Genomic DNA, 72,089 nt, shown 5'->3' on the forward strand with positions numbered 1-72,089 from the left:
CGTGCAAGGCTCGACATTCTAGGTGATATGATATGTGTATATTGCCTACTTGTTAGTTACATAGTACATAGTACATTGCCCATGGTATGCTTGATTAGTATAACTACTGTTGCTTGAACGTGTGCGTGCTTACTCTATCCTACTATCGTACTTTCGCGAACCTCTCTCACACGTGTTACTCTTGATGTGAAGAATCATGTCTGGATGCGTTAACATGACACAAGCCCAGTTGACGGCTTTGATCAACGAACGAGTTGCCGCAGCACTTGCAGCTGCACACGCAGGAGGTATATCCTGCAGTCCGAACTTATCCTAGGATCTTTAGGATCCTACTCTCATGAACCAACCTTTGTGTTAAACTCTGTCTTTCTTTCACCTACCTTAGGTCAATATGCTCAGGCACCGGTGTGCACTTTTAAGACCTTTATGGACTGCCGACCCACTACTTTTAGCGGAACTGAAGGAGCTGTAGGTCTCCTACACTGGTTTGAGAAACTAGAATCTGTGTTCGAAATGTGTGAATGCCCTGAAGCGCGCAGGGTAAAGTATGCTACTGGTACTCTCGAGGGTTTGGCCCTCACGTGGTGGAATGCTCAAGTGCAAATGCTGGGGTTGGTTGCTGCCAACGCCACCCCATGGGAAACTTTCAAGGAAATGGTCAAGGAAGAATACTGCAGTCGCGATGACATCCATAAGTTGGAAGATGAGTTCTACAACCTCAAGATGACGGGGTCAGAAATTGAGGCGTATACTAAGAGATCGCATGAGCTTGCCTTGTTGTGTCCTACTATGGTGGATCCTCCGTATAAGCGAATTGAACTCTACCTCAAGGGCTTGGTGCCAGAGATCCAAAGTCATGTGACTTCAGCAAACTTGACTACTATCCAGCAGGTTGTACAGTTGGCTCACCGTCTTACTGATCAGGCGGTGGAGCAGAACAAGTTACCGAAGCGCATAGGTGCTGCAACTACTTCTGGTACCTCTAGTGAGAACAAACGGAAATGGGATGGAACTTCAAGCAAGGGTTCAACTTCTGTGCAATCTCAGTCTCAGCAGAGAAAGACTGACGACCACAAGAGCCCCAGCCAGCAATCGTCTGGTGGTCAAAGTCATGGTGGGTACAAGGGGAACCACCCCAAATGCAATCGTTGCAACCTACACCACAGTGGGCCATGCACCAGGGGCAACTGTCATCGGTGCAACAAGCCTGGTCATGTTGCAAAGGATTGCAGGAGCGCATACCCCGCCAATCAGAATCGTCAGCAACCTCAGCAGAACCAGCGACAGCAGCAGGGTAACAACAAAGGGTGCTTTCAGTGTGGAGCTGAAGGCCACTTCAAGAAGGATTGTCCCCAACTGAACCAGAACAACAACAACAATCAGGGGAATGGTAACAATGGGAACAACAACAACAACAATGGTGCCAGGGGGCGAGTGTTCGTGATTGGTCAAGGTGAAGCAAGGAATGATCCCAACGTGGTGACGGGTAAGTTCCTTCTCGACGACTTTTATGTTACAGTCTTATTTGATTCGGGTGCCGATACTAGCTATGTGTCACTAGAAGTTAGTAAAATGCTTAAGCGTATTCCAACACCCCTGAGCGACAAGCACACGGTAGAGCTAGCAAATGGTAAGAGGTTGGAGGCCTCGCACGTAGTCAAAGGTTGCCAACTCATTCTCGCTAACCAGACCTTCTCTATTGACCTTATTCCTATCGTCTTGGGTAGTTTCGACGTTGTCATTGGGATGGATTGGTTATCCCAACACCGAGCAGAGATTCTTTGCAACGAGAAGATCGTTCGTATCCCTGGTTTAGGTAGTGAACCTCTCATGATTCGTGGCGACAAGAGAAGTGCTGTTGAGAACATCATCTCTCTTCTTAAGGCCCAGAAGTGCTTACGAAAGGGCCACACTGCGGTTTTGGCTCTAGTTACTGACACCACGGAGAAAGAGAAGAAGCTAGCAGATTTTCCAGTGGTACGTGACTATCCTGAGGTATTCCCTGAGGAATTACCTGGTCTCCCACCCCATCGCCAAGTCGAGTTTCAGATCGAATTAGCTCCTGGAGTTGCGCCTATAGCACGTGCACCTTATCGTTTGGCTCCATCAGAGTTGGAAGAACTCTCCACGCAACTACAAGAACTCCTGGATAAAGGTTTTATTCGTCCTAGCTCATCGCCTTGGGGAGCTCCAGTACTATTTGTGAAAAAGAAGGACGGTACCTTCAGAATGTGTATCGACTATCGTGAACTCAACAAGGTGACTGTGAAGAACCGTTATCCTCTACCGCGCATTGACGACTTGTTCGACCAGTTGCAGGGGTCGAGCTACTATTCAAAGATCGACCTGAGATCAGGATATCACCAGCTGAGAGTTCGGGAAGAGGATGTCTCTAAGACAGCCTTTAGGACTCGATATGGGCACTATGAGTTTTTGGTCATGCCGTTTGGGCTGACAAACGCACCCGCAGTCTTCATGGATTTGATGAACCGAGTGTGCAAGCCTTATCTGGACAAGTTCGTTATAGTCTTCATCGACGACATCCTGATCTATTCTAAGAGTCAGGAGGAGCACGAACAGCATCTACGACTTATTCTGGAACTCCTTCGAACAGAACAGCTTTACGCAAAGTTCTCGAAATGCGACTTCTGGCTTCGTGAAGTCCATTTCCTAGGGCATGTGGTGAACAAGGATGGGATTCACGTTGATCCATCCAAAGTAGACTCTATTAAGAACTGGCCTGCGCCTCGTACACCAAAGGAAATTCACCAATTCCTGGGATTGGCAGGTTACTACAGGAGATTCATTAAGGATTTTTCTAAGATCGCGCAGCCTCTCACCCTGCTAACGCAGAAAGGCGTTGTTTATCATTGGGGAAATGCACAAGAATTAGCCTTTCAACATCTAAAGGATAGACTCTGTAGTGCACCTATCCTTTCATTGCCAGAGGGCACAGACGATTTTGTGGTTTACTGTGATGCATCAATTCAAGGTCTTGGTTGTGTATTGATGCAACGAGATAAAGTCATAGCCTACGCCTCACGCCAACTCAAGGTTCATGAAAAGAACTACACTACGCATGATTTAGAGCTGGGAGCTGTTGTTTTCGCACTTAAGTTATGGCGGCATTACCTGTACGGAACCAAGTGCGCCATCTACACCGACCACAGGAGCCTAGAGCACATATTCAAGCAGAAGGAACTGAATATGCGGCAACGACGATGGGTCGAGCTGCTGAATGACTACGAGTGCTCCATCAGGTATCACCCGGGCAAGGCGAATGTTGTGGCCGACGCCCTAAGTCGAAAGGACACTGCGCCTAAGCGCGTAAGAGCTCTACAACTCACGATCCATTCTAGTCTACATTCGCAAATACGAGCTGCTCAGATAGAAGCACTGAAACCAGAAAACGTAAGGGCCGAAGCCCTACGCGGGTCAAGACAACGCTTAGAGCAGAAGGAAGACGGTGCTTACTACGTAACAGGACGCATTTGGGTCCCACTCTATGGCGACTTACGAGAACTTGTGATGGATGAAGCACACAAATCTCGCTACTCGGTACACCCTGGTTCGGACAAGATGTACCACGATATTAAAACTACGTATTGGTGGCCTAGCGTGAAGGCCCACATAGCAACTTACGTCAGCAAGTGTTTGACTTGTGCGCGAGTCAAGACGGAATATCAGAAACCCTCAGGCCTACTCCAACAACCAGAGATACCACAATGGAAATGGGAGCAAATTTCCATGGATTTCGTTACTGGCCTACCTAGATCCCAACGCGGAAACGATACCATTTGGGTGATCGTGGATCGACTTACAAAATCCGCACACTTTTTGGCAATTAAGGAGACGGATAAATTCTCCACTTTAGCGGAAATATACCTCAAGGAAGTTGTTTCGAGGCACGGGGTGCCCACCTCTATCGTCTCTGATCGGGATGCACGCTTTACTTCGGAACTGTGGCAAGCAATGCACAAGTCTTTTGGCTCGCGTCTAGATATGAGCACAGCGTATCACCCACAGACGGACGGGCAGTCCGAGCGCACTATTCAAACCTTAGAAGACATGCTACGTGCATGTGTAATCGACTTTGGCAACAGCTGGGAAAGGCATCTGCAACTCGTGGAATTTTCATACAATAACAGCTACCACACCAGCATTAAAGCTGCTCCATTTGAGGCATTGTACGGACGTAAATGCCGGTCACCTCTTTGTTGGGCAGAGGTGGGGGATAGTCAAATCACCGGGCCAGAACATGTGGTAGACACTACTGAGCGGATTGCTCAAATACGACAACGCATGGCGGCCGCTCGAGACCGTCAGAAGGCCTACGCCGATAAGGGCAGGAAACCACTTGAGCTCCAGGTTGGGGAGCGGGTATTACTCAAAGTTTCACCCTGGAAGGGTGTGGTTCGTTTTGGTAAACGAGGCAAACTCAACCCACGATACGTTGGACCTTTCGAAATCATTGAGAAAATAGGCAAGGTGGCCTACAGACTGAACTTACCAGCAGAACTCGGTGCAGTTCACAACGTTTTCCATGTGTCGAATCTGAAGAAGTGTCTGTCAGATGAGACCCACGTAGTTCCTCTGAAGGAACTCACGATCGACGAACAATTGAAATTCGTCGAGGGACCAGTCGAAATCACGGACCGGGATGTTAAGGTCCTCAAGAGCACTAGAATACCTCTCGTTCGAGTTCGTTGGAACTCACGTCGCGGCCCAGAGTTCACCTGGGAGCGCGAAGATCAGATGAAACAAAAGTATCCCCAACTGTTTGCAAACGATACAACCACTACTGAGGCTGAAGCTACGGAATTTCGGGACGAAATTCTAGATCAACGGGGGGTGGATGTGACACCCCAGGAAAACCGGGAAAACTATACAACTTGACTAGCTTCCTCAGTGAGTGCCATCAAATTTCGGGACGAAATTTCTTTCAACTTGGGGATGATGTGACAACTCGAAATCTAGAACCTTTCTTGTATCTCGATGTAACATGCTTGAACATTATGTGATTAGTTGACATGTTTGGTGCAATGATATATGAGGACATCTTATGTGAACTACATGTTATATTATGTGTATGCTTGTATGTATGCGACCCGAGACAACAAGGACCCGACTCGAGACCATGTGGTCTCGAGTGAACAGTAATCGGTTGGGCCATTTGGGCCGTAAACCCCTTAACCGATTTATAAACCCATTAGGGTGCACCTTGGGGGAACTAGTATTTATACCACACCTCTAGCCAACCTTGCCATTCTTTGGGCAACCATACACACTCACTCTCACACACTCTCCTACTTCCCTCTCACTAAAACCCTAGAGACACAAGCACACTCCTCACTTTCGGATTGGACTCTTGGAATCGGCTCACACACAATCGGTTGGAAGCTCACACACATCCTCGAAACCCATCAACCGGTTAGTGTTTCTGGATGTTTAGTGTTGAATGTTAGTGATTCATGTTGTGCTTTGGTGTTTGGATTGATGGTTATGACATTATGTTTGCTTGCTAAGTTTTCACATGAGAAATGATTTGTTTGCTTGATAGAAAATAGCTACTTGTTGTCAAATGATGATATTACATGTATGATGGTGATAAATCGGTTAACATGTCTTCATTTCAGATATATGGCATGTAGAGTTATGATATTTGTGTCTAAATGAAGCTTAAACCCCTAGTTGTTGATGTTCGTGAAACCGGTTTACATATGTCATAGAATCGGCTTAGTATAGAACCGAGTTTGTAGTGTTCGGTTAAATGTGTTGATTTGTTATTCATGATTATGTTGGTGATTGATGCAAAATGTGTTTGAATAAGGGTTGTTTGTGATTTGAATATTTGAAGAACTTGATGAATGTGCTTTGAATATGTGAAGAACAACTTGAATATGCAATGAAGGGGTGTTGAATATTTGAAATCTGCATTGTTTGATCCATTTTGAGTAAATATTAGACAACAAAACATGTTTAGTGGATAGTACATAATTCTGCATGAATTCTATTGGATAGTACGATCTGTGCAGAATCAGCAACTGTTGGGGAGTCGAGACCCCTGGTTGCGACTCGAGATCTCCACGTTGCGACACCAGTTGCGAGTCGAGAACACCTAGTTACGACTCGCAACCATAACATGACAAGCCGAGACCACAGGTTGCGACACAGGTTACGAGTCCCGTTGCGACTCGAGACCTTAGCATGATCAGCCGAAACCACGGTTGCGACATAGGTTGCGACTCGCAACCACCTATGATCAACATAAACAGCATGACCCGCAACAATGCTTGCGAGTCCGGTTGCGACTCGAGACCACACTTAATGGGCTTGTTTAATTATGGGCCAGGCTTATGGGCTTCTGTGTTAACTGTTTAATGCGTGTTTTGGGCTTAAGTGACTGGGCTGAACATTTGGGCTATACGTGCTACTATTAACTGATATGTTGTGCACTGTTGTTGAAACTGCCATGATAGAACTGTATGCTAGGATCGTTACTTGTACGTGCACTGCTTGGTTTGAATCTGATTATAAATGGTATCTATGTTAGGACATAGTTGACCACTTGCAACTTGACCGACCTTTCTGTGATTTAACTGCCGAGCAAACCAAGGTGAGTTCACACCCTCTACAAAGCATGGGATTTCCCTGGGTGGGGACGGGGTTAAGGAACGTGGATTCCTCGTCCTCCTTGGGTAGGACAGCGATGGTTCAGGAATGTAATTCCTCGTCCTGGTGGACAGATAACTCGTACTAGACTGAAACTCTATCACGAAGTCCCTCCTTTTTATATCGACTTAATCGCCGGGCCAATGGCGAGCGGGTCATTAGTTAGATAGCGCTATTTAGGTCTGACAAACCTCACACCGTGCCGCAGAGGACGGGCGTGAACTAATGGATCTGGGGCACGTCAATGATGATAGACATTGATGGTTTTCAGGGCACATAAACATGACTACAGTCAGCAGTCGATATGGTAACGAGTCTAGTGTACGCATAGGGTAGCCCCCACGGCCGAAATGCCTGATAACTATCATGGGGTAGCCCCCACGGCTGGAATGCCAGAGTAACTGGGAATGAACAAGTCACGTTTTCAAACTATGGGGTAACCCCCACGGCAGGATGCCAGATAAAGGAAACTGTTTTCGAAACAATTAAAACGAACACCCAACTGTGAACTCACTCAACTAGTTGTTGACTCGTTACTACATGCTTTGCAGGACCATAGGTACTCAGCTGGAGCTTGCATGGAGGAGAGTCGTTGTGGGACACAGATTGCTGCGTGCCATGTTCTATTTGAAAACATTTGAACTTATGTTATAACTTTAAACTTATGCTTCCGCTTGCAACTTAAACTTTGTTTGTTTGAAACACCAATCGTATTGGTTAAACTTTTATAACTGTTTACATGCTTGTTCAGTATGATTGGTGGGTGGATCCTGGTCAGTCACGCCTCCAAGCGGTAGTACTCCGCGGGTGGATTTTGGGGGTGTGACAAAATTGTACCTCGACTTCACAACTTTTCGGTTTAACCGTGCTTTTTTGTTTATCCACCAAAAAATCGTCTAGATTCTTCCTTTGAGCAATGTTTCATCGCTAAAAGTATCTAATCTCTAACTTGCATCATGAAAAGAAAATTTGCTAAAGGAAAACAAATCAACTCTTCTATTACCATAGATGATGCTCGTTTCGTGTGCCATGAGCAAACCCACTCTCCAAGCAAATGTAATCCTGTAGCTCCACCATCGTAATCATGTAACATCAAAAGGGTTAGATTTATACCTGAATCATATTACAAATGTTGATTGAAAAGAACGATTGTGAAACGAAAAAGTCATTCTTCATATAGATAGCCACCTGTCACATTGCCGAAAATGAGCATCAAATGAGTTGGAAAACATGAGTGATTTTGATGATGTAAAGTATAAATTGGTTGAATTTATACCTCAAAACACTGTATCAACTCCAGTGAAAGATAAACTTATAATGATATTTAAAAAAGTTAATCTAAATGAACAATTGAACCGGTTAAGATTGTATTGTATCATCTGATACGAAACATAATTAGTTCGAATTTCTATGTTTATATCCTTCTTCCAAATCCTGACACTTGAAAAAATCAGAAGAAGCAGAATTGTTCGCGTAATCACTTCGATAAAAAAAAAATAAGAGAGGCGTAAGAGTTATAGCTGGTTATAGTTGTCTTCCCGTCAATCGACCCGTTGTTTCTTTTGATGCCGAACACTCCGGTTCCCACCTCATCAAGCACCATTTTTGCGTAAACAACAAAAATAATGCATTCGACGTGCCTGCTCAGCCTTTAGTTTGTCATTTTAAAAGCATAGAAGATGAAAATTGTTTTAGAGATGCCAATAATTACACTAATGGTACATAAAAATTATAAATGCAAAAAGGATGTAGGTTAGAAAACAATAAGTAAAGTTACTGTTTAAAGAAGAAATCAGAGAAACCTCAAGTAATCTTATAGAAAACTTGGGTATAAGTTATTTTCTCAAAACATACATCCACATCTATATTAACATTAAATTAAAAGCAAGACACCAATGAGCAATTGGAGGTTGGTGAATCTTGAAAATTTCCAAAGGGAACTAATCTTTAAACATTGCGGATATGAAAATTTTTTATTTACCTTGTATTCAATTTGCTGCAATTGAGTAGTAGATTCCAACATGTCAAGAAATGATATAAAACTACGGGTTAGAGCCTTATTACCCAAAAGATTCATATTAAATAAACTGAAAACAAAAAACAAACCTTGGGAGGCTTATGCGGCAAAGATTTTCTTCAAACACCTTATGTGCATAAACATAACATGTTCATCGTCCAAAGCCCAACTAAATAAGTCGTCCAAAACACTGAATCAAAACAAAAACTAACAATGAAAGAATATGTAATAAAATAACTAAATAAGTCGTCCAAAGCCCAACTGGTTACCAAGCCGTACATCTAAATCATCGAATTAGAATGAGCTGAATACCTTGATGTTCGTACTCTGATTTCTTTGTGTGGCGATTAAGAGTTGTGAAAAGATCTTCGATGGCAGTTGCTGAATTGACGATTGCACCGGCAGAAACTGAAAATTGACATCGTATCAAGATGAATCGTGTCATTCAACAACATTCAATAAAAGAGAAGATGGTAAGAGAAACTGATATATGCTTCTTCAAATCAATCAGCCTATTCAAGCATATAATCGTTGAAGGCATAATAAACGAAAAAAATATTCAAACAAAGAAAACAACATTAACATAAAAAAAAAAAGAAAATAGTACTTGCCGAAGCTTGAGTTCTTTCTCAACAATCAAAGAACTGATCTATAACACAAAACCAAACATGCCATCGCCAAGAAAAAACTTGGTCCAATGGTGCGGACAGAAGAGATTTTTCAACTACAGGATGTGCCAATTCCTTCAGATTTTGACAACTGAGCTTTGATAGGATCTGTCAGATTTTAAAATGTTCAGATATTTGTAGAAATGATGAAAAACACGACAATATAAACAAACCTCGCAATTCAAAGTTTGTTTATATTTTCCACCACCTGGTTTACAGACCTCGCAAAATCAAATCGCCTAGAATCACCGGCGTCGGCTCTTCGATTGAACTCCTTAACGCCACCGGCCGTCGTCTTCACAATTTCGCTAGTTTTCTCGGTCTTCCTTTCGAATTCGTCCCTCTTGATGGTAAAATCGGCAACATCTGTTCAGATCTGAATAATATCAGTTCAGATCTGAATAATCTGCATAATAATATGAATAATTTGAATAACATGATTACAGATCTGAATAATATGAACAATAATTTGATGAATAAGCTCGGAGTGAGATCCGGTGAACCTGTGGTCGTGCACTGGATGCATCACTGCTTGTATGACGTCACCGGAAGCGATTACGAAACCCTACAGTTACTAAACGTTCTAAAAGCGAAACTAATAACAATTATCGAGCAAGATCTGAGCCACGTCGGGAGTTTAAAGATGATGAACCAGGATTCATGGTCGACAGTGAGAAGGGGAGAGCGAGTGAAGCGAAACCCTAATTTTTGTTATGTAATAACATCTTATACGGGTTATAAGGCATTTATACGTATCCATTGACCCATATTTGCTAAACGGGTCCTCTTCTTAGGGATTGGATTTGGTTTGTGTAAAGAGGCTGAATAATGACATGTGGCATACATAGCTTAAGAAAAATGCCATGTGTGATATAGTTTCTAGAAAAATGCCATGTGGCACCTAGGTATGTCTTTTATTAGGTAGGATAGATGTGTTAAATTTTGCTGATGTGGCAAAATATTAGAGCCTCTCAATTTCACTTTTGGTTTCAAAATGTTGGGTCCGCTTTTTTCTTAGTGAAGACCCGAATACCCGTGTTATGACCCAGATATAAAAACCTTTCTAACACTTCTTTTCTTTATGTAAACGCTTTTCTTCGATGAAACCCTAGCGGCCTCCCTGGCCGTTTTCTCCATATCTATGATTCGAGATCCATTTGTTCAAGAGTTTCAGACTATTTCAATCATCTACAACCACCACACAGTTGTCATCTACGATCCATATGATTCAAGCAACAGGTAAGAAATGTTTTTTCTTCGGATTTTTAATCACTTTGTTAATATGTTGAATCTTCCGTTTTTAAGTGACTCAAAGATAGAATGTCGTAGTCGCTGCCTCCGGCGATGACGGCTAGGTTTCCGACGAGTTGATCTAGACCGAGACCGTAGTCGGTATCTTTGTTATCGAACCGTTGTGTTTTCTGCAATTTATCGACAAATAGCATTTTTCGTATATTAGAGAAAAAACACCGGTAATAAGATGAATCTATTTTGCAGGCTAAATCGCCATCTGAGATTCTATCGAAGAGACCAAGAAAATAGAGTAACCGCCCACCCATAATGCCAGCAAGAAGACATTAGGGGTTTTGTTTTACAGGCAAGTTAGTTGTTGATTACATATTGTTCTGCTGAAGAGCATTGAGATAGAAAAGGTGTTGTAGCTTGTTGCCCATGAATGGAACTTTGGTTTATCGTCATTGCTGCTGTGATCTGTTGTATATACCTTTTGACAGTATCGATGTTGAGTCATTGTTGATAATAGTATTTTCTTCATGTTTCTTGTGGGTTTTGAAACCAAATTGTTTTTTTTGTTTTTTTTTTAATTCTAAAGCTGCTCAAAGACTTCAATTGTATATCGATTCGGGCAGATGAATTTGTCGCAAGTCAGTCAATGGGTTATTAGGATTCGGGCAGATGAATTTTGTGGTGGACGGTCCTTCTTCAATTGCCCGTTTGTTTCCGCTAACGATCGTCTCTTTCTCCCTCTATCATTCGTCTCATAAGAACAGAGATGGTGAAAGGTCCAAACTCTCTATCCTGATATCAACAAGAAAGCCAGAGGTAATTCATCAATTTTCAGCGAATTTTTATATCGATTTATCTGTGTGTTTGTTGATTTGCATATGAATATTCGGTTTCTGATTTTGTGCTAGATTGACTCACACTTTGTATTGTTTCGTTGTCTTTGAAATTTTGCATACGAGGTGCTCGATGAAATGCGACAGCCAGAGCCAGTGCAGGAGATGGAACCAGGGTGGCATAGAAGAGACGAAAGGTTCCTGCTATTTATTTTCTCTGTAAAAATCGACAGCTTCAACGCGTGGCATCGAAGTTGCTCTCACGTCACCAGAAGGTCTTTTTTAAGATGTCATAATACAAATTATTTTTCTTCAATGTAGTCATGGTCTTGCAAGACATTAACTTTTCTTCCCGTAATAACAGTTGCATTGATTTGTAGTTTTTGTTTCATTAAGTCACCGTCTCTCAGTGGCGGCGATAAATGTGAACCACAGCTACTGAATGAAACGAATGAATGTGAACTGGTCATCCTCGCCATCGTTGCGACTCTTCCAATGCTTATGGTTCATCTTCTTCGATTCAGATTCGTCATCATCCACCCACCTTCTTCTTTTCCTTATCAGGTGCTTCACTGTCTCTTTGATCGTGTTTATGCATACCTCTAATTCGTCATCATCCGAGTATGCATTTATATCATTCATATGCCCTTATTTGACCTTCTGGTTCATGTAATTTAGTTAAATTTCTGTTTGCAGCTTGAGATCATTGGAGTGTTTATCGGGTAAGTTTGCTAGATGTTATTTTAATTGGTCAATACTTGAAGAGTCAATGGAACAGAAGGTTTTACTGAATCCTTCATGCTTCCAGATCCGCATCACCCTATTGAACCCCCAAAAAAACATTGGAATCATCCTGATTCATTTGTGCACACAAGTAAGCCTGCTCTATAAGTAAGGTTATTTTATTCAATACCCATTGTAGTTTTCCCAACTTCCAAATCAAGTAGTTCAAATATTAGGGTGCTATAATGTATGAATATTTGTCGTATGATAAAAAAATATGTAACACCCTTATTATTATTTAACAATTTTCGTATAATTTACGAAAATAAACGGGTAATTAGAATTTCAATACATTGAAAATACGGGTTTCATTAAACTTTATTTACAGAACTAAAACTATACAAGATAACATGTTTGAGTTCGTCATTTAACAAAACAACGATACATAGTGCGGAATCTTATTTCTTGATCGTGTTCGGTTCTTCGTTGTGCTTGATCATCCTCCGGTGCTAAAATCATACTTGAAACTCATAAAACATGAGTTGGATTAGTCATATGTAACTTAGAACATATTTAAACGAGTCCGGGAAGCGAAACTGATTAAGATAAAAATTTTTCGCTAATTCAGGGTTCTGTCGTGTGTCGCGGAGGAACCAGGTTGTTCCTTCGCGTGTCGCCTGGGAAACCAGTTTCCAGCAGGTTGCAGTTCAGATCAGCTATGCCAGTTTTTACGGAAACGGCCATAACTTCTTCGTTATTGATCCGTTTTACCCGATTCTTTTTCCTACGCATCCGTAATTTAATCCTCCATCTTATGGAGTTAAAATCCTACATCCAACATAAGAAATTTTGAGACTTCGAAGCCTTTGACTCGTTACCTTTTTACCGAATTTTAACCCGTTTATGCATTTTATCAAACAAACGTATTTGTTTGATTCCTATATTACATACACTTCTATAAATTAATGTTACCTACCATATTAGGTTCTAATCATAGGTTTATTACACAATTTAAACCCGTTTTCGCTTGTATGCTTATTTTGACCCGTTGAGGGTATTTAATCATTTTCGAGCCTAAAATCGCTTTCGATTGTTTCTAGCAATTCATCACCACATTTCTTATCCTATAATCTCCCACCACAATTGTGTTTATGGCGGGTTTGATGTGGTGATCTATATAAACCAAATTTTACCTCTCGAATCATTATTTTACGGCAAAAACTCAAATAGTACCGTTTGACTAATATAATACCTCTTTCAACTTCTATACTTAATCTAAGTATTTACTTAATCATAAAACTTGTTTCCAAACCACCTTTAAAGGTTGTTTGTTCGAATTAGCTAACAAGGGCGTTTTGGTCCTTTTTAGTCTTTCAATTACGACAAGGTCTTTTGAGAGCATGTTTGACCCATGATTCTTCTTTTGAATTATGATCTTGCTCGAAAAGTCAATATGCTTTTCAAAACGCCACTACCCTCTTTTAAAACATTCGGTTTACCCACTTAAGTAAACCATTGTCTATCTAAGACTTCATTAAATATTCATTGAACGTTACGTTCTCAATGAATCATTACTCTATAACACATACCTGGCTCGAGTCAATGTATTGACCTGATTTAATGCCTTGCTATAATATTCGCTAAATAGTAGCGATGCAAACATCATTTCTACATTTATTCCTGAAATAATATAACTCGACAATAATCATTAGTCGTTATTGTCAAAAGGTGATACCTTCACCTTTTGACCCATTTGGTCTAAGTGACCGATTTTGTTGGCGAGATGATATTTATTTCCATCTCATCTACATGACTCGCTCTGGTTTACATCATGCGGTCATTTCACTTATTAATCGTTTCTTAACGATTTTTAGTCTATCATGGCTTACGTCCTAACGTGTCTTTCAAAACCAAAAGTTATGGTCAACGCATGACCAATTTACCGCTTTACCCTTATTGTTTGTTTTGGTTTACCCTATAAGGTAACCATTCAAAAGTTCATTTTTTTTCCATTTGTCATAAAATGATCGAATTACCGATTTAACTCCTTTTAAACCATCAACGTGGTTTCTTATTATGTTCGACTATCTTGTTCCGTACGTCTACACGCCGGAACATCATACCTCGATTTTGTATTTATCTTATTCGTAACTAATACGATAAGAGAGTATTTTGAAATATAAGACTAGTGTAAGCTATACTTACCTTGCATCCGAATTATGCTTTTCCGTCATTCTTGCTTCGTTTGACCCGCTTCCTTCCCCAAGCCTTCACCTAGCTTGCCAAGCGTCAAACTATCATTGTAATTGTAAGATGGTTAGGTTAGTCATAATCATTTACGACTATCCCATCCTACTCTTCTTATATCGAATTTACCATCCGATCATACACTTGGTCGATTTGACTCTTTAATGTCAATCGACTTATCAACTTATTCATTGCACATTTTCACTCTAATTTCAACACTTTAGTTTTCATTTAGGCATTTTAACAAACACCTAATGTGCATTGTTTTTACACATTTTACAACTAGTTCATAACTAGTTATTTCCACTAAACATAAACATGAACATAATTTCAATTCTATTATGTCTAGCATGCATACCATTCTCAGATTCATCTCATGGAAATCAATTAACACCATTTTAATAGTCATAATTCTAGGGTTCATCTTACTTCTACAAAACCCATTTAACACATAAATGGAGTATCATGAAATTCACAATTGTGAACCTCAATTGAACAAGTAAATGTCTAGGGTTTACTCCTAGACATAAAATCATTCCTAATTTCATCATTGGATCATAATCCATCAATTTATTTTCAAGTAACCTACTTGTCTCGAATTTCAACTTCAACCAATCTAGGTTTTGTGACATACCTTGTGATCCCCATGACTTGGTGATCGTTTCTACGCGTTCATGCATCGATTTGGGTCTTGGATTGACCTTCAATTTGGTAGATTTGTTGAAGGTTAGGGTTTGGCTCCATGGGGAGCTTCCCCTGGTCGTACGCACACACACACACTCTTAGTGTGTGTGTTGTGTTTTTATTATTTGTTTTAATTAACTAAACTTTTCCAAATATCTAACTTTGGTCCCTCTTGTTTCGTTAATTATTAAGTAGGTTATAACCTACTTATTTACAATCAGTATTCCCTCTTATTAACTGGGTCAAACATTCCTAGTTAGCTTAGCGGGTTCAGGAATATTTATGACTAAGTTTATTTTAGGTCCCGTCAACTCGGGCCTTTTAAACACTTTATTTATCCATAAGCCTTTGTATAACTTTTATTTAATATTAGGATAATTTATTTAAAAACCTAATATTTACCGGGTTAATTTTTACCACTAACGGTATTTTACCCGTCGTCACTATTAACGTGGCTTGATTACCAAACCCGTTTTTGGGGTGTTACAAGTCTACCCCCCTTAAAGAGGGTTCGTCCTCGAAACCTTTTCTTACATAATTTATTTAGTTTCAACCCAATGTACATAAACTGAGTAACCTTCTAAGCATTACTCACATTTTGACCATTTGTTAGTGTCATTAGACAAATATGGTAACATCTTTTAATTACACAACGTATGTATCTTTTATGCGAATTTACGCAACTCTGAATAACGCCATCTTGTCATTTCGACTTGTTTGATTAACTTAGCGAAATCCATCGCCTTTATACTTTCGGTTTCCTTGTGAATCCGTTATTTTCACCCATTTGGATGTTTCTATTGAGATCTTTCACTGTTTACAAACAGACCCCTTTTCTTTACGAACTTATTCATCTGGTTCATTCGTACAACATTCGCCACTAAAATGAATTTCCTGATTTTATCTTATTTATCTAGCACTATCTAGATGTGCTATTAACGGAATTCTACAAGGCATATTACCACATACCTTCCGGCTTTATCCTTTTTACCGTGCCTTTACTCGATCTGACTTCCTAACACTTTGCTTAGCCTTGTGATCGCTCAGTATAGGCGATCAATACTTTTCGTTATTATGACCTCATGGACCATCACTACCGTTTTGTACTCACTTACCTTTATTATTTGGCTTGACGGAGTAGCCATTTGGCCACTTGGTCATACACGCTTATCAACTATGATTATTTCACGCTAATCTTAATATAGATAGCGTGTTGAACACTTATTAGTCCAGTTACTTTATACCCATCTCTCGGGCTACTATGTGATTTTATTTCACATAACTTTCCTGACCGTGATCGCGTCACGTCGTGTTTTAGGTTTATTTCCCAATCATCTCATACTATATATGTTTGATAAAACGTTGTTTTTTACTAAAACAGAATTTTAGTTTAATGTTTTATCTTTAATTTATGTCAAGCAATTTTGACGACTTGGCATTTACTCTTTTACAGTCTTTGCTTTACGCGAGGATTCTCACTAGTTCTCTCGCTTTGTTTAAGTAACTCGTAGGTTCTCTCACGTGGCCTCGTAGGCTATTTCCTTAGGTGTTCACCCCCTTTTAATGGGAACCCTAAGGTTTATTCCCCTTTCTTTTCGTGACCCGAGGGTCATTCTAGTCCCGTAGACCTTAACACTAATTGCATTCCCGTAGGTTACGATGATCCCACAGATTCATCTTTTATTTGTATCTACATTCAAATGCATATATGTATATATGCATATATAGCTTCAAAGCATGTCTTGTTATGTTTGGAATCGTATATTTCCGCTTTTGAACTTTAGTTGACCTTGACCGTAGTCTAAGGCTTCATTTGTTTATTTTTGGACGAAATTTTCCGACTTTATGACTTCTCACATCATTTATGCGTCGGTTCACCTTATGCTCACCATTCTCCAGTTTTTATATATCCGTACTCGATTATGTCCCATTACCGGGCTCATTATTCTTTTGCTTTTAACGGTACCACTATCCCATTTGTATTTACTCATGCCGTCCGGCGTGATATTGTAATCGACCCGTTCAACTTTAAAATAGTTGAACATATTTATTTACAATTTTTATTTACATTATTTTGTCATCTTTTAGTTATGACCCAAAACCCGAGTCCTTTAACTTTTCATCCGAGTTTCCGTTTCTCGGTCTGTGCATGCGTTCAATTCTTACCCATCAACCGGGTGTTTTACCGAAGTCATTATTATTGCAACCCTCCCGGTGTGCATTAAGACCTCGCTTCATTTCTATATTCCGACTTTGTCCTCGAGTTTGACGTTTTACAAAAACGACTCGTTTAGGAACATATTCGCATTTTCCGGGTTCGAGTGTAAGTACACTCCCTCCCAATGCTTGTCTAAATCATTTTTTTTCATGTTTGCGTTTTCTGGGTTCGAGTGTAAGTACACTCCCTCCCAATACTTGTCTAAATCATTTTACATGCTTCTTTGTCCCTTCACTCGGGCTCATCATCCTAATGTAATACGCTTCCGTCACCCGGCTGTGCGTTTACATTATTATCAATTATTTTAATCATTTGATTCATTTGGGTACTTTTAATTTGTCTCATTTACCCCGTCCTTACCACATCGGATGTAAATGTGTCGGCTGTAAGAAGTTCATGGTATCATATGCCACTACTTACTTGGCCAGAGTAAGCGATTAACACATGACACGCATGACCTTTTTAAAGTTTTCACATCACGCCCTATGTAAGTAATACCTCTGTTTATTTCTCTTGGAAACAATATCCTGGATAGGTATTCTATTCAGGTTTGTCCAAATTTTAAATCTAAATCTGCAACTATCAGTTTCTACGTATTGGTTGCATGTTTATATTCATGCAATAATTTAAACGTGCACCTGGTAAATGCTTGCCCTAACGGGCTTTTCTTGGCATTAGTCTTGTTCGCGACCATTACGCGATTTAGGTCCTTGATGAGCATGCTCTTCTTGTCATATCTCGGACCCTTCCATCATCTTATCCACAATTCGTTTGACTCTCGTCGTCTTCGAACGTGAGTGTCCTTCAATTAAAACATTCACAAAAGTTAGTAACATCAACTTCAATAATCGCCCGTATTATAATACAAGGCTTTTTCTACTATACGCGTCAACGCGCGTATTTTCGTCAACTATATCATTCATTTCAATTGGGGCAACGTGTATCAAACGATAGCCCTATGTGTTGTTTACAACACTTTAGCAAGCTAAAATATTAACATACTTGTACTTACCGGATTTGCGATCAAGCCTCAAACCGAACACCAATCTTTGTCAAGAGCATAAGGTTTAAGTCCAAGCATGGTTTTCCCCACCATACTTGAATCTATTAAACCAGGGCTCTGATACCAACTTGTAACACCCTTATTATTATTTAACAATTTTCGTATAATTTACGAAAATAAACGGGTAATTAGAATTTCAATACATTGAAAATACAGGTTTCATTAAACTTTATTTATAGAATTAAAACTATACAAGATAACATGTTTGAGTTCGTCATTTAACAAAACAACGATACATAGTGCGGAAGCTTATTTCTTGATCGTGTTCGGTTCTTCGTTGTGCTTGATCATCCTCCGGTGCTAAACTCATAAAACATGAATTGGATTAGTCATATGTAACTTAGAACATATTTAAACGAGTCCGGGAAGCGAAACTGATTAAAATAAAATTTTTTCGCTAATTCAGGGTTCTGTCGCGTGTCGCGGAGGAACCAGGTTGTTCCTTCGCGTGTCGCCTGGGAAACCAGTTTCCAGCAGGTTGCAGTTCAGATCAGCTATGCTAGTTTTTACGAAAACGGCCATAACTTCTTCGTTATTGATCCGTTTTACCCGATTCTTTTTCCTACGCATCCGTAATTTAATCCTCCATCTTATGGAGTTAAAATCCTACATCCAACATAAGAAATTTTGAGACTTCTAAGCCTTGGACTCGTTACCTTTTTACCGAATTTTAACTCGTTTATGCATTTTATCAAACAAACGTATTTGTTTGATTCCTATATTACATATACTTCTATAAATTAATGTTACCTACCATATTAGGTTCTAATCATAGGTTTATTACACAATTTAAACCCGTTTTCGCTTGTATGCTTATTTTGACCCGTTAAGGGTATTTAAGCACTTTCGAGCCTAAAATCGCTTTCGATTGTTTCTAGCATTTCATCACCACATTTCTTATCCTATAATCTTCCACCACAATTGTGTTTATGGCGGGTTTGATGTGGTGATCTATATAAACCAAATTTTACCTCTCGAATCATTATTTTACGGCAAAAACTCAAATAGTACCGTTTGACTAATATAATACCTCTTTCAACTTCATACTTAATCTAAGTATTTACTTAATCATAAAACTTATTTCCAAACAACCTTTAAAGGTTGTTTGTTCGAATTAGCTAACAAGGGCGTTTTGGTCCTTTTTAGTCTTTCAATTACGACAAGGTCTTTTGAGAGCATGTTTGACCCATGATTCTTCTTTTGAATTATGATCTTGCTCGAAAAGTCAATATGCTTTTCAAAACGCCACTACCCTCTTTTAAAACATTCGGTTTACCCACTTAAGTAACCCATTGTCTATCTAAGACTTCATTAAATATTCATTGAACGTTACGTTCTCAATGAATCATTACTCTATTACACATACCTGGCTCGGGTCAATGTATTGACCTTATTTAATGCCTTGCTATAATATTCGCTAAATAGTAGCGATGCAAACATCATTTCTACATTTATTCCTGAAATAATATAACTCGACAATAATCATTAGTCGTTATTGTCAAAAGGTGATACCTTCACCTTTTGACCCATTTGGTCTAAGTGACCGATTTTGTTGGCGAGATGATATTTATTACCATCTCATCTACATGACTCGCTCTGGTTTACACCGTGCGGTCATTTCACTTATTAATCGTTTCTTAACGATTTTTAGTCTATCATGGCTTACGTCCTACCGTGTCTTTCAAAACCAATAGTTATGGTCAACGCATGACCAATTTACCGCTTTACCCTTATTGTTTGTTTTGGTTTACCCTATAAGGTAACCATTCAAAAGTTCATTTTTTTTCATTTGTCATAAAATGATCGAATTACCGATTTAACTCCTTTTAATCCATCAACGTGGTTTCTTATTATGTTCGACTATCTTGTTCCGTACGTCTACACGTCGGAACATCATACCTCGATTTTGTATTTATCTTATTCGTAACTAATACGATAAGAGAGTATTTTGAAATATAAGACTAGTCTAAGCTATACTTACCTTGCATCCGAATAATGCTTTTCCGTCATTCTTGCTTCGTTTGACCCGCTTCCTTCCCCAAGCCTTCACCTAGCTTGCCAAGCGTCAAACTATCATTGTAATTGTAAGATGGTTAGGTTAGTCATAATCATTTACGACTATTCCATCCTACTCTGCTTATATCGAATTTACCATCCGATCATACACTTGGTCGATTTGACTCTTTAATGTCAATCGACTTATCAACTTATTCATTGCACATTTTCACTCTAATTTCAACACTTTAGTTTTCATTTAGGCATTTTAACAAACACCTAATGTGCATTGTTTTTACACATTTTACAATTAGTTCATAACTAGTTATTTCCACTAAACATAAACATAAACATAATTTCAATTCTATTATGTCTAGCATGCATACCATTCTCAGATTCATCTCATGGAAATCAATTAACACCATTTTAATAGTCATAATTCTAGGGTTCATCTTACTTCTACAAAACCCATTTAACACATAAATGGAGTATCATGAAATTCACAATTGTGAACCTCAATTGAACAAGTAAATGTCTAGGGTTTACTCCTAGACATAAAATCATTCCTAATTTCATCATTGGATCATAATCCATCAATTTGTTTGCAAGTAACCTACTTGTCTCGAATTTCAACTTCAACCAATCTAGGTTTTGTGACATACCTTGTGATCCCCATGACTTGGTGATCGTTTCTACGCGTTCATGCATCGATTTGGGTCTTGGATTGACCTTCAATTTGGTAGATTTGTTGAAGGTTAGGGTTTGGCTCCATGGGGAGCTTCCCCTGGTGGTACGCACACACACACACTCTTAGTGTGTGTGTTGTGTTTTTATTATTTGTTTTAATTAACTAAACTTTTCCAAATATCTAACTTTGGTCCCTCTTGTTTCGTTAATTATTAAGTAGGTTATAACCTACTTATTTACAATCCGTATTCCCTCTTATTAACCAGGTCAAACATTCCTAGTTAGCTTAGTGGGTTCGGGAATATTTATGACTAAGTTTATTTTAGGTCTCGTCAACTCGGGCCTTTTAAACACTTTATTTATCCATAAGCCTTTGTATAACTTTTATTTAATATTAGGATAATTTATTTAAAAACCTAATATTTACCGGGTTAATTTTTACCACTAACGGTATTTTACCCGTCGTCACTATTAACGTGACTTGATTAACAAACCCGTTTTTGGGGTGTTACAAAATATTAGTGTGTTACACTGAATGAACACTTGATTTGTGTTTTATGATCTCATACTTATCTACAGGGATGGGTAGAGCAATCTTCATCTCCTAGTCCAAAAAAAATTAGTATCCTGGAAAGGCGATGCTTTTATTAAAGTGGGTGAAAATATGGGAATTGAATTTCTAAATTCAAATGACAATCTAATGAAATTTTAATTTAATTTATAATCTTAAGTTTAGATTTTCCCAAGTTGATTAGTTAATTGCATAATTCCAATATTTTTAAATGTTCAGTTGTAGGGGGTGAAAGATTTTCTTCCCTAAAATTATGGCATTTCTAAAGAGGAAGGATGCTAATGATGGGACTGAGCAAGCTTTGCTTGATTAATTGAATGCATTAGATGAACAACTCAAGAGTAAAGTACGCTTTTTTTCTTCAAAATGATTGTTTTATATTTCTATTTAGTTGATACAGAAGGATGTGTTTTATTTGAATAACTAGGTTATAACCCGTGGTACCCACGGGTCGCTCTATTTTAAGGATATTAATATTTTATAAATTTTATTAAAAGGGTCTTTGTTTTATAAAATTTGTGAGGATATTTATACAATGATTCAATGTGAATCGTATACAATAATTTATTTGTTCCGTTTCATCAGTATTCTAACTTTGTCTCCGTGTGTATTCATAGTTTTCGTGTAAAGCTTATTACCTTTTAATTCTTAATGTGATCTCAGTTAAAAAATGTTTTGTAAACCGATACAAAATGTTATATTGTTTGTTTTTAAATTATATTATATTATGCTTTTACTTGAATTTTCAACTAATAAAATTCATAAACATATTATAAACAACGTGATGAAATCCTTACACGACAAATGATAACTGCTTTGAATTCATAGAGATAGGAGCTAAGTCTCTTTCTTGCTAACTTTCTCCGAATCCTTGACGTTACTTGGAGTTGGAAGAGTTGTAGACGTCAACCTAGCCTATGTAAATTCGCTAAAAAGTTTAGTGAATGCCTTCTTCTCCATTATATAAAATGAGAGTAGCAATCACCTAATGCAGAATCTGAAAAAATGGTTTTATGATTACTTGGATGGCTTAAAAGCTCCGAACCCAAGGAGAGATTGGTTGGGGTATAGGAAATTCTAAGGGTTTGATATTAGGTGATGACTGGAAGATTACTCGAAAATGATTTCATATCTCTTTACCGACATCAAGAATCAAGATATTAATATACTATATAATCTAAAAATATATAAGTAATATATTAAATTTCTTATCAACTTTATATTGTTAGAATTGTAATTAAGCATATAATATTTCAAGTCAATTTGGGTTTAATTTAAGATTAGGTTTCAGGCAATAAGAATCCAAACAGATAACTTTTAAACCATAGAAGTTCTTAAACATATATCCCTTATATCAAAGTTAGTGAAGAAGAGTTTAGTAATCTATAACATCAAACTATTTCTCAAAACCCATTTCTTCGACAAAATTATCATACATAAAGATAGGTGCTCAAAAAAAGTTTCAAAACTTTAAAGTTTTTTTTTTCAAAAAAACACCCGTTTGACCAGAACTTATTTTGCTCCAAACCCATATTGACCCGAACTTTGAACTGAACTCATTTTGCTCCGAAACTATCTTAACCCGAAATCAGTTTAATCCTAACCCGTATTGACCCGAACCCATTCTAACCCAAGGTCGCTTCAATCGATGACCCAAACCTGCCCGACCCACCCAATTTTACCGGTTGATTAAAATAGTTTCCTTAAAAGCTATGTTCCAAGTAAACTAATGACAAAGTGAGAATACAATTTTAATTCACATACATACAAAATAATCATAAATCTTTAAATATTAAACAACATTTAATGTTTGCTTTGTAGGTTTACCTTAGAAATTTTTAAAAGTTAATGAAGAACTCAAGTTTGTTACAACTTACCAGGTCTATCTACAACTGAGGTGGACAGAAGTGGAGTGTCCGTACATTTTGTTGAGTTCAAAAGATAGCTCTTTATAAATAATTCTTTCCTTTATACGGTTACAATCTAGTAAGTCCATATGTGAATATTTAGGAAAAGGTATGTAGGGTTTGTGAAAAGTGAGGTTATGAGATATCGTGGTTTGGTAAAGATGATATCTATGATCCGTTTTTTTAATATTCGGTGACCCGAATCAAATCTGGATCCCGCGTCCAAAATGAATTTGTATGTGAATTTAGAATTTTAGAATGGATTCCCTCCCAAAATCACCCTCTACTCCACCATAACAGGCCACATCAGCAAAAAAACTCCACCATCACATGCCACATGACCCAAATCATCTCATTTATTAATATATATAGATATAGATATAGATATAGATATAGATATAGATATAGATATAGATATAGATATAGATATAGATATAGATATAGATATAGATATAGGTATAGGTATAGGTATAGGTATAGGTATAGATATAGATATAGATATAGATATAGATATAGATATAGATATAGATATAGATATAGATATAGATATAGATATAGATATAGGTTATCACCCTTGTGCAACACGGGTAGAGAAAATATATTGATATGCCATAGAATTTTTAAATAAAAATAAAGATAAAACAGTATTAAAACGTTTTCGTCAAATAGACCAAATAAACAACATGAAAATAGTGTGTAAAATTTGAAGACAATTTCGAATAATCTAATCTAAACAATGAAAACTCACAATTCATAATGTTCTATTAGTAAAATAATGAAATACGACAATAATGAAAAAAAACACTCGTATGTTAAGAATTAAGTATAAATTAAAACTAAAATTTGTAAACATGATACTTAATCAATATTTCACATTTGCATTTTGTAAAAAAAAAACATAATAACAATATTTTACATTTGCAATTTATTAAATTAATCAAAATCATCCCAACCAATATGTCACCTATAATTATTAAATTAATCAAAATCATCCCCAACCAATATCACATATAGCATGTTTTGTTGTAACCAATTACCTTATCTGACTTAATTATTTTCAAAGTGTTCTAAAAAAAGGCGAGGCAAGAAACACATTGCTGTAATAAATGTGGAATCACCTCGCCCCAACTTTTAGTAAAATATTAATATTGCATCTATATATATGTGGTTCCAAAAGAAGTGGTGGCATGACACAAGTAACTGCAGCATCAACATATGAACCACATTTACCAACATCTAACATTTTTAAGGAATACGGGATGATGAAATTTCATTTTCTTCAATTTTTTTATCAATTGATGATTAATTCCAGAATCCAATTCTGAGTTTCATGATACCATCTCTTTTTTTCTTAAAAGGCCAACAAATTTTTTTATTCGCAACTGGTTAGAATGGTTACTAACCAAATATTTACAGATGGGTCCCCAAATAATCATGGCAGCCACCAACCAACACAGCAAAACCCAAAGTCAAAACAAACAAAGAAGTTACCATCCTACTCTGTGAACATTAAACCCGCTAAAAATTTCCCAATCGAGCCCATCTTGCTTTGACCTCGCCTTTACCCATAGAAAACTAAGGGCCTTAATGTCACCCACAATTTTCTGGACTGGCCATCTAATCTGATGGAATACTAATTCGTTACGTGTTTTCCACACACACCATAGTACCGACAAGCATACAACATGTAACGCTTTCTTGTGTTTCAGAGACACTCCCGCATGATTATGAAGCTCAAGAATATCTCTTAAACAAATGCAAAAATAGGAGCTAAACTGCACCACGATGAGACCGCTTGCCATATCCACTGCACGAAATCACACGAAATGAAAAGCTGCTCGGCCGACTCAGCTGCGTCTTCACACAGAGGGCACAAACTGGAACCCACATTAATGTTTCGTCTCAGTAGTGCGGCCTTCGTGGGAAGCCTTTCCATCTCAGCTCGCCACGCTAGAATTTCAACCATTTTCGACACCCAATTATTTCGCTTAACCACATACGGAGTAAGAACATGCTGCATCCTTATAATCATCCCGTCTTTTAACACTTTTAACTGTGAAACTACCCAACCCGTCCAAAACCCACGACCACGTGCGACAACCGCGGCTGTCCCAGCAACAATTTAAGGTGCTGGAGTTACTGATTTCAGCCCCATTTCCCAACCTTCTTCTCCAATCCCAATCCCACCCAGCCACACTTCCGTTGGCCCGCTCTCTTACTGTACCCTCCGCACACCAAAATTATGTTTGCCTGAATTTAAATAAGTGATAAAAGACACTGCAATTTTCTTTTTGGACGGCAGACTGCAATATTATTTCTCAACAAAAAAGATTACATCATAGTTCTAGCAAGTTACTGGTCACAAACGCTCGACCCACCCATACAAATTCACCCAAACAACAGAATTACAAAAGGACTATTCTATGAGATCAAACATCACCTAGTTCCTCCACTCAATTCACCTGCATTTCACCTTGTGCTTGTACCACAGAAAGGTTGTACACTGCACTTCCCCAACACTTGCTCGTTTGCTAGAAAAGATCAAGTCACCAATATGATCATCTGCACTACTTTTCTTTTACCCGGTCCAATTACTGACTTATGTGATAACCAACAGGTCCTTCATCATGAGAGCTAAAATCTGAGGCACTTTTAACCAATTACTAAGCTTTTGCCAAGCAATTGTTGCCGCGTAACACGATGAAAACAAAAGGTCTGCGTCTTCTTCTTGTTCTCCACAAAGTCGACACATTGAAGACCCTTGAAGAATGTGACGTTTCCGTAATCCTTTTTGTCACTATCCTGTCTTGGACACCCAGCCAAGCAAATACATACACTTTTTGGAGCCCATTTAACCCAATCGTAAGGACAAAATGGAACATCATGCTCAGATAAATTGATAATAATGCTCGGCAAGATGGAACTGTTTAATCCCCACCCACACCATGCCCCCAGACTCACTTATCCGAGCTGCCCGACAGTTCCACCCGGGCAATTAAATCACTAATCTGGCCCAGCTGAAGGCATTCAAACCTAACAAAGATACTGCAATTAATAGTTAAAAATATATGACACACCTGAATGTCAGTTCAACAAAGCGGGCAACTTTACTTGGTATAACAACAAACACTTGCTCAAATGATGAGGTATCTTTTGTAATATCTCGCTTGGTGCCATGTAATGTTGCGGAGCTTTTTCTTAAACTTCCAAAAGAGTTGTTTGACAACCATGTTTTCCTCACACATATGAATGCGTCTTGACTAAACCTGAGACAGTACACGAACTATTGTCTGCATATATTTCAAGGTGGAGGTTGCTTCACATTTAGCCGATTGACCTTGAGTTGATGATTTCATTCGCCAGATCCTTCTCAAAGCACGCAAGACCCTCCTCGCCTGAAAACAATATAACCGCAAAGATAAAAAAAATTGCTTTATAACCATTTCAAGACTACAACGTAAGACTATAGCGTAATAATAACTACTCTCATAGAAACATAACTATCCGAGTTATTTTGTACCAAATCATCCTTCTGATGTCAACACCTAACCTGTATTCTTCCTTCACTTTCATGCTTCTTTTGACTGCCTAATAAAAAGAGCAATAATATAGATGGCCCAGAAATAAAAAATAAAAATGATTTAGTATTTTACCTAGAAAGAATCAATAATGAAAATAGTATTGAATGGTTAAGGGAGAAGTCAACCAATCACGAATCTGCAATAATAAGTATCAACCCTTTTAATTTTTTTGTTATGATAATACAAATATTTAAATTTATTTGTTATTTCAAAATAACATGCTCCCTCATTTCATCAACCGAGCACAATCCAAGTAAGCCATGATCCCAACATGCTTGATGAAGCTCCTCTTCAGACGGAGACTCCACACCCACTCCTTGGATCATCTTGTTGTCATCTTATTTTGTTACATGTATAAAAAGAAATACGACATTTAATTATTTCTTCTTTAGCTTTCGGTTAATACTTTTTCAACTTTTATGATCCTACAAAGATGTAAAATGCAAAATCATAGCTACGTCTGTTTCACATGCTCAATTTTTAAACAAAAAATCTAGGATATGGATATGGTATTATGGTAACTTACTCTTGCAGCCTCTTACGAAGCATATAACGCACGTATGCATCTGTTCCAAACGGGCTGATGACATTATATTTGCACATATTCACCAACCGAGGTCTGCGGTAAAAATCAATGTAGATGCTTATGAGAGAAAAATACAAAATGCATCGAATGTAGAAAATCTGAATACTGGCAACAACCAACCTACTGATGTTATCCAAGGTGAGCTCATCATTGAACAACTTGGTAAATCCCAGAATTTCATCTTAGTACTTTCTCTAAAAGTGTATGATAACTAAAACTTAGAACATTGAAAGTCTAAGACCTAGGCTACCTTGTTCATAAATTCATCAAGATCTTTTGATATTCTATATATATCTCGTGAATTTTGAACTTCTTTAGCCATTTCTTGGAGAAATTTTGCATACTCCATCCTTGCATCCACAATTATATCCCTCCATGACCAACTCATGAGCTCCAGTATTAAGATTTTTAACTATTAAAAAACAATAGTAAGTCCCGTTTGACCTCACAAATTTAAAAGATTATATCTTTAACAATATACAACTGATATTTCAATGATTTAGAAAAAAAAATAAAAAAAATAATGAAAACAACAATTTGGCATCAGAAAAAATTAATCATTTGGCAAGATTATTCTTTTATCGAACTGTAAATTGTTTTATGAGTGAAAACTGAAGACTGAAATTAGTATCGCATAGCACAGTTTGTACCAGCTTCAGATTCTTACGTTAAGTTTCGAGTTATTTTAAAATATATATACCGTACGTCTTCACAAAAGAGACCAAATTAACCTCTCAAGAACTAACTGTATCTCTAGTCAACAACTTAGGATATAAAAGGAAATTTATGCAATCCAGAAACAGACTTAAAACTCATATGTTGAATTCATACTTAATTAGTATAAATAGTAGTGTACCTAGAATAATATAAGCCCGATGAGGACTTGTTGAGTATCAAACCCGAAACTCATAAATAGATCCTTTGAGTTCTTTACAAGTGTGTAACCTCCAAATTGCAAGAGTATAAGAACCTGCATAGTAAGCAACTTATAAAAGACAAATGCATACTTCCTCATAGTCAATCATAAGATCAAATAGCCATTTAGAGTCAAAGTCGCACACTTCCTCAAAGTAAATCATAACACTAATAATTAAGCATGTAATACCCAAAAAATCGAACACACCTGAACAGCAATGAATGAATACATTGTGTGATTCAGTTTCCAGTGACCAAGTTCATGTGAAATCTTAGCAACAACTTCTTCCACATTTTTGCACATCTGAAACACCGGTTATGGTAAAATTATTTCTCCATGGTTACCTATGAATCGATCAGTATCATTTACTGATCCACTGCAAACCCCCAAAATTAAATATTCAATATTTGAGAAAAATGACAATAAAAAAAAAGATGAGAACATGGGATCAACAACTTAAGAACCCTAATTTGAATTGGACAAAAAGGATCAACAATTTATGCCGAAACCACAACTTGTCAGATTTATGCGCTGGTGGAACCCTAGCCGTCGACCTTTCGTTGTGGCGTTAAACCACCACCTTCATAAGACCAGGAGAAACCCTAAACCTTACACTGATTTTTGATGAAACATACTTGTAATGAATCATATTGATTTTCAATGAAACATACCTGGATATTCGGATTTTCACCATAGCTCTGATCCGTTTCGCCGGAGTTCGATTTATGGAATTTCTCTTACTAAAAACCCTTACTTTCAAGATTAACGATGGAACATTGATACCTGCAGTTTGTATGGTGTGGTTCAAGTAGCGGTGAAGGATCCATTAGGGTTTTGGTAGATGACGGCAGAAAAAAATGAAAGAATAGAGACATGAATGTGGGAATATAGGTTTTAAATTGCCTTTATAATAGATCCGAAATAATGGGTCGGTTACATCAACAATCATGCTCCGCGTACCATATCTTGACCCGAGAAGTTTCCCGCCAAAACTCATTGTGAGAAGCTCTAAGAAGCTGCCACATCAGCCCATATCTTTCATGTTTGTTATATATAATAGATAACTAATCTGTATGGTAACATTATAGGGGCCTTATGGTAATGAAGAAACGATCACAGCTGTTGATTTGAGTTTGGCACCAAAGTTTCCACCTTGAGGTGGCTCTTGGTCATTTTAAAAAGTGGAACGTTCCCGGAAGTCTGACTCATGTGCAGAACTACATGAAGGTATGTCTCTCGCTTATTGAAAGTGATGGTCTAATCATTGAGTTTATAGTGTTTGGTATAAGTGTATGACTAAATTGTCATTAGTTATCTGATTATTCAGGCGTTAAATAACAAGTTTAGTAGTAACTGCAACAACAATGATCATCATTGTCTATAAGTTTTTGGTAGTTGTGCTTTCTATAAGTTCTTAAATAGCCAGAGTTTGTTGATGAGTTGCTCATTTTGTACAACAAGCATTAGTTTGTTTAATGGTATATATAAAGTTATTGACTAAATCATTAAAATGAAAGTTAGAAGTACAAAAATTTTAATTTTATTATGTTATATACAGGTTCAATTGACTCGAGATTTTTGTTTGTTTGATCAAGCTTGGGTCATGCTAGGCTAGAATATTCAAGTGGGTTGGGTCTGTTCAGGTCAGGTTCTTTTGGCTTAGTTTTGCCTCACTTTGTTAATTAGTTCGTTTCATCTTACACTCAAACCGTGAGCCATACTCCCCTGTTCGAATTAGCCTCATTGATTCCCACTCAAATCTTTTATTTAGTTCTGGTATGAATTGGAACACAGGCCAGCCTACGACAATATAGATGACACTAAAACTTCCCACAAGTGAACGTATTGCTTGATTCAATAGTAGCATGGGCTAACATAGCTTTTCTACTTTTTATCTCATGTAATTATTATAAAATAAAGTCGTTGCATACTGGTTTAAATGACACCATAATAACTTGGCTGCTAGGCTTTTTTTGTATAAATGACACCCGGATACAAACTCAGCGCTCTTTTTGCTTGGATCTCAACGCTATTGTTGCTTGGATATGTGATGTGAAATTCTTACCGTTTGTTTGCTGGTTTTGGTGTTTTGTTTAGTTATGCAAGTTGAAGATGATGCAGGCTGGGGCTATAGTCGGTCCGATCGACAAATCTATTGTGGCTAAGTCCATGTTGCGTTTAACATTGTTTATTATCGTAAATGCGGGCAACTCTGCTTAGCTGGCCAAAAAAGAAGACATTAATGGATTACTTGTGGGTGGTGCTTTATTAAAGGTATTACTTTCTTATCTTCTTTTTTTTTAGTTCATGGCCTAACAGTCTCGCTGTCAACTGTGGAGTTGATTATTGATACAGTTGCCGCTTTAAAAAATTGTCATGGTTAGGTGGGTGGGTGGCTGAATCAGCAAGATTTAACAGTTTCGTGGTTTGATAGTTTGTTTTTGATATGATAAAGTTTTAACCTACTTTAAATTTTCTTCAAAAATTGTTTGTATTTAAAATTTTAAATATAAAGACGATTCATAAATGTAATACAAATACATAACCACATATTCGAAGAATGAAAATGAAAAAATATATATAAATAATAAAGGTTAAATGCCTGTTCCAAATTCTAGACCGTCAGCCAAATTTTTAAACCACCAAAAATTGTAACAATCTGAAACTGGCCTATCCTTTTCAACTGTATGTACATTTATAAGTGCAACGAGCTCGAGCCAAATTGGTTGCGGCTTTTAATGAGTTAGTTTATGTGAAACTGCAAATGAGTTCGGAGCTATGGGGGATAAGACTTTGTACAACTTTCAACCCCATTAGCCAATTTTTATAAATTGACCTTTTAAAATAAACATAACTCAAATGGACCCAATTCATAATTACTTTTTTTTTTTAATTTGCACCTCTGTACAAAAGCTGGTAATGTGCACCTCTGTACAAAAGCTGGTTATAAGGGAAAATTAAGCACATATTAGTCATGATATAATGGAGTTTTCATTTTGAAAATATAATCATTGATCTTTCTATCCGACTTTACTAAAGTTTTGCAAAAGCATGATTTAGTGTTTTAACATTTAAGCATACAGGGCTAATGAGTGATGAATTGAGGAATTTAGCTGACCCTTCCGAAGCCCGAGGAAGCAAAAAAGCCTACGTTCAGCTTAGGGGCAGTTGATCCCAAAATTGGGTCTCACATATATGACAAAACCAAGAGTCCCTGCGTTCTTGGTGACGACTCAAAGAGATTTAGAACCCGTAGTACTAAAGTGGTTAAACCCGTAGTACCCGTAGTACTACAATTTCTTTTATGTATTACATTTTAAAACCTATATAAGATTTTTTTTCTATCTTTTTAAGGCTTGAATTATGTTTCTGCTTCGTATTGTCGACTCCGCCGCAACGCGCGGGTTTCTCACTTTCTATTTTGAAGTTTAAAATAAATAAATAGTTGTTAAAGAGCTACATTTGGACGGTGAATGGTTATGTGGTTAAGATTGATAATGATTTTAGAAATATTGTATATATTACGCCATATTTATGTAATGGAAGTGTAAATATAGTGAAGCTAAGTTATCCGTATGAAAAAAGGGCAAACGGGTCAAAAATGACAAAAAAGGTGTATTTAGATGCTTACAACCTCTTAAAGTGTTATTATTCAGTTACATTATCCTAATAATTTAGAAAATGAAACTTGTAATTATGTGTAGTTTCTATCAACTGTATATGAAATTTTCAATCAATTATTCAAATAGTTTATGTGAATAAAAGGCTACATGTTTCACATATAGTATAATATAAATGAATAAAAGCACTTTATCTATTTATAAAATTAAAATCTCAACTATTATTATGTATTTCACAATTTTGTTAAAGAACTCAAATATTATTGGTTTAGTTTTGGATTAATTTTAAAAGATGTACTTATTTTGTCTTTATAAATATGAGGTGATATAATCATCTTTTATGCTAATCCATGTGGCACTTTATTTCATGTTTTTTTTTTTTTTTTTGACAAATGTAGATACCCATGTGATTGATCGAAAAGATGGAGGTCGATAGAATAAGGTATTTTATAATAATTTTGTGATTGATCGAAAAGACGGAGGTTGATAGAATAAGGTAATTTATAATAATTTTGTGATTGATCGAAAAGACGGAGATTGATAGAATAAAGTATTTCATTATAATTTTGTATTGAAAATTAAAATACCGCTCTATCCCACTTGCCATATGCTGCCAGCTCAGGTTCATCGGCTGCCATTTCATGAACCAATTCTACACCTGGAAACTTCGAGAGCTCAATTGATCGCCCTATGAAACTTGCGGAAATCATTGTTGCGGCTACACATGCTCTTTAGAAAAGAGTGTTTGATCCTGGTTTATGGGCATCGTTTTCATCTTTAGATGAATTCGAGGTACGTAATTCTTAACATCAATAATCAAACGTCAACACATCTATTATATAAAAAGATTTAAGGGTGTGTTGATGACTATTGAACCCGTATATTATTGTTGCTTTTGATTGTAATTTAAATTTTCCTACCCGGGGAATAACCTAGTACATATCTAAACATGGTTGGAAGGGTGATTTAGAATCTTAGTCTGAATTTTTATAGTAGATTAACCGAAAACCCAAAGTGGAAGAAGCAAGTTTGGATCGAAAACCTTCAAGCTACCGTGTACCAAGTACTTATTATTGGATACTTTTGGATATTTTTGACAACTACGCATAAATCATAATACATAACATAACGCACATGATGAATTCAATTATAGAAACAGATGCAACTCCATTCACCTGCTATGTCTCTATAATGTCACTAGGTGTTTAAGTTTTACACTTATTTAGTGTGGTTTCATGTGCCAATGATATCTTATAGATACATCTAAATGGAACTTGGTGTTCTTATGACTGATATCTTATTTCAAGCATCATCCAGAAAGGCTTTTAGGTTGATGGCAGATGATCCTTCATTATTAATAGCTTGTCTTGCTAACTCCCTCCATTTCTTAGCATTTCTCCTCACTTCTTCATCTTCCATTACCATTTCCACACACCTCTTAATCTCCTTCCCTTCCACCATTCCATCTTCCTCCCTTCTTTTCACCTTAACACCTGTTTTCCAAACATCTTCAATCATCTTTGCATTGGTCGCCTGATCCGACCATTGCGAAAACACAACCGTTGGAACACCGGTTGCCAACGCCTCCATCGTCGAATTCCACCCACCATGCATAAGGAAACACCCAATTGCTTGGTGGTTCAATACCTCCACTTGAGAACACCAACTCACTATCATCCCTTGTTTCTTAAGTTCCTCTATCTTGCTCAATTTCCCCACTTGGCCACTATCTCTAATCACCCATAAAAATGGTGGGGCACTTTCAACCAACCCAGATGCCATCTCCTCCACATGTTCTATTGACAAAGTCGCCATACTTCCAAATGAAACATACACGACAGACGATTTTGGCTTTGTGTTAAGCCATTTGATATAATCTTCCATTGGCTTTTCGAATAAATCGCAACTGAATGAACTATTTGGTGGCCCTCTTCCCTCGAAGAATTCAGATGGTACGAGGGGCCCAACCGGAAGCATCACAACTTTTTCAATTGCTCTGATGGGATCAATTTCAAGTTCATCAAAAGTGTTCACAAGTATTCTTGAAAATATCTTGAGTGCATCAACATGGTCTTTAATAAATTCCATAACAAATTTATGCTCCTTGGGAGAGGATGACAACATAAAGGATGGCAAATCAGCAATGGTTAACGATGGAAGTCCAGGTAAATTGATAGTAAATGTTGGGTTGTTATTGTTACAAGATATCAACTCTTCATAGCCGTTGAAATAGTAATAATAAATATCCAAGACACTAGCTGGTTGGCACCAAAGGAGAGTGGATTCAAGATTGTGGGCATGAGCCACCTTTGCTGCCCATGGTACGTGTAATGCCCCTAAATTTAAAATCATTAACCACTAAGAAAACCCTAATTAAGACACCCAAGTAATTCTGCACTAACCCTAAAATTTTCAGAATCATCAGAATCAGGATCAGGGCCCCTAAAACTCAGGGGGGGCAAAACCCTAGTTACGATTATCCTCATAACTATCTGTCAAATTCGAAATTTAAGGAACTGTCAACACAGCAAGCCTAGTTACACACGTAGCTACCCTATAAACATAGGTTACCCCTCGCGTAGCGCGACGCCCATGGGGGTACCCCTCGCGCAACGCGACAGGGTCAAATTTCGGGTATAAATAGAGGAGTCTGGGACTTGAAATTGGGCACTTGAACGACGAAAAAACTCACAGTATACGCTGAGTTATAGCAGAAATCGTTCACAACACACACAATTCACGAATCACTGCCGCAATCAGGGTAATAACTCGATCGCTATTACGATTCAACATCCGATCGATTATAACTATCCGACGATTGTCCGAGTGCTGCTCAAAATTGAGCTTATACTTTATTGTTCATCGTGATTTCGACTTGAATATTTGAGTGCTGTTCGAATTCGGACTATGCTCTGTTATTCGTTGTGAATCCAATCGAATTATTAAGTATTATACTTTGTCGTTTGTCGATAATTCGATCAATGAGTTGAAGTATTGCACTTGTTAATTGTTGTGAAGGTTTAATCTCGTGAATTGACGTAAATGCTGTATTAAGTTACTAACCTAGTTTGTGTGCATGTTATTTAAATTAGGTTAAAAGATTAATCAGTAGTCTAAACTCTGCCCGTATAAATCTAAAACATTAGCACAAGGTAGCTTCACTTTGGAGTTATTAAGGTACGGATCCTTACCCCACTCTTTATTGCTTCATATTCAAATTGTTATAAAACCACTAAATTACTATATTTGTTAAAAACTCCTCACGTCTTTGATTATCGATTCATTTGACAGTCCGTTCGATTCCTATCCTAATCATTTGATTTAGCTTTCATATCATGCGATAGTATTATGTTATACTCATTATCGCATGATTCCAATATATGTTCCGTTTTATTATGAAAATAAGTTTTACAAGTTATGTGAATAAAACCATTTGTACTCTGATACCCTGAGTATCGCTTCTCGTGGAGTGTCCCACGAGCATGTTGTTGTGGCATCAACATCATGTGCTCCATCCGTGACGGAGAGATCAGTTCACGGCGTCTCTTAAGTACAAGTGTGGTACATAAGGCTATTAGGAGGCGTATGGATCGATCCTAGGATTTAAGTATAAGTATAAGGAGGTGGATAACGGGTATGCCAATTCGCCATCTCATGTGATAATTATGCAGGAGTAGCTACCTGTGTATTGTCACGTTTTAAGTTTGCTCATGGGTACATCCGTAAGATATGATTATGAAATTTTGTTCTTGCATCGTATCATTTTCGCCTAAAGTTCCATCCGGATAAGATTTCATATGAAGCATTTATTTGTTATTTGAGCCTAAAATTCCGTACTGAGCATTCGGCTCATTCCGTAAACTTTTTTGTATATACAGGTCCACAGGTTACTTTGGGAGGGGAAAAGAGAGAAGAATAAAGCCTAGGAATAAATCTGAAGATGTTAGTTAATTAAGATAAATGTCTCCGCTTGTATATTAATCTTAATAGTCGTGTGGTTGTGTCCTTATCAAATAAATAAATGGAATTATGACTTTTGTTTATGTTACCGTTATTGTGACACGTCAGCCCTTCCGGGTTGGGGTGTTACAACTATGGTATCAGAGCAAAGGCTCTTTCCTGTAGAAAACTTGAAGATAGTAATTAAGACCTGTGAGGAATGGGTAGATATCTATGATAGAATTCAACTTGATCCCTTATTTGGTTTAAATCCTATGTCTATTCTTATAGATGCCTCCTCGTCGTCCGCCACGTAGGAATACTCGTACTAACCATGAACGTAACAACACTTCTTCGAATGAGACTCCAGTTGATCCAAACATAATTAATGCTATCAACCAGGCTGTTGCTGGGTTGCTTACAAACCTGGTTGCTCAAACAGCTGAGGCCGTTATTCAACAAACTCTTCATCCAGAACGCACTAACACTAATCCAATCTCTGGTGGTGAAACTCGTGAGAATACCACTAACAATATTAGTATAGACATATGGATTAGTAAATTCCAAAAACAAAAGCCGAAATCCTTTAGCCACGCTACTAATCCAGTCGAAGCAAGAAACTGGATAGCTCATGTTGAAAAGATCTTCGGAGTTCTTGGAGTCCCGGAGCAATACAAAGTTAGACTGGCTACCTACAAATTTGAAGATGACGCACAAACTTGGTGGGAAGGATATAAGCAAGTCAAAGGAGGGGATGATTTTGACGCTAATCTTTCATGGGTCGACTTTCGTAATATCTTTTACGATAAGTATTTTTCGACCGCTGATAAAGAAGCTTATATCAGGGAGTATGCAATAATTCGACAGGGGAGTGATGAACCAGCCTCTGAGTTCATTACTCGATTTTCAAGGTTGGCTAGTATTGTAGGAGATGTTGCAGGATTAGCAGAAGTCCAGGCAGAAAAATGTAAGTGGGCAGTTAATGATCGAATTCGGAAATCGATCATGTACATGAAATTTAAGGATGTCACCGAAGTTGCTGATGCAATCAAAACTTTTGAGTTCGAAAGAAAAGAATTTTTATCCCGAACTGGGATAATAAGAAGAGAAATAGGGAAGGCCAATTTAAGCAGGAAATCGGCCAATCATCCACTGCGCCACAGCATCAAGATCGTAAAGTGCAAGGAAATCAAAACTCTGGAAATCAAGCACGTCCATGGCAACCTAGACTTCAAAACCTGAGGCCTGCTCAAAACCAGATTCAGTTGTATGTAGAACCTATTAGAGCTCAACCACTGAATCAACAAGTAAACCCGAATCAGATTACATATCCTCTATGTAATACTTGTGGAAAGAGACATCAGGGCGTATGTCACCGAAGTACAGGAGCATGCTTTAGATGTGGCCAAACTGGACACATGATCAAGGAATGTCCTAAGAAAGATACTAAGAAGAATAATTAACCCAATGTTGGAGGAAGAATTTTCGCACTTTCCGCTACTGACGCTGCTAATATTCCAGGTACTGTATCTGGAACCCTTCAGATTGGTGAACGTAGTATCTATGTGTTATTCGATACAGGAGCGACTCATTCTTTAGTATCCCACTCGTTTACTAAGTACCTTCCTATAAGACCAACTCCCTTAAATCATACTAAGTAATCACTTACGTATATAAGGATTGTCCGATCCGTATTGAATCTATTGTGTGTAAGGCAGACCTATTTCCAATACATATGTGTGACTTTGATGTTATTCTAGGAATAGATTGGTTGTCTAGACATCGTGTAACTATAGATTGTCATTCTCGCCGAGTTATTTTCGGTGATCTTCATCATCCTGATATTATATATCAGGGAACTCAAGCCCATAAATCTCTTAAAATTATCTCTGCACTTAAGGCTCGAAAATCCATATCAAACGGCTGTGCTGGGTTCCTAGCATCGATTAAGGATACTTCTGCTAGTGTTAAGAGTATCGATAGCCACTCCGTTATTCATGAATATCCTGATGTATTTCCAGATGAACTCCCGGGATTACCACCCGACCGTCAGTTAGAATTCACCATCGACTTGATCCCTGGTGCCGAACCTATTTCTAAAGCTTCATACCGTATGGCCCCGATGGAACTGAAGGAGTTGAAGGAACAATTGCAAGAATTGTTAGATTTAGGATTCATAAGACCCAGTGTTTCACCTTGGGGTCCTCCGGTCTTATTTGTAAAGAAGAAAGACGGTAGTATGCGTTTATGTATTGACTACCGAGAGCTGAACAAGATTGCTATTCGTAATCAGTATCCTCTGCCTCGCATTGATGATCTCTTTGATCAACTTCAGGGGGCTCAGTTCTTCTCAAAAATCGACCTGAGGTCTGGGTACCATCAGCTAAAGGTCAAGAATGATGATGTTCCCAAGACCGCTTTTCGTACTCGATATGGTCATTACGAATTTTTGGTTATGCCCTTTGGGCTAACTAATGCACCCGCAATCTTTATGGATTTGATGAATCGCGTATTTCACCAATTCCTAGACAAATTCGTTATTGTCTTTATCGATGACATTCTGGTATATTCTAAGAGTCGCGAAGAGCATGAAGCACATCTACATATAGTACTTGGAACCTTGCGGCATGAGAAGTTGTACGCGAAGTTTTCCAAATGTGACTTTTGGCTTAGCCAAGTGTCATTTCTAGGACATGTCATATCAGCAGAGGGAATTATGGTAGACCCAACAAAGGTTGAAGCTATTACAAAATGGCCAAGACCCACTTCTGTTACCGAAATACGAAGTTTCTTGGGTCTTGCTGGCTATTACCGAAGATTTGTTGAAAGATTCTCGGTAATTGCTTTACCACTCACAAAACTCCTCAGGAAAGGGGTGAAGTACTCATGGAATGAAGAACAAGAGAAAAGCTTTGAAGAATTAAAGAAACGACTCGTATCCTCTCCGATACTCGCTCTTCCTTCTGGATCAGGAGGTTACCAAGTCTACAGTGATGCCTCAAAGAAAGGATTAGGTTGTGTGCTAATGCAACATGGGAAGGTTATCGCTTATGCCTCCCGTCAGTTGAAGCCTTATGAAGTTAACTATCCTACACATGATTTAGAATTAGCCGCAGTCGTCTTTGCACTTAAGATTTGGCGACATTATCTGTATGGTGAAAGTTGTGACATCTTTACCGACCACAAGAGCCTTAAGTATATATTTACGCAGAAGGAGCTAAATATGAGGCAAAGAAGGTGGTTAGAACTTTTAAAAGATTATGACACAAATATTCAATACCATCCAGGCAAAGCCAATGTAGTAGCTGACGCATTAAGCCGAAAGAACTCCGGGACTATATCTTGCCTACAAATTCAACCTCATGTTAGGAGGGATCTCGAAAGGATGGACATTTGGCTTCAGGTTAGTAACTCTGATGGATATCTAGCTAGAATGCAGATTGAACCCAACCTCATATCCCGGATCAAAGAAGCACAAAAGCAAGATGGAGAACTTTGGGCAATTGTGCAAAATCTCGAGGTGGGTAAGCAATCTGAATTTAGTATAGACCATCAAGGGGTGATTTGGTGCGGCAAAAGACTTTGTGTACCCGATGACTCCACCCTTCGTGAGTCATTATTAGCCGAAGCTCACAGCTCACCATTTTCGATTCACCCAGGATCTACCAAGATGTATAGAGATTTAAGACAGAACTTCTGGTGGAATGGCATGAAGGAAGACGTTGCTCGATACGTAAGTAAATGTCTCACTTGCCAACAAGTGAAAATTGAACACAAACGAGTAAGCGGTCTGTTGCAGCCATTGGATATTCCCATATGGAAGTGGGATGAGATCACAATGGATTTTGTTACTGGTTTACCTAAGACATTCAAGAAGAATGATGTTGTATGGGTTGTTGTCGATAGATTATCAAAGTCAGCACATTTTCTACCAATTCAGCAAGGATTTTCGGTTAATAAGTTATCCGAAATATTTCTTCAAGAAATTATTCGACTCCATGGCACACCATCTTCCATTGTTTCCGATAGAGACCCACGTTTCACCTCACGATTTTGGAAAGGTTTTCAGGCAGCTTGGGGGACACGACTAAAGTTTAGTACGGCTTTCCATCCACAAACAGATGGGCAGTCAGAACGCACGATTCAGACCTTGGAAGACATGCTCCGAGCACGCGCACTTGAATGGTCTGGAAATTGGGATGAATATTTATGTCTTGTTGAGTTCGCTTACAACAATAGTTGGCAAGCAAGTATTGGCATGGCACCTTTTGAGCTTTTGTACGGTCGGAAATGTCGCGCACCATTATGCTGGGATGAAGTCGGAGAAAAGATTATTGAAGGGCCAGAATTAGTTCAGATTACAAATGAAAAAGTCACTATAGCCCGAGAAAAACTGAAAGAAGCTCAGAGTAGACAAAAGAGCTATGCAGATCAAGATAGACGACCCCTCGAATTTAAAATTGGTGACCACGTATTCTTAAAGGTATCACCTTGGCGTGGTGTTCGTAGATTTGGAATTAAAGGGAAACTTAGTCCCCGTTTCATCGGTCCGTTTGAAATCCTTGAAAGAATTGGAGAAGTGTCATATCGACTGGCTTTACCGCCTCAACTCTCTCACGTTCATAACGTTTTTCATGTATCCTCTTTAAGAGGATATAATTATCATCCACTCCATGTCATTAGTTATCTGTTACTTACGATTCACGAAGATTTGTCCTACGAAGAGGAACCAGAAGCCATCTTAGATCGACAAGAAAGGGTTTTGCGTAGGAAAGTAATTCCGTTTGTTAAAGTCCTTTGGAAAAATCACTCTGAACACGAAGCAACATGGGAATCTGAAGAATCAATTCGTTCTCTATACCCTAATCTATTCTCGCAATAGAATTTTAGTCGAGTAACGGTAAATCTTGCTATTTGATATATGTTCATTTGTTTCTGTTTACGGTCATTTATGCTTTACCTTATGAGAAGATATTTTAGCTATGACTAAGTATATCTATGTAGGAAATGTTAGTACTAATAGTCACTCTAAGTATCTGTAAGTCTCTATTAACTTTTCATACGGAAAAAATATTTTAAGAAGGACCATTAGGGCACATATATAGGATAATTGACAAGTATAGTCATGACCTTAGTTATAAATTTCAGATACACATGTGTGGTTAGGAGGTTCTAGTTATATAAGTTAGTAACTCTGCTATAAAATTTTCATTTCTAGTACTTATGCGATAGGTTATATGCTTATTTGCAAAAATTTCGAGGACGAAATTTCTTTTAAGGGGGTAATAGTTGTAATGCCCCTAAATTTAAAATCATTAACCACTAAGAAAACCCTAATTAAGACACCCAAGTAATTCTGCACTAACCCTAAAATTTTCAGAATCATCAGAATCAGGATCAGGGCCCCTAAAACTCAGGGGGGGGCAAAACCCTAGTTACGATTATCCTCATAACTATCTGTCAAATTCGAAATTTAAGAAACTGTCAACACAGCAAGCCTAGTTACACACGTAGCTACCCTATAAACATAGGTTACCCCTCGCGTAGCGCGACGCCCATGGGGGTACCCCTCGCGCTACGCGACAGGGTCAAATTTCGGGTATAAATAGAGGAGTCTGGGACTTGAAATTGGGCACTTGAACGACGAAAAAACTCACAGTATACGCTGAGTTATAGCAGAAATCGTTCACAACACACACAATTCACGAATCACTGCCGCAATCAGGGTAATAACTCGATCGCAATTATGATTCAACATCCGATCGATTATAACTATCCGACGATTGTCCGAGTGCTGCTCAAAATTGAGCTTATACTTTATTGTTCATCGTGATTTCGACTTGAATATTTGAGTGCTGTTCGAATTCGGACTATGCTCTGTTATTCGTTGTGAATCCGATCGAATTATTAAGTATTATACTTTGTCGTTTGTCGATAATTCGATCAATGAGTTGAAGTATTGCACTTGTTAATTGTTGTGAAGGTTTAATCTCGTGAATTGACGTAAATGCTGTATTAAGTTACTAACCTAGTTTGTGTGCATGTTATTTAAATTAGGTTAAAAGATTAATCAGTAGTCTAAACTCTGCCCGTATAAATCTAAAACATTAGCACAAGGTAGCTTCACTTTGGAGTTATTAAGGTACGGATCCTTACCCCACTCTTTATTGCTTCATATTCAAATTGTTATAAAACCACTAAATTACTATATTTGTTAAAAACTCCTCACGTCTTTGATTATCGATTCATTTGACAGTCCGTTCGATTCCTATCCTAATCATTTGATTTAGCTTTCATATCATGCGATAGTATTATGTTATACTCATTATCGCATGATTCCAATATATGTTCCGTTTTATTATGAAAATAAGTTTTACAAGTTATGTGAATAAAACCATTTGTACTCTGATACCCTGAGTATCGCTTCTCGTGGAGTGTCCCACGAGCATGTTGTTGTGGCATCAACATCATGTGCTCCATCCGTGACGGAGAGATCAGTTCACGGCGTCTCTTAAGTACAAGTGTGGTACATAAGGCTATTAGGAGGCGTATGGATCGATCCTAGGATTTAAGTATAAGTATAAGGAGGTGGATAACGGGTATGCCAATTCGCCATCTCATGTGATAATTATGCAGGAGTAGCTACCTGTGTATTGTCACGTTTTAAGTTTGCTCATGGGTACATCCGTAAGATATGATTATGAAATTTTGTTCTTGCATCGTATCATTTTCGCCTAAAGTTCCATCCGGATAAGATTTCATATGAAGCATTTATTTGTTATTTGAGCCTAAAATTCCGTACTGAGCATTCGGCTCATTCCGTAAACTTTTTTGTATATACAGGTCCACAGGTTACTTTGGGAGGGGAAAAGAGAGAAGAATAAAGCCTAGGAATAAATCTGAAGATGTTAGTTAATTAAGATAAATGTCTCCGCTTGTATATTAATCTTAATAGTCGTGTGGTTGTGTCCTTATCAAATAAATAAATGGAATTATGACTTTTGTTTATGTTACCGTTATTGTGACACGTCAGCCCTTCCGGGTTGGGGTGTTACAGTACGACACTAGTGTAGACTAAGTCATCAAAGGGCTGTCCTGTTGCGGCCGCGGAACTAATTATTTCCTTCACCGCATAAACACCATTAGTAGCAAAATCTGAGTAGTTTTGTTGAAAGGTGGTGGTTGATTGTTGGCCATCGTCGTGTCCATCAGAAAATGGGGCAAAGATTAGGTTGTGATGGGTGGTTTGCATGCGTTGTATGACTGAAACGCTGGTGCAAAAGGTGACATCGACTCCCAACTTAACAAGACAGTTGGCAAACCGAAGGGATGGGTTTATGTGGCCTTGGTTCGGGTAAGCGACAATTATGATTTTGTTTTTCCAGTGGTCTGTCATTGTGCAGGAAAGTGGTGGTGATCAAAGGGCAATATGTAACTTATGTATTTATTTGGGAGATAGCTTCATGTGGAATTGTGTGGTTGTCACATGATCGTACAGTGTGGTCCATAACTCTATATACATTCAAAGGAGATTGGTTTTACATCTTAGAGTACTAATGGATTTATTTGTCGTTTGAAATTTATAAAATATATTCTAACTAGCACGTAATGATTGATACGTTATTAAATAATATATATATATATATATATATATATATATATATATATATATATATATATATATATATATATATATATATATATATAGGGGAGGGTTCATTGGGGAACACTAAAAAAGTGGAAAACTGTGGAACAATGGCATTTTTTGTCCAACTATATTTCATTAACTTCGCGTATCAAAAACACTACTCCTTTCTCAGTTGCAAACCCTACCTCCTCTGAAGAACTACCACCACCAACGCCACCGCCATCGCCACTAAGAAAGCCTAAGTCGTAACCCTAGCTCCTCCACTGTTCGATCGTACCGACGCAAGGTTCTAGCGAATTGAGTTGTATTTACTCATCACTTAGTCGATGGAGACACGACATTTAGCGAATTGAGTTGAATTTCGTATGTTTGGATGCATCAACGGTTTCTTGAACTAGGTTTGTCAATTTAAATTTAATTGCACCTGTCTACTAAATTTGATTGATATTGCAACTAGAAACATCACGATTTGTCTGGAATTGAAACTCTAATTAGTATTGTAGTTAGTTACTATGATATTTCAGTTCGATTTTGGTAATTGACTGGGTGTGCTTGAAATTGAAGGACATAGTTTAAAAAGTTGACAAGGATTGGTAGATTTAAGTTTTTGAGATGAACTTTGTAGGTTCTTTGAAATTGGTAGCTTGTAAGTTTTACTGGGTACGCCTTGTATACCGCTTTTGGGCAACCTTCTCAACAACTAAGAGATCCATTCGAGGAACACGGGGACTAATTGAAGTAATGAGCCTTGCGTTTTCAAAACTTACAACATAACTGTAAGTGGATTGTTCATTTGAGGAGGAGGATTTTGACAACATATTGTGTTTTCTATACTTTAATTTAGTAGTTAAACCCTAATATATGTGCCTGAACTACTGTATGGATGCCTAATAAGTTGGTTTGTTTGACAACTAGGTGTAGACATGCCTAATTAACATATCATGATTTGGACCTGTGGATGGGCGAATCGAATTGTGTCTTTGATTTGTGAGCAATGAGATGGTGGTAGCTTAGAGTTCACTCTCCCGGCCCAGTTGGTCTTACTTACTGAATTTGCCATATTAGGTTCTTACCTAAGGTTTTAGTCAACCATTAGGTGTCAGCTCAGTGGCCACCGACCCCCACCTTAAACCGGCCCGAGAACACTCGAGGTCATGTGTTCGAAACATGTTTTAGCCCCTCGGGTTGGCAGGGGTTTCACCGTCAGGCAGCGTTGTCGGTTCGCTAGCTTGGGAAGGGGGATCCCTTCCACGGTCGCGGGTACCGTGCATCTACCATTTTTAAAGGTTTTAGTTTAAATATTAACGACGGCTCGGCTCGATTTAACGTGATGTCTGCGCTGCAACGCGCATGGGAATCATACTAGTTAGATCTAAATTTGGAAAAGGTTAACTGAAGACGATGGCGCAAGATCTGTTTGTTCACAAGGCTCTACGGTCTGATTGCTTATAGTTGCACTCTCCAATCGTAAATCCAAGGCCTTTATAGTTATAAGTAATTTTAATTTGGATCATTCTTGCACTAAGATAACGTTGTTAAGATAAGATTTTTCTATTTTTAATGTGTTTTTTTTTTTGAAATCATATAATAAAAATAGAATGATAGTTATGTTAGTTAAATTTGTGTCATTTTAAAAGATACATATACAAGATAAAGTGATTTGGATAAATGAAAAAAAATAGAAAGTTACATTTACTTTTCCTTTTGTTTTTTTTTCACTTAACAAAGCTTAATTGTCAATGATGGAACCAGAGACTCTAGTACTATCAAGGTGGAGATGAGGGGATGATGTGATACGACAAATGGACGGAAGGTGACAGACTGAAGGACCAATTCCCACGGATCTTCAATCTGCTGCAACACAAAAAAGAAGTCATACAAGACTGTTTCAAGGGGGCTAATCAAGGCATCTGTTGGGATCTAGCGTGGCGGAATCCCCCTGATTCCGCAGCGGAAAGAAGCGAGTGGGTCGAGTTGCCGAGCCTTCTTGAGAAGCAAAACATCACAACAACTGGGGATGTGTGGAGATGGGTTACTGATGGTGTCAAGATCATGTCTTCGGTGAAACAGGCGTACATCGATTTAGAAAATAGAATAAACCAGGGGGCGCAGCCCAATCCCATAATCTGGAATGATATTGCGGTGCCGAAAGTTAACTACTTTTGTTGGAGAGCGGCCCTTCACAAAATCTCGATGGTCGACGCTCTAACAAAAAGGAATGTGAAGAGAGGGGGGGATGCAAGATCTGTGGCATCAAACAAGAGACGACTGACCATCTGCTAGTAGGCGTCCACTTCGCCAAAGAAGTGTGGTGGCTTGTTTGTGTTTGGGTGAAGATTGCGATTCAGACAAATTTCGATAGTGTGGCATCCATGTTTTCTCACTGCAGTAGTCAAGACAGGTGAAGACTTTGGCAACGATAAAATATTCAACTGGAAACACAAGACCATAAGCATGGTGCTGGAAGAAATCAAATTTGGTTCCTACTGGTGGGTGGAGAAAAGCAGTCGGATCGGAGGGTTGTGAAAAGAGAACTTGAATGATTTTACCAATATAGACTTTGTTTAATTGGTAGGGGGTGTATGTTTTGTTTTGGCTATCTTGGTGTGTTCATGTGGCCTTAGTCTCTTGCTAAGTCTCGTTGTATGTTTGTTTGTTGGTTTTCCAATAAGAGTATTCTTTGCTGGCCAAAAAGAAAAGCAACAAGGTGAGTGATCGTTCGTTGAGTTAAAAAATGAAGTGAACAACAGTTCTATTTGTATTTTTTTTTACAGAAGACAATATTATAGATAATTTTAACTATATATCTATCATTAATTAACATATTAAGGTGAATTCAAAGTAAGTAGTAGTACGGTACATCAAAACATCATCTAATCCCAAAATAGTCCTTCTTTCTTTTTTTCGTTTTCGTTTAAAGGGCTAACAAATCAAACTCGAGCACTCTTGGGTACTCACTACACAAATCAAGTGCTCTGAGAGTAACCTGAGTCACCAAACACCAATTTTGGTGAAAACCCAGTAACTTGCTTGCACATAGGCACGACAGTGAAAATACCTGTAAAACCCGTTTGACTCAAGAATCGAGCCCAATATTCCCCAGATCTCCTATCATTGCCCACCAATACCTCTACCGCTGCAATGCAACAATATTGGACATAGTCATTCTTTCTATTTGGATTGTTTCAACTTTTAGATTACCAATAATGTTAATGATCTATGAAGGTACCAACCTATAGGAACAAATATTTAAATTTAACATGTTAAGTTATTTTATTTAAAGTTTACTTTCAAAAGATTTTGTTAAACATAATGTTAAAAGTTCACTTTCAAACAATTTTTTTAACATAATGTTAAAAATATTAAAATAAATAAATTTAACATGTTAAATGAAAGTTTGCATTGGTCAATTAGATTCGGTTCAACTTTATTGTACCACATTATATATTGAATTTCGGATTAGAGGTAAAAAATAAAATAACTTTTGTGTGAGTATGGATTTGCGGAATTTTTGTAGCAGGAAAAAGGAAATACAATTTATGCGTGCTCAAAATATTTAAGTAAATAAATTTAACATGTTAAATGTTAAATGAAAGACATTATTTGACTGCATTATATATTGAATTTCGTATTAAAGTTCAAAAAAAAATAAAATAAAGTTTTGTGTGAGGATGGATTTAGGAGGGTATAGCATTTTTACCCAGAAGAAGGAAACAGGGTCTATGCAGACTCAAAATATTTATATAAAAAAATTTAACATGTTAAATTAGAATTTACATTGATCAGTTAGATTTGATTCAACTTTATTTGACCATATTATATACTGAATTTCAGATTAGCGTTAAAAAACTTATAATAACGTTTGTGTGAGTATGGATTTGATAGGGTTTGAAGGACTTGTGTAGCAGGAAGAAAGAAATAGAGTTTATACGGGCTCAAAATATTAAAAAAAATAAATTTAACATGTTAAACGTTAAATAATAGACTTTACTTGACCATATTATATATTAACTTTTGGATTAGATTATAAAATACTAAAATAAAGTTTTGTGTGGAGTTTATGCGTGCTCAAAATATTAAAATAAATTAATTTAACATGTTAAAGAAAAGTTTGCTTTGATCAACTAAACTTTATTCGGCTTTATTTGACCAAACATGTTAAAATAAGTTTTGTACATAAAACTTTATCATGTTATTTGACCAAAGGTTAGGTTGTGATGGGTGGTTTGCATGCGTTGTATGACCGAAACGCTGGTGCAAAAGGTGACATCGACTCCCAACTTAACAAGACAGTTGGCAAACCGAAGGGATGGGTTTATGTGGCCTTGGTTCGGGTAAGCGACAATTATGATTTTGTTTTTCCGGTGGTCTGTCATTGTGCAGGAAAGTGGTGGTGATCAAAGGGCAATATGTAACTTATGTATTTATTTGGGAGATAGCTTCATGTGGAATTGTGTGGTTGTCACATGATCGTACAATGTGGTCCATAACTCTATATACATTCAAAGGAGATTGGTTTTACATCTTAGAGTACTAATGGATTTATTTGTCGTTTGGAATTTATAAAATATATTCTAGCTAGCACGTAATGATTGATACGTTATTAAATTATATATATATATATATATATATATATATATATATATATATATATATGGGGAGGGTTCATTGGGGAACACTAAAAAAGTGGGGAACTGGGGAACAAGGGCATTTTTTGTCCAACTATATTTCATTAACTTCGCGTATCAAAAACACTAATCCTTTCTCAGTTGCAAACCCTACCTCCTCTGAAGAACTACCACCACTACCACCACCAACGCCACCGCCATCGCCACTAAGAAAGCCTAAGTCGTAACCCTAGCTCCTCCACTGTTCGATCGTACCGACGCAAGGTTCTAGCGAATTGAGTTGTATTTACTCATCACTCAGTCGATGATGGAGACACGACATTTAGCGAATTGAGTTGAATTTCTTTCGATGTTTGGATGCATCAACGGTTTCTTGAACTAGGTTTGTCAATTTAAAGTTAATTGCATCTGTCTACTAAATTTGATTGATATTGCAACTAGAAACATCACGATTTGTCTGGAATTGAAACTCTAATCAGTGTTGCAGTTAGTTACTATGATATTTCAGTTCGATTTTGGTGATTGACTGGGTGTGCTTGAAATTGAAGGACATAGTTTAAAAAGTTGACAAGGATTGGTAGATTTAAGTTTTTGAGATGAACTTTGTAGGTTCTTTGAAATTGGTAGCGTTTTTAAACTTACAACATAACTGTAAGTGGATTGTTCATTTGAGGAGGAGGATTTGACAACATATTATGCTTTCTATACTTTAATTTAGTAGTTAAACCCTACTATATGTACCTGAACTATTGTATGGATGCCTAATAAGTTGGTTTGTTTGACAACTAGGTGTAGATATGCCTAATTAACATATCATGATTTGGACCTGTGGATGGGCGAATCGAATTGTGTCTTTGATTTGTGAGCTATGAGATGGTGGTAGCTTAGAGTTCACTCTCCCGGCCCAGTTGGTCTTACTTACTGAATTTGCCATATTAGGTTCTTACCTAAGGTTTTAGTCAACCATTGGGTGTCAGCCCAGTGGCCACCGGCCCCCACCTTAAACCGGCCCGAGAACAATCGAGGTTACGGGTTCGAAACATGTTTTAGCCCCTCGGGTTGGCAGGGGTTTCACCGTCAGGCAGCGTTGTCGGTTCGCTAGCTTGGGAAGGGGGATCCCTTCCACGGTCGGGGGTACCGTGCATCTTCCATTTTTAAAGGTTTTAGTTTAAATATTAACGACGGCTCGGCTCGATTTAACGTGATGTCTGCGCTGCAACGTGCATGGGAATCATACTAGTTAGATCTAAATTTGGAAAAGGTCAACCGAAGACGATGGCGCAAGATCTCTTTGTTCACAAGTCTCTAAGGTCTGATTGCTTATAGTTGCACTCTCCAATCGTAAATCCAAGGCCTTTATAGTTATAAGTAATTTTATTTTAGATTATTCTTCCACTAAGATAACGTTGTTAAGATAAGATTTTTCTATTTTTAATGTGTTTTTTTTTTTTGAAATCATATAATAAAAATAGAATGATAGTTATGTTAGTTAAATTTGCGTCATTTTAAAAGATACATATACAAGATAAAGTGATTTGGATAAATGAAAAAAATAGAAAGTTACATTTACTTTTCCTTTTGTTTTTTAGTTCACTTAACAAAGCTTAATTGTCAATGATGGAACCAGAGACTCTAGTACTATCAAGGTGGAGATAAGGGGATGATGTAATACGACAAATGGACGGAAGGTGACAGACTGAAGGACCAATTCCCACGGATCTTCAATCTGGTGCAACACAAAAAAGCAGTCATACAAGACTGCTTCAGGGGGGTTAATCAAGGCATCTGTTGGGATCTAGCATGGCGGAATCCCCCTGATTCTGCAGCGGAAAGAAGCGAGTGGGTCGAGTTGCCGAGCCTTCTTGAGAAGCAAAACATCACAACAACTGGGGATGTGTGGAGATGGGTTACTGATGGTGTCAAGATCATGTCTTCGGTTAAACAGGCGTACATCGATTTATAAAATAGAATAAACCAGGGGGCGCAGCCCAATCCCATAATCTGGAATGATATTGCGGTGCCGAAAGTTAACTACTTTTGTTGGAGAGCGGCCCTTCACAAAATCTCGATGGTCGACGCTCTAACGAAAAGGAATGTGAAGAGAGGGGGGGATGCAAGATCTGTGGCATCAAACAAGAGACGACTGACCATCTGCTGGTAGGCGTCCATTTCGCCAAAGCAGTGTGGTGGCTTGTTTGTGTTTGGGTGAAGATTGCGATTCAGACAAATTTCGATAGTGTGGCATCCATGTTTTCTCACTGCAGTAGTCAAGACAGGTGAAGACTTTGGCAACGATAAAATATTCAACTGGAAACACAAAACCATAAGCATGGTGCTGGAAGAAATCAAATTTGGTTCCTACTGGTGGGTGGAGAAAAGCAGTCGGATCGGAGGGTTGTGAAAAGAGAACTGGAATGATTTTACCAATATAGACTTTGTTTAATTAGTAGGGGGTGTATGTTTTGTTTTGGCTATCTTGGTGTGTTCATGTGGTCTTAGTCTCTTGCTAAGTCTCGTTGTATGTTTGTTTGTTGGTCTTCCAATAAGAGTATTCTTTGCTGGCCAAAAAGAAAAGCAACAAGGTGAGTAATCGTTCGTTGACTTAAAAAATGAAGTGAACAACAGTTCTATTTGTTTTTTTTTTACAGAAGACAATATTATAGATAATTTTAACTATATATCTATCATTAATTAACATATTAAGGTGAATAAAAAGTAAGTAGTAGTACGGTACATCAAAACATCATCTAATCCCAAAATAGTCATTCTTTCTTTTTTTCGTTTTCTTTTAAAGGGCTAACAAATCAAACTCGAGCACTCTTGGGTACTCACTACACAAATCAAGTGCTCTGAGAGTGACCTGAGTCACCAAACACCAATTTTGGTGAAAACCCAGTAACTTGCCTGCACATAGGCACGACAGTGAAAATACCTGTAAAACCCGTTTGACTCAAGAATCGAGCCCAAGATTCCCCAGATCTCCTATCATTGCCCACCAATACCTCTACCGCTGCAATGCAACGATATTGGACATAGTCATTCTTTCTATTTGGATTGTTTCAACTTTTAGATTACCAATAATGTTAATGATCTATGAAGGTACCAACCTATAGGAACAAATATTTAAATTTAACATGTTAACTTATTTTATTTAAAGTTTACTTTCAAAAGATTTTGTTAAACATAATGTTAAAAGTTCACTTTCAAACAATTTTTTTAAACATAATGTTAAAAATATTAAAATAAATAAATTTAACATGTTAAATGAAAGTTTGCATTGGTCAATTAGATTCGGTTCAACTTTATTGTACCACATTATATATTGAATTTCGGATTAGAGTTAAAATAAAATAACGTCTGTGTGAGTATGGATTTGCAGAATTTTTGTAGAAGGAAAAAGGAAATACAATTTATGCGTGCTCAAAATATTTAAGTAAATAAATTTAACATGTTAAATGTTAAATGAAAGACATTATTTGACTGCATTATATATTGAATTTCGTATTAAAGTTCAAAAAAAAAAAAGTTTTGTGTGAGGATGGATTTAGGAGGGTAGAGCATTTGTAGCCAGAAGAAGGAAACAGGGTCTATGCAGACTCAAAATATTTAAATAAAAAAATTTAACATGTTAAATTAGAATTTACATTGATCAGTTAGATTTGATTCAACTTTATTTGACCATATTATATACTGAATTTCAGATTAGCGTTAAAAAACTTATAATAATGTTTGTGTGAGTATGGATTTGAAAGGGTTTGAAGGACTTGTGTAGCAGGAAGAAAGAAATAGAGTTTATACGGGCTCAAAATATTAAAAAAAATAAATTTAACATGTTAAACGTTAAATAATAGACTTTATTTAACCATATTATATATTAACTTTTGGATTAGATTATAAAATACTAAAATAAAGTTTTGTGTGGAGTTTATGCGTGCTCAAAATATTAAAATAAATTAATTTAACATGTTAAAGAAAAGTTTGCTTTGATCAACTAAACTTTATTCGGCTTTATTTGACCAAACATGTTAAAATAAGTTTTGTACATAAAACTTTATCATGTTAAATGAGAGTTTGCCTTAATCTACTAGTTTCGATTTAACTTTATTTGACCATATTATATATAACTTTTGGACTAGAGTATAAAATACTAAAATAAAGTTTTGTGTGTAGTTTATGCGGGCTCAAAAAATTAAAATAAATTAATTTAACATGTTAAAGTAAAATTTGCTTTGATCAACTAAACTTGATTCGACTTTATTTGACCAAACATGTTAAAGTAATTTTTGTACAATAAACTTTATCATTTTAAATGAGAGTTTGCCTTGATCTACTAGGTCCGATTTAACTTTATTTGACCATATTATATATTAAATTTTGGATTAGAGTATAAAATACTAAAATAAAGTTTTGTCTGGAGTTTATTTGCTCACAATATTAAAATAAATTAATTTAACATGTTAAAAAGAGTTTGCTTTGATCAACTAAACGTGATTCGACTTTATATGACCAAACATGTTAAAATAAGTTTTGTACATTAAACTTTATCATGTTAAATGAGAGTTTGCCTTGATCTACTAGGTTCGATTTAACTTTATTTGACCATATTAAATATTAAATTTTTTATTAGAGTATAAAATACTAAAATAAAGTTTTGTGTGGAGTTTATGCGGGCTTAAAATATTTAAATAAATAAATTTAACGTGTTAAATTAGAGTTTGCATTGATCAGTTAGATTTAGATTTGGTTCAACTTTATTTAACCATGTTATGTACTGAATTTTCGATTAGCGTTAAAAAACTTATAATAGCGTTTGTGTGAGTATGGATTTGATAGGATTTGAGGGACTTGTGTAGCAGGAAGAAAGAAATAGAGTCTATGCGATCTCAAAATATTAATAAAAATAAATTTAACATGTTAAACGTTAAATAATAGACTTTATTTGACCATATTATATATTAACTTTTGGATTAGATTATAAAATACTAAAATAAAGTTTTGTGTGGAGTTTATGCGTGCTTAAAATATTAAAATAAATTAATTTAACATGTTAAAAAAAGTTTGCTTTGATCAACTAAACTTGATTCGGCTTTATTTGACCAAACATGTTAAAAAAAGTTTTGTACATTAAACTTTATCATGTTAAATGAGAGTTTGTCTTGATCTACTAGTTTCGATTTAACTTTATTTGACCATATTATATAACTTTTGGATTAGAGTACATAATACTAAAATAAAGTTTTGTGTGTAGTTTATGCGGGCTCAAAATATTAAAATAAATTAATTTAACATGTTAAAGAAAAGTTTGCTTTGATCAACTAAACTTGATTCGACTTTATTTGACCAAACATGTTAAAATAATTTTTGTACAATAAACTTTATCATGTTAAATGAGAGTTTGCCTTGATCTACTAGGTCCGATTTAACTTTATTTGACCATATTATATATTAAATTTTGGATTAGAGTATAAAATACTAAAATAAAGTTTTGTGTGGAGTTTATGCGTGCTCAAAATATTAAAATAAATTAATTTAACATGTTAAAAAAGTTTGCTTTGATCAACTAAACGTGATTCGACTTTATTTGACCAAACATGTTAAAATAAGTTTTGTACATTAAACTTTATCATGTTAAATGAGAGTTTGCCTTGATCTACTAGGTTCGATCTAACTTTATTTGACCATAATATATATTAAATTTTGGATTAGAGTATAAAATACTAAAATAAAGTTTTGTCTGGAGTTTATGCGGGCTTAATATATTTAAACAAATAAATATTTTATTAAATTTTGGATTGATCAGTTAGATTTGATTCAATTTTATTTGATCATATTATATACTGAATTTCAGATTAGCGTTAAAAACCTTATAATAACGTTTGTGTGAGTATGGATTGGATAGGGTTTGAGGGACTTGTGTAGCAGGAAGAAAGAAATAGAGTCTATGCGGGCTCAAATATTAATAAAAATAAATTTAACATGTTAAACGTTAAATAATAGACTTTATTTGACCATATTATATATTAACTTTTGGATTAGAGTATAAAATACTAAAATAAAGTTTTGTGTGGAGTTTATGCATGCTCAAAATATTAAAATAAATTAATTTAACATGTTAAAGAAAAGTTTGCTTTGATCAACTAAACTTGATTCGACTTTATTTGACCAAAGATGTTAAAATAAGTTTTGTACAATAAACTTTGTCATGTTAAATGAGAGTTTGCCTTGATCCACTAGGTTCGATTTAACTTTATTTGACCATATTATATATTAAATTTTGGATTAGAGTATAAAATACTAAAATAAAGTTTTGTGTGGAGTTTATGCGTGCTCAAAATATTAAAATAAATTAATTTAACATGTTAAAGAAAAGTTTGGTTTGATCAACTAAACTTGATTCGACTTTATTTGGCCAAACATGTTAAAATAAGTTTTGTACATTAAACTTTGTCATGTTAAATGAGAGTTTGCCTTGGTCCACTAGGTTCGATTTAACTTTATTTGTCCATATTATACATTAACTTTTGGATTAGGGTATAAAATACTAAAATAAAGTTTTGTGTGTAGTTTATGCGGGCTCAAAATATTAAAATAAATTAATTGAACATGTTAAAGAAAAGTTTGCTTTGATCAACTAAACTTGATTCGACTTTATTTGACCAAACATGTTAAAATAAGTTTTGTACAATAAACTTTATCATGTTAAATGAGAGTTTGCCTTGATCTACTAGGTTCGATTTAATTTTATTTGAGCATATTATATATTAAATTTTGGATTAGAGTATAAAATACTAAAATAAAGTTTTGTGTGGAGTTTATGCGGGCTTAAAATATTAAAAATAAATAAATTTAACATGTTAAATGAGCGTTCAAATTGATTATCTAAACTCGATTGGAATTTATTTGACCAAGCATGTTAAAATAATTTCTGTACAATAAACTTTAACATGTTAAATGAGAGCTTGCGTTGATCAACTAGGTGCGATTCAAGTTTATTTAACCAAATTATATATTGAATTTCAGCCTCGAATTCAAAATACTTAAATAAAGTTTTATGTGTTGCCTATAAGGGCTCAAAATACTAAAATAAATTAATTTAACATGTTAAAAAAAGTTTGGATTGATCAACTAAACTTACTTTGACTTTATTTGACCAAATATATTAAAATAAGTTTTGTACAATAAACTTTAAAATGATGAAATGTTGACTTGTTCTACTAGGTTCGATTTAAATTTATTTGACCAAATTATATATTAAATTCTGGATAAGAGTTTAAAATATTAAAATAAAGCTTTGTATGGAGTTTATGCGGGCTCAAAATATTAAAATAAATTAATTTAACATGTTAAAGAAAAATTTGCATTGATCAACTAAACTTGATTCGACTTTGTTTGACCAAACATGTTAAAATAAGTTTTGTACAATAAACTTTAACACGTTAAATAAGAGTTTGCCTTGATCTACAAGGTTTAATTTTGTCACACCCCCAAAATCCACCCGCGGATAACACCCGCTTCGGGGGCGTGACTGACCAGGATCCAGCCACCAATTATACTAAGCATTGGTTAATATTAAAGTAATACTTACTAACCATACGATTAGCAAATATCAAGTTCAGAGTTTTAAGTTCAGAGAAAATGTAGCGGAAGCATAATTAACAGTTTTAAACATTGTTCGCAAGGTAAACATAATAAATGCCCAACACACGGGCAGACGACCACTACGCATCCCAAGTAGCTGCTCCAGTCACTGGCCACCTGCAAAGCATGCAGTAAAGGGGTCAACAATAATGCTGAGTGAGTTCACTAGTTGTCCAGTTTTAATTACCAAAAACTCGTTTCACCAGTTAGTTTATCCGTTTATACATGCCATGGGGAGCTACCCCAAAAGTTAGCGACTAAACTGTTTTTCCAATACCGAACACTAGGTAACCGAATGCGTTTCCGCAGGATGCCCCGATGTCAATGTTCTATCATCATTGACGGATGCCTGAGTACATTAGTTCACGACCGATCCCATACCATGGCACGGTGTGAGGCTGGTAAAACCTAAATAGCGCTATCAACTAATAACCCGTTCGCCTGGCACCGGCGACTAATCGGTATTATGTAGTAGGGACTTGAGTGATAGAGTTGCGTTTAGTGCCGTTAGTTGCAATCCGTATAAACAGTAATTAACTAAAAAGGTTTCCCAATACAAGGGAAGATAAAGTAAGTTGTTTCCCAATAACTAGGGAAGGAGTGTAGACGGTATCCCCTTTACAAGGGGATAGGGTTGTTTTAGTCTCGTGTCCCAAACCACCGGGACGCATGCTTTTAAGTTGTGAACTCACCTTGGGTTGCTCGGTATGATACGTTACTTGGTTAAGTATGTTGGTCACCACGTCCTAGCATGGTTACCAAGTATGGGTCAAGTTGGGTACAAGTAAACACGTATAAAACACACTTAGCATACATGCAAACATCTACAGTAACAAGTATACGTGCAGCCCAGTCATCAGAAAGTCCAACATACAACCAGTTAGCAGATCAGTAAACAGCCCAAACAATAGACAGCCCAACAGTTAAGGCCCAAAACAGCAAAACAGTCAAAACCCAATAACATAAAACGGCCCAGTCGAAACTAAGGTGGTTGCGACTCGCAACCGAGGTTGCGACTCGCAACTGCGGTCTCGGTCCGTCACGCTTTGGTTACGACTCGTAACCGGAGATTGCGACTTAGCAGGTTTGGTTGCGACTCGCAACCAGGTTTGATGCGTGCTGATTGCGACTCGCAACTGGGAGGTTTCGACTGGTCACGCGTGGTTTCGAGTAGCAACCAAAGGTTGCGACTCGCAACTGTGATAACGTGCATGGCAAACTTCTAGAACCTGCAGTGTACTATCCAATGATATTGCAATTTCATGTAACAGATTGTACCATGCCACTAAAACATGTTTTCTTGTCTGATTACAAACCAAAACAGATCAAACAAGCACAATTTCAAATATTTATCATGTTCATAACACATTCAAATTGTTCTTCACACATTCAACATATTCAATCACAAGTATCCAAATGGCAATTAACCAAAATCAGGTTATTCAAGCAATATTTAACCACAATCTCAAATCATGAAAGTCATGAACACTCAATCCAACATCATGCCCAAATCCCCTTAAACCAAACCCTTGTTAACCGGAAACAAAACTATCTCCCCACAAAACCGAATACTCACATAATTTCATAAACATTCACCCTAAGTTATCTAGGCATGCTTTTCAAACATTATCAAGCATCAAATCCTTTATCCGAAATTTATACCATCATCCTATATTAATACAAGCAAGAATCATGGCAAACACTTAAAACACACTAACCAATTAGAGATTCAAGGTGTGAGAGGATGATGGATCGACGAGAGCTTCCGGTTGGTGATTCCGAGCTAGAGCCGGGGGGTTCTTGATGTTGGTTGATCCGAGAAGAAGGAGGAGAGGGGAGGATATGATCTTGTTTAGTGTTCTTAGGGTTTAATGTGAGAGAGAGGAGAGTGTAAAATGGTTTAGGGAGGTAAAGGTTGGCTTATATAGTTGCGAGTGGGCTAGGGTGCGTGTGTGTGTGTGTCGGTCATAAGGGGGGTGGGCTAAGAAGTGTTGCAAGGCCCAAACCGGCCCGTCACTAATGTTCACTCGAGACCGTGGTCTCGAGTCGGGTTGCTTGTGGTTTCGGCTCATATGTATTACACGCACACATATATATATACATATCTAAATACACCAACACGTAGATACACATAACATGTAACACGAAAGTTCACGGGTTTTCATTTAATAAATATACACACGTAAGTTACATCGAAGGATTGTTCGGGAAAGTCCGAAGTGTCACATTATCCCCAAGTTTTAGGAACTTTCGTCCCGAAAGTTAAGGCAGCCACTGTCAAGCTAGTGTAAGTGAAAGCGTTTCAACGGGGTGTCACATCATCCCCCCGTTAGTTTGGAATTTCGTCCCGAAATTCGTTCGTAGCTTCAGTGCTGGGGTTTTCGTTAGGGAACAACTGGGGATACTTGTGCTTCATCTGGTCTTCCCGCTCCCAGGTATACTCTGGGCCACGTCGCGAGTTCCAACGAACTCGTACAAGAGGTATCTGGCTACGTTTGAGGATTTTGATCTCTCGATCAGTGATCTCAATCGGTTCCTCAGTAAAGTGTAGCTGTTCGTCAATCGTCAGTTCCTTAAAAGGAATCACAAGTGTTTCATCCGACAAACACTTCTTCAGGTTGGATATGTGAAAAACGTTGTGTACCGCACTCAGTTCTTCAGGCAGGTTCAATCTATAAGCAACCTTACCGATCTTCTCGGTAATTTCGAATGGTCCAATGTATCGCGGATTAAGCTTGCCTCGTTTACCAAAGCGAACCACACCCTTCCAGGGTGAGACTTTAAGTAGAACCCGGTCACCGACCTGGAATTCCAATGGTTTCCTACGCTTATCAGCGTAGCTCTTCTGACGGTCACGAGCTGCCGCCATGCGTTGTCTAATCTGGGCAATCTTTTCCGTTGTATCTACCACCATCTCTGGGCCTGTGATTTGACTATCACCGATTTCTGCCCAGCAGAGAGGTGACCGGCATTTACGACCGTACAATGCCTCAAAAGGTGCTGCCTGAATACTAGTGTGGTAGCTGTTGTTGTAAGAGAACTCTACGAGCGGTAGATGCTTCTCCCAATTCTTGCCAAAATCGATCACACACGCTCTAAGCATGTCTTCTAGAGTCTGGATGGTACGTTCGGACTGTCCATCCGTTTGCGGGTGATAAGCAGTGCTCATATCCAAACGTGAGCCAAAGCATTTATGCATAGCTTGCCACAATTCCGAAGTAAATCGAGCGTCTCGGTCGGAAATAATTGAGGTTGGCACTCCGTGCCTCGAAACCACTTCCTTTAAGTAAATCTCCGCCAGGGTAGAAAACTTGTCTGTTTCCTTAATAGCCAGAAAGTGCGCGGACTTGGTCAATCGATCTACGATTACCCAAATAGTATCATTTCCGCGTTGAGATCTAGGTAACCCTGTAACAAAATCCATGGAAATTTGCTCCCATTTCCATTTCGGGATTTCTGGTTGTTGGAGTAGACCTGCTGGCTTCTGGTATTCTGTCTTGACTCTCGCGCAAGTCAAACATTTGCTGACGTATGTTGCTATGTGGGCCTTCATACCAGGCCACCAGTAGGTAGTCTTTAAATCATGGTACATCTTGTCCGAACCAGGATGTACTGAGTAGCGGGACTTGTGGGCTTCGTCCATCACGAGTTCGCGTAAATCTCCAAAGAGTGGAACCCAGATACGCCCTGTCACATAGTAAGCACCATCTTCTTTCTGTTCCATTTGCTGTCTCGATCCACGCAGAGACTCAGCCCTGATGTTTTCCGGCTTCAATGCTTCAACTTGAGCATTTCGAATCTGGGTAGGGAGGTTAGACTGGATGGTAAGTTGCAGTGCTCGCACGCGCTTTGGTACGGTGTCCTTTCGACTGAGGGCGTCTGCCACGACATTGGCCCTGCCCGGATGATACTTGATGGCGCATTCGTAGTCATTCAAGAGTTCGACCCATCGACGCTGTCGCATGTTCAATTCCTTTTGCCTAAAGATATGCTCGAGACTCCTGTGATCGGTGTAAATAGTGCACTTGGTACCGTACAGGTAATGTCTCCATATCTTAAGAGCAAAAACCACTGCTCCTAGTTCCAAGTCGTGCGTCGTGTAGTTCTTTTCATGCGTCTTGAGTTGTCGTGAGGCGTAGGCAATAACTTTCTCGCGTTGCATTAACACGCAACCGAGTCCATGAATAGACGCATCGCAGTAAACCACAAAGTCGTCAGTGCCGTCAGGCAACGTGAGAATAGGAGCGCTACAGAGGTTATCCTTAAGCCTCTGAAAAGCAGATTCCTGCGCTGCATTCCACTTGTAGGCGACGCCTTTCTGAGTGAGTGTTGTGAGAGGTTGTGCAATCTTTGAGAATCCCTGAATGAATCTGCGGTAGTAGCCCGCCAAACCCAAGAATTGGCGAACTTCAGTGGGAGTCTTAGGCGTAGGCCAGTTCTTTATCGATTCGATCTTAGCTGGGTCGACATGAATTCCGTTCTTATTAACTACATGGCCGAGGAAATGGACTTCTCGAAGCCAAAAGTCACATTTAGAGAATTTGGCGTACAGTTGCTCGTTGCGAAGAAGTTCGAGGATAAGGCGTAGGTGTTGTTCATGCTCTTCTTGACTTTTCGAATAAATCAGGATGTCGTCGATGAACACAATCACAAATTTGTCGAGGTAAGGCTTACATACGCGGTTCATAAGATCCATGAACACTGCAGGTGCGTTAGTCATTCCAAAAGGCATGACGAGGAACTCGTAATGACCATAACGAGTCCTGAATGCAGTCTTGGAGATGTCTTCGTTACGAACTCTCAGCTGATGATAGCCTGATCGCAGGTCAATCTTTGAATAGTAGCTCGATCCTTGCAACTGATCGAATAGGTCGTCGATGCGCGGGAGGGGGTAACGATTCTTGATGGTAACCTTGTTCAGCTCACGATAGTCGATGCACATTCGGAATGTGCCATCCTTCTTCTTGACAAAGAGCACTGGGGCTCCCCAGGGTGATGAACTAGGACGGATAAATCCTTTATCCAATAGTTCTTGTAGTTGCGTAGAGAGTTCCTTCAGTTCTGCAGGAGCCAATCGGTACGGTGCACGAGCTATGGGTGCTGCTCCGGGAGCTAGCTCGATTTGGAATTCGACCTGACGGTGAGGAGGGAGTCCAGGTAATTCCTCAGGAAATACCTCGGGATAATCGCGTACTACAGGAAAATCTTCAATCCTCTTTTCCTTTTCGCGAGTATTGGTGACGAGTGCTAAGATAGCGGTGTGCCCTTTCTGCAAACACTTCTGGGCTTTTAGAAGCGAGATAATGCCTGTGACTTCTCCACCTTTGTTGCCTTTGACGATGAGGGGTTGACCGGAACGACGAGGTATGCGAACTGCTTTCTCTTGACAGAGGATCTCAGCACGATGTTTGGATAACCAATCCATACCAATGACGACGTCGAAGCTTCCGAGTTTGACAGGGAAGAGATCGATACTAAACGTATGGCCAGACAATTCTAGGGTGCAGTCGTGGATCACGTGCGTGGCCTCGATGTTCTTACCATTAGCTATCTCGACGGTATGCTTAGAACTTAATAATGCGGGCGAATGCTTAAGTTTCTTACTAATGCGAGGGGATACATAACTGGCATCGGCACCGGAATCAAATAACACAGAAACATAACGATCATCAAGTAGGAACTTACCCGCCACGACGTTGGGATCGTTCCTAGCTTCTCCAGCTCCAATCACGAAAGCTCTGCCCCTTGCATTTCCAGCATTGTTATTCTGCTCATTGTTCCCAGCTCCCTGGTTGTTGTTGCGATTCTGATTCAGTTCAGGGCAATCCTTTCGCATGTGCCCTGTTGCCCCACATTTAAAACATGCTCTGTTGTTTCCCTGCTGCTGTTGCTGTTGGGGTTGTTGCTGATTCTGCCTTGCCGGGAACTGACTTCTACAATCCTTTGCTTCGTGCCCCATCTTGTGGCATCGCTGACACTGACCCTTGTTACATGCCCCATTGTGGTGCCTGTTACACTTGTTGCACTTAGGGTAGTTTCCCCGGTAGCCACCCTGTTGCTGAGTGCCTTTGCTGTTGTCAGTTTTCCTTTGCTGAGCTGGGGCTTGAGTAGGGTTAGCATCCTTACCCTGATTTCCATCCCACTTTCGTTTGCCATCACTAGAACTTCCTTCCGCAGCACTGATCCTTTTGGGCAACCTGCCCTCTTCCACAGCCTGATCCGTGAGTTTGTGAGCAAGTCGAACGATCGGCTGAATGGTAGTGTGGTTGGCTGAAGTTACATGGCTTCGAATTTCTGGAGCCAGACCCTTGATGTACAGTTCGATCCTTCGATACATAGGTCGAGACATGTTTGGACAAAGAGCAGCATAGTCGTTGGACAGCTTGGTGTAGGTCTCAATCTCTGACCCAACCATCTTGAGTTCATAGTACTCATTCTCCAGCTTGTGGATGTCATCCCTGTGACAGTACTCTTCCTTGATCATATCCTTGAAATCTTCTCATGCAGTAGCGTTAGCAGTCTCCAGACCAAGCATTTGAATTTGCGCCTTCCACCATGAAAGAGCGCTTCCCTCTAGAGTACCAGTAGCAAACTTCACCCAGTTAGCAGTTGGGCATTCACAGACAGCAAAAACAGCTTCGACCTTCTCAATCCAGTGCAGAAGGCCTATGGCACCCTCCGTGCCATTGAAAGGAAGAGGCTTGCAATCCATAAAGGTCTTGAAGGTACAAACACGTGGTTGCACAGGTGCAGGCTGACCTATAGGGTGAGCTGCGAAAGCTGCAGCCACAGTGTTGAGCAGGCTAGTGAACTGAGCCGGGGTCATGTTGACGTTTCCTCGTCCGCGTCCACTCATTGTCTTCATAACCAGAAAACATAGTATGAGTGCGTGATAGCGAGAATAAGATAGAAGAGAGAAGATGTATCTATCTAATCAGGCAACTAGTACGTATAGCAAAGCAGAAAGCATAAGACAAGTAAGCAAGTAACTATGGGTCCGAGCTATGAGGTCAGATAAGTCGAGCCTTGTACTTGGAGTGTAGTGTCGTCACGAGTCACGGGTTATAGTCTGGTTTTTCTCAAAAAGATTTTTCCCCTTTTTAAAACCAAGTTCACTATAACCAATGGCTCTGATACCAATCTGTCACACCCCCAAAATCCACCCGCGGATAACACCCGCTTCGGGGGCGTGACTGACCAGGATCCAGCCACCAATTATACTAAGCATTGGTTAATATTAAAGTAATACTTACTAACCATACGATTAGCAAATATCAAGTTCAGAGTTTTAAGTTCAGAGAAAATGTAGCGGAAGCATAATTAACAGTTTTAAACATTGTTCGCAAGGTAAACATAATAAATGCCCAACACACGGGCAGACGACCACTACGCATCCCAAGTAGCTGCTCCAGTCACTGGCCACCTGCAAAGCATGCAGTAAAGGGGTCAACAATAATGCTGAGTGAGTTCACTAGTTGTCCAGTTTTAATTACCAAAAACTCGTTTCACCAGTTAATTTATCCGTTTATACATGCCATGGGGAGCTACCCCAAAAGTTAGCGACTAAACTGTTTTTCCAATACCGAACACTAGGTAACCGAATGCGTTTCCGCAGGATGCCCCGATGTCAATGTTCTATCATCATTGACGGATGCCTGAGTACATTAGTTCACGACCGATCCCATACCATGGCACGGTGTGAGGCTGGTAAAACCTAAATAGCGCTATCAACTAATAACCCGTTCGCCTGGCACCGGCGACTAATCGGTATTATGTAGTAGGGACTTGAGTGATAGAGTTGCGTTTAGTGCCGTTAGTTGCAATCCGTATAAACAGTAATTAACTAAAAAGGTTTCCCAATACAAGGGAAGATAAAGTAAGTTGTTTCCCAATAACTAGGGAAGGAGTGTAGACGGTATCCCCTTTACAAGGGGATAGGGTTGTTTTAGTCTCGTGTCCCAAACCACCGGGACGCATGCTTTTAAGTTGTGAACTCACCTTGGGTTGCTCGGTATGATACGTTACTTGGTTAAGTATGTTGGTCACCACGTCCTAGCATGGTTACCAAGTATGGGTCAAGTTGGGTACAAGTAAACACGTATAAAACACACTTAGCATACATGCAAACATCTACAGTAACAAGTATACGTGCAGCCCAGTCATCAGAAAGTCCAACATACAACCAGTTAGCAGATCAGTAAACAGCCCAAACAATAGACAGCCCAACAGTTAAGGCCCAAAACAGCAAAACAGTCAAAACCCAATAACATAAAACGGCCCAGTCGAAACTAAGGTGGTTGCGACTCGCAACCGAGGTTGCGACTCGCAACTGCGGTCTCGGTCCGTCACGCTTTGGTTACGACTCGTAACCGGAGATTGCGACTTAGCAGGTTTGGTTGCGACTCGCAACCAGGTTTGATGCGTGCTGATTGCGACTCGCAACTGGGAGGTTTCGACTGGTCACGCGTGGTTTCGAGTAGCAACCAAAGGTTGCGACTCGCAACTGTGATAACGTGCATGGCAAACTTCTAGAACCTGCAGTGTACTATCCAATGATATTGCAATTTCATGTAACAGATTGTACCATGCCACTAAAACATGTTTTCTTGTCTGATTACAAACCAAAACAGATCAAACAAGCACAATTTCAAATATTTATCATGTTCATAACACATTCAAATTGTTCTTCACACATTCAACATATTCAATCACAAGTATCCAAATGGCAATTAACCAAAATCAGGTTATTCAAGCAATATTTAACCACAATCTCAAATCATGAAAGTCATGAACACTCAATCCAACATCATGCCCAAATCCCCTTAAACCAAACCCTTGTTAACCGGAAACAAAACTATCTCCCCACAAAACCGAATACTCACATAATTTCATAAACATTCACCCTAAGTTATCTAGGCATGCTTTTCAAACATTATCAAGCATCAAATCCTTTATCCGAAATTTATACCATCATCCTATATTAATACAAGCAAGAATCATGGCAAACACTTAAAACACACTAACCAATTAGAGATTCAAGGTGTGAGAGGATGATGGATCGACGAGAGCTTCCGGTTGGTGATTCCGAGCTAGAGCCGGGGGGTTCTTGATGTTGGTTGATCCGAGAAGAAGGAGGAGAGGGGAGGATATGATCTTGTTTAGTGTTCTTAGGGTTTAATGTGAGAGAGAGGAGAGTGTAAAATGGTTTAGGGAGGTAAAGGTTGGCTTATATAGTTGCGAGTGGGCTAGGGTGCGTGTGTGTGTGTGTCGGTCATAAGGGGGGTGGGCTAAGAAGTGTTGCAAGGCCCAAACCGGCCCGTCACTAATGTTCACTCGAGACCGTGGTCTCGAGTCGGGTTGCTTGTGGTTTCGGCTCATATGTATTACACGCACACATATATATATACATATCTAAATACACCAACACGTAGATACACATAACATGTAACACGAAAGTTCACGGGTTTTCATTTAATAAATATACACACGTAAGTTACATCGAAGGATTGTTCGGGAAAGTCCGAAGTGTCACATTATCCCCAAGTTTTAGGAACTTTCGTCCCGAAAGTTAAGGCAGCCACTGTCAAGCTAGTGTAAGTGAAAGCGTTTCAACGGGGTGTCACAAATTTAACTTTATTTGACCAAGTTATAAATTAAATTTTGGATTAGAGTTTAAAATACTAAAATAAAGTTTTGTGTAGAGTTTATGCTAACTAAAAATATTAAAATAAATAAATCTAACATGTTAAATGAGCGTTTACATTGATCAACTAAACTCGATTCGAATTTATTTTACCAAACATGTTAAGATAAGTTCGATAAACTATAAAATGTTAAATAAGAGTTTGCATTGATCAATTAGGTGTGATTCAACTTTATTTAATCTAATTATATGTTGAATTTCGGCCTAGAGTCCAAAATATTAAAATAAAGTTTTATGTGTAGTTTATGCGGACTCAAAATATTAAAATAAATTAATTTAACATGTTAAAAAAGTTTGCATTGATCAATTAAACTTGATTCGACGTTATTTGACCAAAAATGTTAAAAAAACGTTTTGTACAATAAACTTTAACACGTTAAATGAAAGTTTGCCTTAAACTACAGGTTCAATTTAACTTTATTTGACCAAATTATATATTAAATTCTGGATAAGAGTTTAAAATACTAAAATGAAGTTTTGTACGAAGTTTATGCAGGCTAAAAATATTAAAATAAATTAATTTAACATGTTAAAGAAAAGTTTGCATTGATCAACTAAACTTGATTCGACTTTATTTGACGAAACATGTTAAAATAAGTTTTGTACAATAAACTTTATCATGTTAAATGAGAGTTTGCCTTGATTTACTTTAAATTTTGGATTAGAGTATAAAATACTAAAATAAAGTTTTGTGTAGAGTTTATGCGGGCTTAAAATATTAAAATAAATAAATTTAAGAGTTAATTACATAGTTAGTCCATGTGGTTTGCACAAAATAACATACTTAGGTACTAATAGTTTAAAATCACCTTCTAGGGTATTAACTTTTCATTTTGTAATGTTTGGAGGTATTAACTTCTAGGGTATTAACATAGTTAGTCCCCGTGGTTTGTAAAAAATAACATACTTAGGTACTAATAGAATGTGATTTTAAACCTACAAATAACGTTAATACCTTCAAACGTTACAAAATGAAAAGTTAATACCCTATAATGTGATTTTAAACTATTAGTACCTAAGTATGTGAATTTGTGCAAACCACAGGGACTAACTATGTAATTAACTCTAAATTTAACATATGAAACATCAAATAATTTCCGTTAGTTGCTAACTCCATAACAAATTGCTAAATAAATCAGAAAAGCGTATCAATCACAAACCCTAGCATATGAAACATAGCACACACACACAACCAGAAACATATATGGTAGAGATGGACGATATAAGATCGGTGCGGCCGAAGAATTTGGCGACGGAAATAGTTATGTAACCTTGAGCATTAGGAGTATTAATCAATCCACTGCAAATAAGGACGGAGAACATAGCTAACACTTCACTTTTCGAAGAACTTAGCGTCTTGCAACTCATGGTTGCAAATTGTAATCTATATATGATGATTGATGAACAACTGGATTTAGTTGAAACAAATGAAAGGCTAACAAGTAAATTAGACTAAATTTTGCAAAATTGATACACTAAACTTTTTTAACATGTTAAATATTATTCCCAAATAGAACAAAAGAATCAATAATAATCAATCTATATACAGTAGAAACTCTATAAAATAATACACTTGAGACCACCCAAATTTATTAATTAAAAGTGTTATTAATTAATCGATAAATTAATAATTATTAATTTATATATTAATTAATATTTTATTAATTTATAGTAGAATACTTAGTTTACAAACACCTTTCAAGCTTCCACTTAATTATTGTATACAATGCATGTATATCAAATGAACGGCCCAATTTGAAAGAAACCTTCAATCTCCCACCTTATTATGCTTCTTGTGTTCACTTATATTTGATCAAAGAGTTGGGTTATCGCAATGCAATGGATGTCGAAGATGTTCTGACTCACCCAGAAGAAAATGTAGTTGCACAGTAACTGATGAAGATATTATTGAAAGCGTTATTGGAATTAATAAAGATGATATCGATGAAGAAGATGATGAAAGTTCTACAATGGAGCCCCCTTCGCGAAAAGAAGCTATTAAAGCGGCAATCACATTGAACAATTTCTTGTTGAGCTATGAGAAAACAACACCAGAAGTTCTTACCATGCTAAGGAAAATTAGAGACGAGGTTCAAGGGGAAATTGATTTCAACAAAAAACAAAAGATAATTGAGTCATTTTTCAAGAAACCTTCATAAATCATTCATGTAATATGCTATATATAAGGAATTATTAATTTATATTTTATATGTGGTCTAAAGAAATTATCAAAAATGTATTATCTTATAATTTTAGCGAATTATTAATTTAGTACCCTATCCCCGAGTTGGGACCGGCAAAAAATATTATCTTACAGAGTTTATTAAATAATCGAGTATTAATTTATCGAGTTTCTACCGTACACCATTGAATAAAAATGAAAAACTTGATTCAGTTTTGAAACAAATGAACAAAGCCACATTACATTATTTGTTTGAACACGTTCCTATCCGTAAATCTAACCTCGTGCAAGTGACACTAGAAACAAAAACATAAACAAAAGATCTACAACAAGATGAACGTGAAGATACCATGTTGAAACTCAACAATATGATTTTGAAAAGAAGTGCACATATATATAATTCTAAACAAAGAAAAATTCAGATTTGAACCTTTAATAAACCTTGTATTTGAAGTAGGGTTGTTCATGAGTCGAGCCGAACCGAGCGGACCTTTGCTCGTGCTTGGCTCGTTTACAAACTGAACCGAGCGGAGCGGCTCATTTAAAATCGAGCCACAAATCAAGCGAGCATTTTCCGAGCAGTAAATATTTCAAGCGAGCGGCGAGCGAAGTTCGAGCGATTTGGACAACCACGTCGTCCGATTCAAATTTGCTGAGAGAGATAGTGACAATGTAGGGTCTCAAGTTTCTATGCCTTAATAAACAAGCATATTTCATGGCATAATATTTTTCTTATGAATAACAATGTTGTGGCCAACGAGTTGATGATCATATTGCACGAACAATGACGTTGAGAGGAAGAGACGATTGACTTAGGGTAACGACATGAAACATTGAGGCGATGAGCAGACCGTCGTTTCTCTGCATAAGGTTTACCTTTTAGATTTGATATTAATTTTTTAAGGTTTAACTTTTAGATTTGATGAGCAGACTGTCGTTTATCTGTATAGGGTTTTACTTTTAGATTTGATATTGGTGTGATCGTGTTAGTACGTATAGATATAGTTCTAAATTTGTATACAGTTGACCAAAATCTAATAGAGTAGTATATATAAAACTATAAATTTAATTTATATTTAAGTATATATGTATGCGTGTATAAATATAGGTGTGTGTGTATATGTACAATTTATATTTGTGTATATACATGTTTATATATGTATGTATATATGTATATATATATATATATAAACTAAAAATAATAATTCGAGCCAAGCCGAGCGGACCTTTGGTCATGCTTGGCTCGTTTACAAATCGAACCGATCAGAGCGGCTCGTTTACAACCGAGCGTCAAATCGAACGAGCATTTTCCGAGCAATTTCCTAACGAGCGTCGAGCGAGCGATGAGCGCCGAGCGGTTTGAACGGCCCTAATTTGAAGCTATTGAACTGAAAAGCATCACAAAAAATAGATAACAAAACAAAAGTACAATTCATTTACCTAAAATCGATGAAAAATTATGAATCAAGTAGTAGCAGAGAGAAGAAGATCGGATTCGAAAGCAACACTCTTCAAATCAGGAGCGCTTGTTTAACACGTCAAAATCAATTTCCTAAGGTTCTGGATCTTCGAATTTAGGCGTGGAATACTCAATCTAACAACATGAGATCTCGTATATGATTTGAGCGATGGAGAAACTCGGTGACGATCTCGTCGTTAGAGATATAAGATCGACGGCCAGACGCCACAGTTGACGGTGGCGGTGCAACATATGGTGGTTGACGGTGGACATGTGAGAAAGGAGATAAGAGATATTTTTTTTGAAAATTCCTATTCTACCCCTACAAGTGAAACAAAGCAGAGAAAGGATCATTTAATCAGATCCGTTGATTTTTATGATCTAATGGCATTTAAGAGGGTTCCCCGGTTCTCCACTTTTTTGGTGTTTCCTAATGAACCTCACACTATATATATATAGGCTAATGCTAGACAAAAAACCTTAAAAATTTTAAGAAACCCTGGAAAACCCAACCTTCCGACATTTTTTTTTGAAAAAAATAACACATGTAATATACATGTTTTTAAGAGTTTTGGGAAAAAAAAAAACAAAAAGGCGCCAAAGGATTTTTTTTTAAAAAATAAACAAATTTCAACAACTTTTGTGACTAACATGTGTTAGACAAAAAATGTTGAAACATGTTTATTTTTTTTAAAAACATTCCTTCGGTGCTTTTTTGTTTTTTTGGCCCAAAACTCTTAAAAACATGTATATTACATGTGTTATTTTTTTCAAAAAAAAAAATGTCGGGAGGTTGGGTTTTCTAGGGTTTCTTAAAATTTTTAGGGTTTTCTATATAGCCCAACCCTATATATATATATATATATATATATATATATATATATATATATATATATATATATATATATATATATATATATATATATATATATATATATATATATATATATATATATATATGGAAGAAGATAACTTTAGAAAGGATGGAGAGCACCAGATCAAATTAAAACACTTCTCCATCTCCACCATCTCCGAGTTTATCATCACCATTCAAATACTGTTCGTATCATCTCTGTTTTCTTGACGATGTGTTTTAACAGCAAGCAAATTAATACAGTTGTGTTTTAACAACAAGCAGATTCAACCAGTTGTGTTTTAGCATTCAGATTCATACAGTTGTGTTTTAACAGCAAGCAGATTCATACAGTTGTGTTTTAGCATTCAGATTCATACAATTGTGTTTTAGCATTCAGATTCATACAGATGTGTTTTAACAGCAAGCACATTCATACAATTGTGTTTTAGCATTCAGATTCATACAGTTGTGTTTTAACAGCAAGCAGATTCATACAGTTGTGTTTTAGCATTTAGATTCATACAGTTGTGTTTTAACAACAAGCAGATTCATACGCTGTGTTTTACCATCCATGCTGGTAATGCTGGAGGATTTCTTGACGCTGTGTTTTAACAGCAAGCAGATTAATACGATGTGTTTTCTTGATGTGTTTCTTCATGAAGGATAGAAGGAAGAGAGAGAGAGAAAAATGCATTAAATATGGGGTGGTACATCAAAATAAAACACAATCTGATGAAAATGTTTATCATGCAGGGCACCAAGAACATGTTGTTAAAACACATCACCAAGAACATGCTGATAATTTCCAGTAATTCTGAACAATGGAATATGCGATTGGTTGAGATTTCGAAAACAAATTATTCAGAAAATCTTGGAGAAAAATGGTTACAAAATATGGACATGGATAGTTAGTTAATGAAGATAAATTCCAAAAATAAAAATAGAATGTGAAAGTACACAATTGCCCTTCTAGTTAAAAATCTTCAATGCCACATCTCGCATTCTGATTGCTTCCTAGACTTTCTAGGAAAAACCCACTTTCTACTCAACTCCTACTCTCTCTCTCCCTCTCTGTATATATATATATATATATATATATATATATATATATATATATATATATATATATATATATATATATATAGGGTAATGCTAGACAAAAAACCCTCAAATTCTTAGAAAACTCTGGAAACCCAAATGGGAACCCATTTTTACCCAACCTCCCGACATTTTTTTTTTTGAAAAAAATTACACATGTAATATACATGTTTTAGAGTGTTTTGGGCCAAAAAAAACAAAAAAGCGCCGAAGGGATTTTTTTAAAAAAAAATAAACAAAATTCAGTGCCTAACATGTGTTAGACAAAAATGCTGAAAGTTGCTGAATTTTTTTTTTAAATTATCCCTTCGGCGCTTTTTTGATTTTTTGGCCCAAAACTCTTAAAAACATGTATATTACATGTGTTATTTTTTTTCAAAAAAAAAAATGTCGGGAGGTTGGGTTTTTTATATAGATAGGGTTTTCTATCTAGCCCTACCCTATACATATACTTCATTTTGGGGATCAAATTGTTTCATATTAAGAAACTAGGATTGTGTTATCAGATATCTGACGAGTATGACTCGTTTTGAAGTAGGAATGGCAATGGGCCGGGTATTGGTAATCCCAGGCCCGTACCCGGTTGTAATTCTTTGTCCCATACCCGGCCCGTTACCCATCGGGTATTTTTCGAGTAATTACCCGTCGGGTATTGGGCATACCCACGGGTATCGGGTATACCCGTTAATTTCTTAAAAATACCCG

The 72,089-nt window shown here is 37.4% G+C and overlaps 2 protein-coding genes and 3 long non-coding RNA genes across 40 annotated transcripts; 3 read left to right on the forward strand and 2 right to left on the reverse strand.

Moving 5' to 3' along the window:
• The first annotated feature begins 10,461 nt into the window (after nucleotides 1-10,461).
• LOC110905577 lies at nucleotides 10,462-11,176 on the forward strand. Its single transcript, XR_002573240.2, has 2 exons — nucleotides 10,462-10,596; nucleotides 10,855-11,176. It is a non-coding gene; the product is annotated as an uncharacterized LOC110905577 (long non-coding RNA).
• A 52-nt stretch (nucleotides 11,177-11,228) lies between these two features.
• Nucleotides 11,229-12,429, forward strand: LOC118486409. Of its 2 annotated transcripts, XR_004878910.1 has the most exons (5): nucleotides 11,229-11,418; nucleotides 11,562-11,710; nucleotides 11,800-11,999; nucleotides 12,132-12,157; nucleotides 12,244-12,429. It is a non-coding gene; the product is annotated as an uncharacterized LOC118486409 (long non-coding RNA). The 2 variants fall into 2 exon arrangements; XR_004878909.1 differs by having other exon boundaries at nucleotides 11,229-11,710.
• Nucleotides 12,430-21,590: 9,161 nt separating this feature from the next.
• On the forward strand, nucleotides 21,591-32,063 carry LOC110908629. Of its 2 annotated transcripts, XR_004878935.1 has the most exons (5): nucleotides 21,591-21,969; nucleotides 29,702-29,840; nucleotides 30,172-30,256; nucleotides 30,711-30,887; nucleotides 31,697-32,063. It is a non-coding gene; the product is annotated as an uncharacterized LOC110908629 (long non-coding RNA). The 2 variants fall into 2 exon arrangements; XR_002574770.2 differs by lacking the exon at nucleotides 30,172-30,256 and having other exon boundaries at nucleotides 21,601-21,969.
• LOC110908628 lies at nucleotides 25,819-29,678 on the reverse strand. 34 transcript variants are annotated; one of them, XR_004878928.1, is made up of 9 exons: nucleotides 29,285-29,487; nucleotides 28,821-28,916; nucleotides 28,554-28,667; nucleotides 27,818-28,109; nucleotides 27,638-27,730; nucleotides 27,184-27,448; nucleotides 27,032-27,118; nucleotides 26,642-26,925; nucleotides 25,819-26,563 (listed from the first exon to the last, which is right to left on the reverse strand). XR_004878928.1 is itself a non-coding variant. In XM_035982843.1 (3 exons), exons 1-3 carry the CDS (start codon nucleotides 28,083-28,085, stop codon nucleotides 27,500-27,502), a joined length of 393 nt encoding a protein of 130 aa, XP_035838736.1. In that variant the 5' UTR covers nucleotides 28,086-28,547; the 3' UTR covers nucleotides 25,819-27,499. The 34 variants fall into 34 exon arrangements, 1 of the variants encoding a protein (XP_035838736.1); XR_004878933.1 differs by having other exon boundaries at nucleotides 25,819-26,575; XR_002574769.2 differs by having other exon boundaries at nucleotides 25,819-26,925; nucleotides 27,081-27,114.
• Nucleotides 32,064-33,535: 1,472 nt separating the features above from the next.
• Nucleotides 33,536-34,585, reverse strand: LOC110906903 (UDP-glycosyltransferase 75C1). Its single transcript, XM_022151963.1, has one exon. It carries the CDS (start codon nucleotides 34,583-34,585, stop codon nucleotides 33,536-33,538), a length of 1,050 nt encoding a protein of 349 aa, XP_022007655.1.
• Between the last annotated feature and the right edge of the window lie 37,504 nt (nucleotides 34,586-72,089).

This window comes from Helianthus annuus, chromosome 14 (assembly GCF_002127325.2).
Source record: "Helianthus annuus cultivar XRQ/B chromosome 14, HanXRQr2.0-SUNRISE, whole genome shotgun sequence".
Lineage (NCBI taxonomy): Eukaryota > Viridiplantae > Streptophyta > Magnoliopsida > Asterales > Asteraceae > Helianthus > Helianthus annuus.

What these genes read in the sequence shown, in the direction of transcription:
- LOC110908628 (XM_035982843.1), bottom strand. Translation starts at nt 28,085, where the DNA reads ATGAGTTGGTCATGGAGGGATATAATTGTGGATGCAAGGATGGAGTAT. An exon ending in TTGATGAATTTATGAACAAG is followed by an intron (nt 27,856 to 27,947) that starts GTAGCCTAGGTC and finishes GGATTTACCAAG; the next exon opens with TTGTTCAATGATGAGCTCAC. An exon ending in CTTCGTAAGAGGCTGCAAGA is followed by an intron (nt 27,537 to 27,637) that starts GTAAGTTACCAT and finishes ACATCTTTGTAG; the next exon opens with GATCATAAAAGTTGAAAAAG.
- LOC110906903 (XM_022151963.1), bottom strand. Translation starts at nt 34,585, where the DNA reads ATGATTTTAAATTTAGGGGCATTACACGTACCATGGGCAGCAAAGGTG.